The sequence below is a fragment of the Glycine max genome, chromosome 15 (genome assembly GCF_000004515.6).
Source record: "Glycine max cultivar Williams 82 chromosome 15, Glycine_max_v4.0, whole genome shotgun sequence".
Lineage (NCBI taxonomy): Eukaryota > Viridiplantae > Streptophyta > Magnoliopsida > Fabales > Fabaceae > Glycine > Glycine max.
In genome coordinates this window covers 50,809,770-50,881,858 of record NC_038251.2, presented here as the reverse complement: position 1 = coordinate 50,881,858, position 72,089 = coordinate 50,809,770, and the positions used below count along the sequence as shown (strand labels likewise).

General features: G+C 31.1%; 2 protein-coding genes across 2 annotated transcripts; one reads left to right on the top strand and one right to left on the bottom strand.

Moving 5' to 3' along the window:
* Positions 1–23,109: 23,109 nt before the first annotated feature.
* LOC102660475 (zinc finger protein CONSTANS-LIKE 4) lies at positions 23,110–25,722 on the top strand. The gene is made up of 4 exons (XM_006598148.4): positions 23,110–23,673; positions 24,165–24,302; positions 24,433–24,591; positions 25,059–25,722. The coding sequence occupies exons 1-4, from the start codon at positions 23,218–23,220 to the stop codon at positions 25,140–25,142; spliced, it is 837 nt and encodes a 278-aa protein (XP_006598211.1). The 5' UTR covers positions 23,110–23,217; the 3' UTR covers positions 25,143–25,722.
* A 20,139-nt stretch (positions 25,723–45,861) lies between these two features.
* On the bottom strand, positions 45,862–50,794 carry LOC100790989 (LOB domain-containing protein 4-like). The gene is given in 2 exon segments (NM_001254434.2): positions 45,862–46,504; positions 50,467–50,794. Coding segments are annotated over 2 exon segments (537 nt in total). The 5' UTR covers positions 50,644–50,794; the 3' UTR covers positions 45,862–46,144.
* Between the last annotated feature and the right edge of the window lie 21,295 nt (positions 50,795–72,089).

Below are 72,089 nucleotides of genomic sequence, written 5' to 3'. Positions count from 1 at the left end.
ATATTAAAATCCAAAATCTTATTTAAGTCAAACAAATTTAGTATCACTTGAACCAGTCACTCTAAAATATTATTTGCAAAGTTGGCCATAATCATCATCCTTTAATGACGGCTGATACTAAGCTATAGTATGGTGGGAGGCCAGGAATGAGGAATCTTAGAAGATAACAAAAGATTGTGCAAATGTATATATGCCTTTTATAAAAATGATATTGAACCAGATACCCTTTTATCATATGCGGTAGAAAGTGTCAAACACAAAATATCTTTGAGCATGACTTTAAATGTCTATTAATTTTATGCTTTTGATGAGAGCACTATACTATAGAACCTAGGTAAACAATAATGCTCGCATTTTTTGCTGGTGAATATGTGAACTGTTTATGTGGATATATGAATGATGATGTAGTGTGTGTGCTCTCAGACATCAAGACAAAGTTCTTTTTAAGCACCTTACTAATTTTTTGTTATAATATATTATCACCGATATGGATGTTGTTGTGATAATGCGGACCTTGAATCATATGAAACTTTGTCAGGTGTATTTTTAAATTATATCTCTAAAAGTGACTTCAAATCCCACTTGTTGAGGTGAGTTCAGGTGAGAATTTTGAATGCAACTTTCGGTCCAAGTGGTAGTATATATTGAGGTTAGAGTTTGAGTGTGTGAAATTGTTTCTGTTTCTCTCACTTTTTGATACAAGCTAGTAACATAATTTGAAAATTAATTATTGAATGGATAATAAAGATATTATTTTACAAATTATTGAATTAAATATAGTTTAACTGTAAGGAAATTAGTGATAAATAAATTTTATTTTTATATTACATTGAAAAATAATTTACATATTAATATAAAAGTAATCTGCATTTAATATTAATCCATATGACAACATATTTATGATTAGCAATAGATTTAATATTAAGAGATTCGTAATTTTAATAATTAATAATTACACTTCAAAATAAACACAAACATGACTATTCAAAATCTAATAATCATTAGAGTTTAATCAACAGTTAAAAATGACATTTAAATAATCATAAGTAGCTAGTGAAACAATAAAAAATCATACATAATAATAACGAACCTACATAACCAAAAACCATTCTGGTAGGGTTAACAAAAAAATTAATTTTATATGGTAATATAATAGGAAAAGAAATATAAATATATTAAAGATGTGATTTGCGTTGTTCTAGTTCAGTTTTTAACAATAAAAATCAAAGGAAAATGAACGAATTAATAAACCTAACCAAAATGTGTTTTTTTCTCAATATTTTCATCAGTTTCTAATTTTTAGATTAATTTGATAATTCAAAATATTGTAATCCTATTTTTGAATGCTCCTGATATATCTTAGACGAATAAATTGCTTCTATATTCTAAGACGAACAAATTGCTTTCGTAATGGAGAATCATAGTCCTGAACACTTTAAAATATGAAAAAAGAAAGAAAAGTGCAGGAAAATTAAAGATAGATAATTCCTTTGTGGGGTAATGAATTTCTTCTTCTAGTTATAGGTCCATGAACAGCCATTTTCAAGTGGGCAGTGATCATTGATTAAAGTGATTGTTTGGTATGTCGTTAAACATACTTCAAAGCGAAAAAAATGTATAAAAGCTCAAGTGTCCAACCCTTTATTCCTTTAAGAGTCCCACGTTAGATCCGTTATTGATATTGTTAAAATTGGATCCGAAAATTGACTAAGTGACCAGTTTATATTAGGGGTGGATACCAGTGGATTGAATTTGGTCTCCAAAAAAATTCGAATTGGATAAAATATTTAGGATTGAGTTAGTTTAGGTTATTCTTAATTTTTTGCTTTGATTCAAATTGATTCGACTTTGTTAAATTCGAGATTTGGGCTTGAGTTACCTAACAAAAAATGAAAAAAAAAGGAAACGGGAGAAAATAGAAAAAAAAAATGAAAAAATTGAATCATGTCCATAGATTTAATACTGTATTACTATACTGAATATTCATCAATTATCACTGTCATTGCGTCACACAATATCTTGTTATTAAATTAGAAGTCAGAATTAGGGTCGGTCTAGTGATAAAAAATAAAGTAAATGCATAAAAAATTAGATTTAATCGTTGTTGTCATCATTGAAAAAAAATAAATAAATCAGAAACAAGATTAACTAAAAAAATATGTCCTAGAACCTAAAAGTTCTTCCATCAACATGTCACATTCAAAGTCCAACCAAAAAAATACATTTTAACAAAAAACATAATAAATTATAAATCTCAATATTCATTTTATTAATATAATTTATATTATATAATATAAAACACAACCAAGTTAGGTCAAGATACTCAATTTTTAGGTTATTCCACCCCAGACCAACCTAATTAGTCGGATTAAGAAAATGAATTTCACTTAACAGGTCAAGATTTATCTAATCTATATTAAATAACATTTCAAATTAATTGACCACATTTCTGAAATGTGGTTATTGAATGATTTGATTTATTTTTCTTTTTCTATGAAAAATTATAAAACATTTACCCTTATAAGTTGTAGTCAATAAAAATATTTTTAGAGTTATTTCATTTTTTTATTGTTTTATTCTGGGTTAAGGACCATAAGTATCCCCAACTCAATTCACTGGATAAAAACTAATTTGACCTGTGGTGCCTGAATATTAGTGGCCTAAGAAAAGTCACACAATTATTAATTTTTTTTTATCTTTTAACTTTTAATTCATTTCAAACACACACACACAAACTAATAAAGACAATATTTTAAATCAAATAATATTTTTTCCATAAATTTTAATTCTAAATTTTTTTACTATTATTTAATATGATTAATAAATTATTTCTATTAATAAATATATATAATTCTCTTAATTTATTTTTATTTATTTTGTTTAAATATAAAAGTATCCGTACCAAAAAGAAATTTAGTTACTTTGAAATTGCAAGATGAGAGAGCTCAAATCAGCATGCTAACAATGATCTTCTATTCATTTATAGTTATTTTTTTGGTGTGCTGAAGACTAAAACCAATAAAAATAAGTAAGTTATTTTTAACTAATAGCCAGAAGTTTAAATTTTGTTCCACAACCACTCATAGAATTAAATAATTAAATAATGATAATTTTTAATGATTATACACATAATTTAAGCGATACCGTTTTTCATCAATGAGTACGAGTATGACTTATATTTTCAATAGGCCTTACTCAAATGGAAAATGAGTAAATGTTTTATCCATAAATTTCACAATATTTATATATAATAAAAATTCATGAAATTTCACAATAAATTAAAAATATAAAAAAGAGAAGGGATTTAAGAGTAACTTTAAAACCTCTTCATCATAATTATATATTTTCTTGATATCTAATAGTTAAAATTAATTACTCGTTACAATCATTAGATTTCAAGAAAATAAATGATGAGAATGAAAAATAATTTTAAAAGAATTATTCTTGTATTTTTTTTCTCATAAATAAATGAGCAAATTATACATATACAATAAAGTGATTTCATATTTTTTATAACTAAAAACTGATTTTTTTTATAAAAGATGGGAAGAAGTATTACAACAGTAAATTGCGTAACAATCAAATTTTCAGATCTATATGAGAGAAAAGTGTAAGCCTCCTTTTCGTGGGATTCAAACTCCCTTCCTCAAGTTAATTGGTTATAATGTTTGTCGTTGCACTATTGGCGGTTAATATGTTATTTAGGGCACACATACACACGGTATGACATTCACTTCTAAATTATAAATTAATTTGAAACTCACTTTTTTTTATTCTCTTAATTAAACAATTTCTTTTCTCAATCATTTTACAAATTAAAACTCCATTTTTTTTAATTATTTATATCTATATACTTTGTTTTCTTAAGTATTACTTTTAGGGTAAGTATTCATTTTAGTTTTTGAATGTATAAAACAATGATATATTAATCTCTGAAAGATGAAAAATTCAAATTTTATTTTGTATTGATTACTCAATAGACTAAAATGTTACAAGTAAGATTGTATTTTCACTACTTGGGTAACACATCAATTAACAAGTCTCATATGTTATCTTTTTTTCACCAATGGCCAAGTCCTTTGTTGTTTCATGTTCCCACCTTCTCTGAGCAAGAGAGACAAACTCCAACGACATGATGGCCACTATGAAGGAGCTTTTTCGTCTTGTTATTTGAAGACAAAGGAAACTGTTTCCTTTTCTGCACTTCTTTAGAAGGTAAAGCTTGAACTTGGTGCATTATTTTTTGAGTTGAAAAATCAATTGGTTGTAAGTGGCTCTATTTTATTTTGGCACATACACTTGTTTTTGCCAAATACATCTTTGGGGGCCAAAATGTATGTTGTGAATTTTGAAAACTAAGATAGGGTTTAGGGTTTGTATTGATATCTTTGTGTTTTATTGTGGGTGCACTCTGATTTTTGGCAAATAAATGTGTGTGAGCTGATTGATACGGGTTTAGGATTTGTAAGGAGGGTGTTGTTATTGTTTAAATTTGGTTTTTTTTTTTTTTTTTATGTTTTGGTAAATACATGTGCTTGTCTTTGTGTTTTAAAATTTGTCATGGTGTGTGTGTTTATGCTTAAAAGCAACATAAACCTTGTATGTGAAGAAATTGACATTATCATTGTTTTGATGTGTTGTAGAATGTTTGATCACATCAATGTTATTGTACACCACAAGGGTAAATTTAGACGAGATGATCATGGCACATTGGTGTATTTGAATGGTGAGTACTGTGTTTGGGAAGGCTTTGATAAAGATTTGATGATAGTGTGGACTATTTACGACATGTATAAATCTTATGGATGTTATCACAGGTTTAATGTTGTGTATATTTTGGTTCTAGAAAGTGGTTTGGAGGGTGGTTTGCTTTGAATGGAGAATGACAAGGATATGTTGAACATGTGTAACATAGCTATTATTGATCATGAAAAAGATGGACGTCCATGTGTACTTTGAACATGTGGTGGATGATATGCCGAAGATACTTCCTGATGTTAAGCCAGATGATGCTATGACGGATCAAGTTGATGAACCTGTTATTGAGATTTCAAATTAATGAGGAGCAAGATGAAGGTATTGGTGGTGAGCTCGAGAAAGACATAAAAATGATTGCAAACAAAACTTGTGAAGTTCATGAGCCTGTTATTGAAGAAGTGTCACATATTGCACATAAGCCTTTAGTTAAGGAATTGATGCAAATGTGTGATTTAATGAAAATGCTAATGATGTAGTGGAAACTCAAGTTGTTTAGGAGTCAAAATGTTTACTGATTTAAATGAACTAGCAATTGAAAATGATGATGATACTGTGGAATCTGAAGCTGCTGATATAGTCCTTGAACCAAATTACAATTAGTCCCTAATTACATATATAGTTGATAATTGCTAATTATAAATATATTTTGGGGTTAAATTATATAGGAATTTATAATTTTTCTCTCCTAATTCTTTCTTTTTGAGCAAATAATTGTTAAATTAGCATCATTTAAGTTTTGTGCAAAAAATATTACAAGAAGTAAATTTATGATGCTTAGCGAGTAAAATAGAGCAATAGAAAAGCAGAGATAATTAAGGAAAGCAGGCTAATTAAGAAAAGCAGGCTAACTTAGGAAAGTAAAGGCGGACTTAACGAGAGAAGTCCGCTCAACTAAGCTAATTTGCACCTATAAAAGAAGAACAAAGAAGAAAGAAAAAATACACATAAATTTCAAGAGAATATAATTCCTTATAGATGACAAAGGTTAGAAGAAGGAAAAACAAGCATTGAGACTCATTCTTTCCCTCTATTTTCTTTCTTATCTTCTCTCCCTTTACTAAATATTCCTATCTTGTAAATGTAAAACCTCCATGACAATGAGAGGCTAAACCCCTTTTGTTGGGAACTTGACAACCAATTAATCTTGATATAATTTCTCTTCCTATCTATCTATGAATATTACATTTACAGTATCTTTTCTTGTGCTTAATATTATTGCTTGTGGCTTAATCATCCATTTTCATGGTAGGTTTTAGGAGTAGCTTAGAGAAATATTATTTTCTAATAGAACTGAAAACGAGTATCTAAATAAAGTTATCGTTAAGGATGTGTTGATATTTGATTAGCTTGTTATAAATTTTATTCTTAATGCAATTTATTATTTTAGCTCTGCAAAGAGATTTGACAAAGAAAATAGATAAATTATACTCTTTCATGTGGGGGACCAAAGTTAGAGTATATTAATAGATACATGTGTAAATTAGAATAATTATAAATAAAGAAAAATCATTAACATTACATCACGAAATAATTCTGGTAGACTAAGTTTCCAACCTTCTCATCTTTTGGAATTAATTTCTATAATAATTGACTTTTCTTTTCTTTTTTGTTTTTAATAAATTAATTTAAATTCTTGTCAGTTTCTCCTTTTGTTTGATTTAATTTTCTGTCAACTTAAATTACTATTTTTCTCATACCTTTTTCAAATCAATTTTTTAAACTTTTTTACTAATCAAATATTCATCTACATAAGTACAAACAAAGTTGCTATGGATATGATACTCAGTCTTTCGTTTTAATTTTACTACTTGAGATGAATTGGTGCACTTGCTAATCCATTAACAATAGTACATGAACCAAATTTAAGCAACTAGTTACAACCCCTAAATCAGCCAAAAACAAACCACTAATAGAAAAATATAGAGATATTTTATAATCATCATCAGCTCCTTTTGCAAGCCATCAATCTTCATCTTTAGCTCTTCCATCCATCTCTCTTCAATAGGATTTGATCCAATAAAAAAATTACATCTTCTAGCATCATGAACATCAACAATGGCTTTTCAATCAATGTATGACTTTTTTTTTAACAAAAATCAAAGTATCAACAAACAATGTTTAGGATTAAATGGAAACAACTTTTGGCAATGAGCAAGTTTAGAACTACCTTTGTGGATTTTTTTTGTTGTTTTTGATGTTTGTCGCAATCAAGATCACGACAAGACGACGTAAAATTTTTATTTAAAATGGAGTCGCCATTAACATTTTAAATTGAGAGAAAACATTAGAAAACCCTTAAAAAAATCTTTGGGACCAAAAATGAATTTGAAAGTCTATTACACGTAGAGAAGGTATTAACACTCTACAATGCTCGTAGAAAATGGTACCTCTAACTAATTGTGCAACATCATTAATTTTATAAAGATTTAATTTAGCCAAAAAATATATTCTTGAATCTTATTATAAAATAGATCTTTTCTTTATATTCTATGAAAACTTAGCACAAGGATTTAAGCTAGCAAATGATTAGTCATCAAATCCTCACAATTGACAACGTTAAAGATAAAATCGCTATTCAATTAACATCATAAATTGTTGTTTATTTTAATAAAATATTATTTTTTCAATTTACTCTGGCCCAAGAGTTTATGATAGCAAATGACTATATTCTATAAACTATTCTGATTTGAAAACATTAAAGGTAGAATTACTATCAATTAATTAATGTTATCAAACCATTGCATGAACTAAAAGGAGATTATTTTTCATTTGATGTTGCAAATATTATAAACAATATGAATTAATCAAAACACGAAAATCATAATCTCTTTTTATTTTGCGATGAACTAACGAAACATAATGACTGCATCCTAGATCCTAACCTTATGTAGGTACTACACACACAAAAATCCAAATAAAACAATATACAATTTTTTTTATTTCATAAATAAACAAGCTAGAAACCAAAGTAGAACTCCTAAACATTGAGGTCTTCGGTAAGCAACATGTCATGCACATATCAAAGCAAAAAATGAAACAAATATTAAAAAAAATAAATGAGAAAAAAAACATAAAACCAAGACTAGCCTTCCTAATATACTATTTGCTACTCCTATGTACACAAACAAATAGTGTCACATTACACCCATTAACCCACATCACGTTGCATATAATAAAAATAAATAAATGTTGGACACAAAAATTGGATTGCGAAAACACATACTTGATAAAAATAAGAAAAACACAAAGAGAGAGTGAGAGAATTGTGTATCTTACATTCATAAGCAAATGTCATACACATTTCTATTTCTATGTATTATAAAAGAAAAAGGATAAAATAAATAAAATGATGCAAAACCTATGAAGATGGCTTTTCACTTATTTATAGTGTATGAAATTTTTCCAACCAATGTGTAGCAGGTTTGCACAAAAAGAAACTTTTGCTCCGTCAAAGACTCTTTTTTCTTTCCCTAATGTAAGTGTGATTTTTATATACCTCTTTTAGATTTTTGTTGTAACCAATTAATCTCACTCACCACCTATTTTTCTCTACTATTCACTATCTGTATGCAATCAACTTATCTCTTTTGACTCAATCTTCACTTATTTAACTGACCATTATCTTTTAAAAAATCTTTTCTTGTAATTGAAGATATTTTCTGATTGTCTGATATTCTCTTGTAATCACCTCTTATTTTTATATTTATTTAATTTTTTTTAAATTAAAATATTCATCCGTATAAAATTGGTTATTCACAATGTTGAATTGACATGTGTGTGATTATCTCTATATGAATTCTAGGAGATTCATTTGGAGTGGTGGTCTAGAGCAGAAAGTTCACCTTATTAAGTGGGGCACAATAATTCAGAATAAGAGGAATGGAGGGCTTGGAGTCCATAGGGCGAGGCATCAGCATACTTCCTTACTGGGCAAGCTTATTTGGGAGATCTTGCACAACCCTTTGTTCATGTGAATGAATTGGATTTAAGGGTGTGTGATGTTGTAAATGTGGAGGGGTGGCATTTGTCAAATTTGGCGACAACTATTCCTGGGGACACCATGCAAAAGTTGTTGGAGTGGAAAATGTTTTTGCACCATAGCTTTCAAGATACAGTTGTTTGGAACAGTGAAATCTCAGGTGAATTCTTGACCAAGTCTGGTTATTGGTGGTTGATCAAATGTGATTTTCCTAGCAATATGGGTAGTGGTTGGAAGTCCATATGGCAACGTAATCTACTGGAGAATATCAAGTTTTTCCTTTGACAGTTAGCACATAATGTCTTGCCAACTAGGAGCTTAATTCATTTCAAGGAGACACAATATTCTTCAGAATGCTACATGTCTTATATGCAGGACTGGGGAGGATCTGGCAAATGCTTAAGATTCGGGTTGATAGTCTGCACTGCCTTGGATTGGATTGGACTGGACTGCTTGGTTGAATATGTTTGATGACCATATTGGTAGGATTATCCCAGTTATTTTATGGGAAATTTGGAAAGCTAGGAATGCTAACATTTTCCAGCAGGAAACATGTGAATCTTCATCATAATGTAGGGAAAATATTGATCATTCATGAAGCTATTATCATGGCTTTTGATGCCCATAATGATGCTAGTGATGCAAATTCATCCTCCTCGAAGTGGGTTTCTTGTATCCATCCTATAGGTAATCAAGTGTCCCTGCATGTATGTGGACGGTAGCTGTCAGGGGAATCCATGCAATGCTGGTTTTGGAGGGCTCCTGAGGGATGCAATGGGAACATGGATTCATGGGTTATATGGAGACATAGGGCAGATGGACATCACCAAAGAGGAGCTGTTAGCAATTCTTAATGGGCTTAAGATTGCTTGGGAGAGGAATCTTGATAATGTTCTTTGTGTATTAGATTCTATGCATGCTCTCTCTATTTTTAATACTTTCTTTCATTTACCTTTTATTTGTTTTTTTCACGCTGACAATTTTCTGTTTTCTTAAAAAAATAGTTGGGAAAAATATAACTTATATAGAAAGAATTAATTTTTAATTTGGCAGAACACAAAATTAAAGCCAAATTTATTTTACAGCTTGAATCAATAACGTAGATAATTTATTTAATTATAATAAAGTTATAAATATGTACTAAGTAATTTAATTTTATCTTTTTTTATTATTACTTTAATATTTTATTGGGTTTCAAAAGTAAAAGGACGTCATGTATAAAATAAACTATTAATTAAATCTAAAAAAAATGTACTCGCTGTCAAACTATGTAGTAATTTCAGTTCTTATTTTATTTTTTTAAAAGAAGATAACTTCTATATGTACTTTTATACAGTCAAATGTCTTTATCATTTAATGACATATTTCTTTTAAACATTTATATATTAAATTAAATCAAAATTTTCTTCTTTAATAAGTTATTCAATCACAAGAATTATAATTAGTTTCATTAATATTTAAAAACCAATACAGTTTTTTCAGTTAATAATAGGCATATATAGTGGGATTTACATAAAGTACCATTTGATATTTAATATAAACAAAATTAATTTATAAGATGTTTTTGAATTTAAATTTTTTAAATACTTTTATTATTATATTTAGGTGTATTCATAAATGTACGTGTAATATAAATTATACTTACCACTTAGATTTAATAGTAATTAATAATTTAATCCTTCATAAAATTTATACGTTATCTTACAAACATTAGAAAATATCACATACATATTATTTCTTGTAATGTTGAACACTTATTATATTTTAATTTTATTTAAACTTAACAGTATTCGTGAAACTAAAAAGGGCTTGATAGTTCTACATTATTATTCTTTCACACACTAGCTTTAATAGAATCGGTACGGTTTAGAAAATAGAGAAAGTTAGCCAAAACAGAATCATATCCTTTTGTCATTCTCCATCTTGGGTTGTACAGGAACATTTCCTGTCACTGAAACAACATATATACTGTACTTTGCTGTTATTGATGTATGCTATTGTTAATATATATGGTAGGTTCATCCTCTAATTAAGATAAACTTTAATTAAGACAAATCTCTTCTTATATTCAATTGTCTCTTCCAAGTTGTTTACCAAACAATACTCATTTGATTAATAATATATATAATAAGGGGAGCCAAGAATGTTTCTGTAATTCTGTTACACGTGTACTCAAATAAGTTTCAGTAATGGGGGTGACCATGCTCAGGACATAACCCTAAAAAGAAAATTCTCTTTTTATCTAAGTTCCCTGAATCCTCGTTATGGGGTCTTATATATCTGAAATGATGTCTCAGTGTCTCACTATTGCAATATAGTATATTATTACCCAAAAAAAGAAAAGAAAAGAAAAGAAGAGAGAGAGAGAGAAGTGAAGGGAATTAATAAAGTTATCTAAATGCAAGTTTTATATGTAGTGGCTGACATGGATTAGTGATTATTCGAATAATATCGATTCTTATCAAATTAATTTTGATAAAGATTGCCACAGGTTACTTTTAACTTCTTAATGAATGAATCAATTCTTGCCAAATGTCTTTCCTTTGCGACCAAAATGGACTTTTTGAGTACAGCCCAACGCCCTACATATGACCCGTCTTTGGAGTAAAATCATGCCAATTACACAACTTTTTTAAATAAGTATTTAAAAAATATTGTAGTATTTTATAAAATGTGATATCTACCTTTCATAAAAAAATATCTGTTGTTAATAAAAGCAATGTGAAAATCACCGGTCTCAGTCTCACTCCTTGTCCCCTTCAATTAAAAAGTACACATCAACATAAGTCAGGTTCCGTTAGGTTACGTCTTTCGTCTTTGGTTCAGAGTGATTTTTTCATCTCCCACTTCAGCAGTGGTGAACCAGAACGCAACTTGGTTGTTGTGTGCCATAATAGCACCACACCCTTCTTCCTAGAGCACTCGAGCGCACAAAGAAAGCTTTGGCAAACGGAAAGTAGCAAGTCCAAAGAAGATCTAGGGGAGAAGGTAATGCTTATTAATTCTACGAGCTGTCGCCAAAGAGGCACTGGTTTCACTGTTCAAAATGCGTTCGCGGCGCCAATTCTGGATCACATGAAGCAAGCGATGTTTGGAGCGAGGATTTGCAGATAAAGAGTGTTTTTTTTTTTTTTTTTATGAATATGACCATCATAAGTGGAGAGTCAAATGGTGATAGCAGTGGTGCGCGAAGAGTGATTGAGCAAGAAGCTGAGTGGAAATTACGGTGACAGTATATTATTGATCGCCAGATTGACCAGTTTTCCGACCCACGACGAATTCTAATGGCCCCCTTATGCTTGGGAACTTGTTTTTGTAAAAGAACGTAAATTAACAAAAGAAAGTGACGACGATAATATCGTTAAACTCGATCTATGGCTTTTTATGTGTACCTTTTAATTGACGTGACACATTTTAATTGAAAGGTACAGGGAGTGAGATAGGTGATTTTCATCCAGTACCATACGTATATCATTAGCATGGATCTAGAAACTAAGAAAGGAAAGATAAAAAAATTAAACAAAATTTTAACATCCTTTCATATATTAGTCATTTTGTAGTTTCTAGTTGGTGGAACACATGGTATGTTTAGGTTGGAAGTCGATCCTCAAGTCTTGTGGAAGTCATGACAGTCACCTTAGGGTTTCATGTAGCAATGAAATTCAGATTTTTGGTTGAAGTGCCATTTTGACCATTGCCTCTAGGGTCGGAAATGTTGGTTTTACCTCTACCAATGAACTTGCTTCTCATTAACTACTAAATAGACTATTAACTTCCTTCTTGGTTCAAGTCGGACTAATGTTGGTGGATTAGCCAACACCATCTTTAGATCTTGAAAATCTACTTCACATTACTCACTCCTTTGAAAAGTGTTGCCCTTTTTCAACAATTGGTATATAGGCAAAGACGTGGGCTGCTTTGGCTATAAATTGAGTTAAAGCAACAATTTGGCCAATCACTTGTTAAACTTCCTTCTTACACCTTGGATTCTTGATATCCAATATTGCTTAATTTGCACTTATTTGGATTTGCATCCGTCCCTCTAAGCATATAACCCAAAAAATGTCCTAAAGGAACTCTAAACATTCATTTGAGTGGATTCAAATGCATAATGAATTGCGTCAATCGGTTGAAGACCTTTTCCAAATCCTCAATGTGATCTCTCTCAACTAATGTCTTTACAGTGACATCATTAACATACACTTCTATAAATCTCCCATCATTTTGCTAAAGATCTTTGTGGTCATCCATTGGTATGCCAACTCCACATTCTTGAGCCTAAAGGATATCTTAGAGTAGTGCTCTTTCTTGTCTATCATAAAGGTCATTTTGACCTCATCCTTAGCATAGACAGGTATTTGGTTATAACTTGTATCTATATGGGTATTTTGGATAGATTTTCTTCTGACTTTACCTTATCTCTTTGACACTCCTTCCGTGTAAGTTGCTCCTTCAAATTTGATCAATGTGCAGAGAGATCTAGAGCTAGTCCTTTATGATCTTTAGATGTTGAATTCAACAATCAAATTGTTGCATGAGTTGTTCAAGTTCTTGCAATCAGCCTTTGTGCACATCTTCATCCTTCATCTTCTACAATTCCTTTTCTTGAGTTGTCTTCATTATCTCTACTCTTCTCCATTGTCAAGACATCTTGCACATTTCAATTTTGAAATGTATCTGTTGAGTGCCATAGTTGTTGGTCTTAGTCGTTCCTCATGGCTTTCAAATTCAAACCATGGGAAGTCTTCTAAAGATTGGGTTTGCAGCACATCTTTTGTAGATGTTGTTGTAACTGCAGTGCAATATGCTTCAATATTTATTCTACTAGTTGCTTGTTCTTTGACTAGGACTCAATGTCTTCTTTGAGTTTTGTCAGTTAAAAATCTTCAAAGATAACGAGAAACTCATAACTTCAGGATCAATGTTTTAGAACACTGATACATGTCTTCAATTGATGTGTGCTTCTATATGAAGAAACATGTCTATCTTCATGAACCATTTCAGCAATGCAACTTCTAATGAGCCCTTAGTCATGTAGCTTCTGATATTTATCCCTTGACTAAGCCTACCCCCAGCATCATGCCTATTAGTGAACATGAAAGGGATATGTTAATGAAAAGTAATTAAATACAATATTATATGTGTCATATTAAGAATATATGCCATAAGACTTGAAAAACATACATCACCCATTGGACGAATGAATGATGAGAATATAAAAATTAGTGATTGTGAGGGTTATGTGAATAGGATCTTCACGAAGTGTTGTTGACCTACTAAGTAATTCTTGTCCCCATTGAGATGAGACTACTGAATATTTGCGTTTGTGAGTACGCACACAAGTTACAATCATGTGATAATGCTTTCAACCTAGTGCAAAAAGGAAGAGTAGGTCAAATTCTTGTGCCTTGAGAATAAGTGGATGGGTTAATTCGATAGATCGGATTTCAACATCTCTCAATGGTTAGAGGTGGATGGTGCCATGTTATGGTATATATTCAAACCATAGAGATATAAGGCATAGAAAGTTTTATACAAGTTCGTCTCTACCATTGTAACTACATTCAGTTCTTGAAAATCCACCAAGTTCTACTAAGTTTAACATAATCACAAGTATTCTTCACAACCACTTTTGGCTCTTACAAAGCTAAGCTTATCATCAAGCTTAAAATACACATAATATTCTTTGTTCTACCAAGTTACTATTGGCTCTCAACAAATTAAAAGATTTGTTGGTGTAGATTTGCTCACTCACTAGTTCTTAACATTTCAAAGACAATTATACAAATAAAACATTTAGTCTTTTCTCTCAGGATATATAAGTGTTTTGAGAGTTTTACAACTTTTGAAGTCATAGAAAAAAAAAGCTTGCTTGAAGAAGAAGAAACAACAAATTTGGATTCTTAGCATGTCGATTCATAACTTGAACTCTTGAAAGCTTCCCATATTTATGGGTCATCATCAGTTGTTGTCTTTAAACAACTACATTTTCTTCGTTGAAGGCTTGTGCATGAAGAAGTGTTTGTTGGATCATTTAATGCTTGCATTAGATGCATGTCGTCTCCATGTTGAAACACAACTCTCCTTATCTTTTTTGAAGCACACTTTAATAGGAGTCAATGTGTTTTTGCTCAGAGCAGGTCTATCACAGCAGGTGTAGCAAACGAGTCTTTTAAGATGTTGAAAGAATGTTTCTTAGATATTTCCTGCAAAATGAATCTTAAACACAAAATATTAAATTAAATTTGAATGCTTTATTAGAACTTAACATTTGTCTGGTCTCCATTTGATCTATCAGATGCAGGTACAATGAGTTCGTCTGATTGCATATAAGACATAGGTTTTAAACTTCGTAATTATTTGTATCTAATCAAAATTATTGATGGTACTAATTCATCTTATCACTCAACAATATGCTTGTTGGAGTGTATAAGCATATCCATTTAACTTATATTATTCTTGTCAGATTGTTATGTAATTCCTAAATGAATGATATTTATAGGACTATTTGTGAAGATGTATCATATGAATGCTTAACTTTTTCTTTTTCTTTGGTTATATATATATAGGCTTTGTTTTATTTTCATAAGCTTATACTTGCCTTGTTTGCACATGTGGATTCATGCCTATGTTGATCATGAACCTTGCGTTCATGGAAACAAATGCCAAAATGACCTAAAGTGTTGAGACTATAGTTGATGATCTGGAACCATGTTCATGTGAGCCCATCATTTTGATTTTTGAGAAACAGTTTTGCAGGAAAGAGGAGATTGGAAGATTGATTGTGAGCTTTAATGTGTCTACTACATAATAGAGCTCAACATTTCCTACGCTTCTGTCGACATAGTTGTGTTTTTCGTTACCTTATTCACATCATTGCAACTTTGGTTGCCATTTAGGAGATTTGTTGGGAACCTTACCTCGCTACCCTATGCCCTTGGGAAATCTATAGACAATGCCTAACTATGTGTTGACACCGACGTGGTGACTTGTCTCCTACAACTTAGACATAGGCATTTTGGCCATTTTTAGGGACTTTTGTGGACTCTTAAATTTTTAGTGAATTTCTCCTATTCCTTTGTCGTACTTTGTTCTAAAGCATTCACCAATATAAATCTTTTGAATCTTTAGTAATACTACTGAGAGATAGCTAGGGTTGGGAGATTTTTCAATGGATATTTAATTTGGAGCTTTAATGGAGAGCTTCCACAGATTCTTCTTTGCCTCTTTCTCTTGCTAAGTTGTTTTTATTCATTTTGTTTTTGTAACACTTGAATTATTATTATATGAATCTAGTTTATTTAATTGAGATTTAATTTCATGCATTATGCTTTAATTTTCTTTTTCAATGTTTAATGCCTTTGGTAATTTGGTTGAAACCAGCCAATTGAAGCCAACTCTGGATTAACTTGAGAGAGACGCTTTGAGTTAGAGATCTTAAAAATGGAGACATGATTTTTATAGGCTCAAGAAATAGAGATATGTGTGGGTTGTGCGTGCTCTTAGAAAATCCTAAGCATAATGCATTAGTGCGCGTAAGGGATTAGGATATTTACTTTGACAACTAGAACATGCTGCCAACATATTGGGATGAGATTTTAAGGAGAATTAGATTATTAAACTAAATAAGGTGTGCGATTGGGATTCCAAAGAACTAAGGCTGCAAAAAATAAATAAATTAGTTTTTAAAAAATAATTATAATTATAATTAGTTTTATATAACTAGTCATATAAAATTATTTATAAAACTATAATCAATTTTATGATTATAGCTACTTCAAAAATCTTATTTTTATTTTAAAAATAGTTATAATTATAAAATTATAATTAATTTTATAAAAATAATTATTTCAAACAACTTATTTTTATTGATTTGTAACTGATTATGTAATTAGTATTAAATATAACTTTTTGTATATATAACTAGTTAACTAGTTTACTCCTAACCGATTATATACTCATATTTTAAAAATAATAACCTGTTATATCAAATTATAATTAATTATATAAAATTAGTTGTGATTACAATTATAATACTCACTTAATCTAATTATTTGTTAGTTATGTAAATACCCATACCATCATGAGCATCCCTACATATAAAACAAGCATAAGAGGTAGGAGCAGTGAGACATAAGTTACATTGTTTGACTTAGTGTCTCTTTGATTTTTTGAGTCTTTGTGTGTTGGTTTGGCTAAGTGACTCTAACACCCAATTTTGTCCATTTTTTTTAAATTAAAGTGATAATGCTAATTTCAAATCAAACAACCTTTTAATTATTTATTTTCTTTTACTATTTCATTAATCTTTCATTCAATTTGCTTCATATTTAACCACCTTTTTTTCTTTTATGATCATGTATTTGTGATTTTATGTTGCAAAATCTGGTTTGGCAGCTAAAAAAAAATAATTAAAATTATCTATCTTTCCAAATCAATCCTATTCAAATCTATTTTTTTTATTCCATTTGTCAAAATGAGCATGTTTTATGTTCAGATTACTTTCTCTGTTCATTTCTCTTTCAAGGTCAGTTAGTGAAAAATCAATTGAGTTGACTCATTAATATTTTTGCATTGATCTTATAGAGCATAAAATATTGCGTGGATGAATAAAATGTAAAATAGAATTTTAAGCCTTTCTAACACCGTCTAAGTTAAATTATGCATCCTTTTCCTATTCGATAAGTTCAAGTAACAGTTACAAAAATATACATGAAAAACATGAAAAAGTAGTACCGGGATTGTGAATAAAAATAATAATAAACAAATAAAAAATAGACAAAAATAAAACAATTGAAGGTGCAATCCAGGGAGTTCTGTTCTATCCCCTACCTCCTATTGGGTGGCACCACCCTAAGGCTTTTTTGCTGCTTGGTTTCTCAGCCACAAGTGGTTGCACCGGCAGTTGCTGCCATGTAAAAGACCAAGTAATATTATTACCATTGTCAAGCCCCTATAAGTAGGGGAAGAAACCAGCAAGAACAAGGAGGAGGGGAGAGAAAATTAATTTTCAAGAAAATCACAGACCAAATACTAACAAAATTATAAAAGGAAGAAATTAAGAACCTTTGTGATCAATGGAGGAGAAAAACCAAGAATCACATAGAGAGACACAAACACGGGTAAGCAACCTCTTCTCCCTGCTTCTTAAGCTTGGCCAAGACTCAACAATAATATATTGCATTTGTGAGTGAGTTATTTCTTGTCGTGTATGCACCATTTGTAAGTGCATACCTCTGGGACAGGGAGAATGAAGTGACTTTTTAGAATCATCAACATTTCCTCAATACCTAACCTTAACCCACAAGCAATGTTAGAAATTAAGAAAATAGAGAAGTAAAAGAAGAGTCTATATGCAAATAAATTGTAATAATATGACTTACTAAATGCACTTATCACTCATCACCAACAAAATAGAAGTATCTTACTACCAGCATAGAAGTATCCTCACCTCTTATCTTCTTTCTTTCACTATTCACGATCAAAATGATCTCCAAATCAGAGTTCCCAAACCACCAAGGTGCCAGTTTTCTTTCCCCTATTCACGTTCTGTCTTATGCCACCACGGTGAGCCATCGTGACGGTGTTACCGTCTTTCTCCTTTCACAATCTCGCTAATCTCCTTTTCATCTTCGCAATAGCCGCACCTAGCAGCCACTAGATGGAGAGATCCAGCATTGAATGATACTATGCTTTAGTTTGTTCCTTGTTTTTCTTTCTTACGAATTCGTGGAGACCTATTTTGTTTCATTCAAGTTTTAATGCATAACTACCTGATTATAAAATAATCAGTGTACATAAGAATAAAAATAAAAAATAATTATAAAAGAAGACATTAATCGAAACATATTATAGGAAGATTTTATAATAACAAAGATTGTAATATAATCTTATATAAAAGATAATAAATTGAAATTATTCAAAAGAATTTGCATTAAAATAATCATTTAGTATTAGAGCAATTCTTATTTTATTGTGATAATGATGATTGATTTCAATTTCTATAATTAAAATTATTTAAATTACATTAATCACAAGATACTTTTCTTAAATAAGGAATAATTAGATGTAATAATTTTTTGTTTCTTTAACCCTTAGAGGCTGTAACAACTTGATATACTCAAAATTGTTTCTTAATTAATTTTGTTATCATAAATCTCTAAACATATATATATATATATATATATATATATATATATATATATATATATATATATATATATATATATAAACATAATAACACTTTTGAACTATTAAAATATACTTGACATTTTTGTAATCCTTTGAAATAAAAGTTGTGATAATTTAATGTCTCATTTTCTAGAGAACAAAAAATATTTAAATCTATATTTTTTTAAGGAATTAACTTTGGTATGACATTTTTGTCAATTCTACTTTTAAGATATATGGATTGTGCCAATTTAAAAATTATAAAATAATAAAATAATTATATCACACATAAAGACAAGTCAATAATTACATAGACTCTAATTTTTTATTATTCTTGGAGATACATAGGACCAGAGAGTCGAACCATATAAAATAAAACATAAAATTTATCAAATTAAAAATAAAAATAATTGGATGAATAAATTCATAGCTTTTGTGATAATTAATTCTTAGTTATATTTTAAGGAGAGATAAATATTTTAAAAATTATTTATTTAATTAATTAAAGGTAATCATTTAAAAAAAAATGGACATCGTAAGATGCTAACATCTTCCATGCACCTAAGGGACTTTCAAACCTAAATCTGGGTTTCGAAGACTATTTTTCATATAAAAAATATTTTCAAATGTTTTCCTAGTAAAAAATATTGGTGGTGACTCTTAACAATTCAAAACCACATATTATATATAAAACCAAAATTTCGTAAACATTTTAAGCATGGCAATATTGCTATCAGATTACACTTAATTAACGAATTACATACTCATGAGAAGAAGTTTTTTTTTACTAAACCTTAAGTCCTTATTTTAATTTCCTGCAATGAAAAAGAATTATATACATTTTTGGAAATTATATGATGATGATACAACTTATTTATAAAAATAAAAATATATTTATATATAAAAGAAAATTCTTAATGATAATGTAGAACCGGATAATTTTTACAGCCGCAACAGACAAAATTTGCAGAACGTTTAACATTCATCCACCTCTATTTAATATTCTGTTATGAGTTTGAGGTCATGGCAAACAACAACAGCAGTTTCAAAGACATATATAATCAAGACGAATATGCCTCATTATCGTACAAAATTAAGCGCCCATCCAATCATGGGGGCACTTTGGCCTACATATATGTGACATATAATTCTTTGCTTGCCAAGCGTAGATCTGTTTATAAACATCAAGTCAATGTACTTATGCTTCTCTATAAATGATGGGTATATTAGGGCAAGTGAAGTATTTCATGAAAAACTTTGGGTAAAGAGAGAAATATCTTGTACTTGATTTGTTTACCAAAAATCTAACAACCCCATGTGTTAGATTCTTACCCTATAACTAGGATAAATCTTTACGAGTACTTATGGATGCACAGCTTTGAAAGTGTACAAAGGAATAGTGTGCACATGAAGCCCTCTACAATTTGCTTTTCCAGATATCGCTTCAGCTTTTCTTTCTATATGTAGCTTAAATTCCTCTTCTCCTTGGCTATAATTAAGTTGCTGAAAAATTAAAATTCGTACTTTATTCTATTTGCTTAAATTTGCAATCTACTTTATAGCTTTAACCTTAGACATATAATATCATTGTATACGAATTATATATTGTGTTTCTCTTCGTTCTAATCTCAGTCTAGAACATTGATTGGATCGATATTGATCAATTGTTAGTACAGTTAGAAAATCACGCAATCAAGGACATCTGAATGTTAAAAAACAATAGTATTTCCAATTGCATGGGGGAAAATGATTTCACTTCATTTTGTTCGTGAAAGTAGTTTGATTTGTTATAAACCTTAATTACTTAATTAACTGCATATGAAAGAATATACGATTTTTTTTCCAATTAGAATTCTTCCAATAAAATACTTCTGTCGAATAATACGTACATATTATACCAATAAACGAGTGTCTTTTTTACGTATATTGTAGACGATTTTTTTATGCATATAAAAAATCAAATACATAATAATAGTTTATTCAAAGAAATGAAAATAATTTATTGTATTGACAATAATGTTATTTAAAATGTCAATCCTTGACTTCCAAAAGATTTACATGAGATCTGTGGGCCGAGTTACGATAGTTACCCTACATATGACTGCTAGATAATAGGTTAAGCCATTGAACACTTTATTGTAACATAAGAATTTTCCTTTTTGACTATAAAGCTCACAATTTGTAACCTTTGTCTATTACTGGACTTATACTTGTTTCCGCATATACAAAGAGTTAATCCATCTTCTTTTGTTATATATATATATATATATATTTATGTGTGTGCATGTGTGTGAGAGAGCTAAAGAAACAAAAAGTGGAGTGGTGGGTTAACAGACAAGGAATCGTACTATTTCACATTTATGCCTTTCTAGCATTTACGTGTGAAAAAGTAAATAAAACATTATGCAATTTGTGCATTTATCTATTTTAAAAGAAATTTAATTACAAAGTAGGAACTTGGTGCAATTTGTGATTAACTGTAATAAAAATGTTGATAAAGAATAAATGTTTTGATAAATATTTTCAATTAACCATCAAGCAATTTATAATAACTTATTTATTTAGCCTAAAATATTTTTTCCCCTATAAAATTAAAATGTTTGATTTTTTCCTATAATTTTTTTATGTTTTTATTCCCTATAAATTAAAATATATGAACGTTTTACATGCAAGTAAATTTGGGTTAATCGAGTTTAGCTCGACTCAAATAATAATATATATATTTCAATTGTATAGGAACTAAAAATAAATATTTTCAATTAGAAAATTCTCTTTTTTTCATCAAACTCTGGTCATCCTTTATCATGCTCTTTTCCTCGTTACCGTAATCGACCCAAAGAACCTACTGAAAATTTTGCCACAAATGACTAAATTACGAGGAGGCAGATTCTTAATACGGAAAAGCTTATCGTTATTTGCACTAATTGGAGAAGAAAACAACAACATTTGTTCGATCAGAGTATAGATGCGTCTGAGAGATCCCACTCTTCAAGTAGCCATTGATGCCTTCCTTGGAGTTTGGGTACGGGAGGCGCTTGGCGACGATGACAAAGTGGATCTCCATACGGAAGCGATGGGACTACTTTCGATACTGTTCCATGAGTTTTCCGTCGTGAATGTCATTGGAGAAGTCAAGAAAGTTCTTGAGACTATTGGTGGTTTTGTATAATTTCATCAAAAAGAAACTTTTTTTATATAACCCTTGGTGGTAGAGGAACCAAATCTCTACTTGTATGATTAAAAAACCTAATTATTTACTAATTGTACCGGAGCTTGTTGGTTTTACTATAATATATTTTGAATGTTATATGTTCAATTGTATAGTTTCGATCTTTAATATGTTGTGTACGTATTTAAAAGGGAAATACACGTTCAATAGAAAACCCCTAATTTAGGATAGTGTCACATTTTTAAACTTTGTAGGATTTATTAAGTCCACATGATTAGGTGAGAAGGGTTAATGTCTTTCATGAAAAAAGTTGACTTATAAAATTTGTCATCGTATTTGAATGTGATTATTTTCGTTACAATTTGACCGAATATATTGGACTTAAGGACAAAAGTTCACATATTAGCATTTTTTTTTTTTAAGAATCACATTAGTAAGTTAATGGATTGGGTTACGAGTTATTGAAGTTTGATAACATAGCGTTAAAACATGACCGTAATGTTGGAAAATTAATGAGCTACCAATCAGTCAGTCATCTAAGCAACCCAAGAAAAAACATGGTTATAAATTATAATTAAAAAATGAGTAATTAATTTCAACTATGTACTAAATACATTTATATATATATATATATTAATTAGTAAATACTACTAAATAGCTAGACTTTTAAATAATTTGAAGAGAAGCTCAATAAGGACTAATGTAAACACTAACAGAAAATAATCTTTAGCAAGACGTTTTGAAAAAAAATGCTCATGCATCACAACAACTTTTATAGCAACACAATGTTTGTAGTAATACTCCCAACAATTATTTTATTTTGCTGATAAAAAAAAACACTTTTGTTAATTATGATTACAACGCTTACGCGTTTATAGTTCCACAAAACGGCGAAGAGAGAAGATGAGAAGAAAGTAGACACACACATACACAATTTAATTAGTTTGTTTTGATATCCATATTTTTAGCTGCCTAATCCCCTATTATAGTCTTGTCCACTTGCCTTGACAACTTGCCCTCAACCCCCCATCCCACTCTTTATTTTGCACTATCACAATATCCTATATATTTGAACCCACAAAAGAAGAAAGCACCAACCAAAAATCACAACACAACACAACACAACATAATTTCCTTTTCCATGCCCCTTTCACCCTCTTCCATGGCTTCAATCCCACAATTCTATCCAAACTATACGTTCACCACTCACGATCTTTCCGAGTACCCTGTCCCTCTTCTCAATGGTGGCGGTAATGCCTCGGTTATGGACAGCACCACCATGTGGGGTGGTGGCCAAGATAGCTTGAGTATTCCTGTGCTGGATATGAACAATGGTGCACTTGATCATATTGTGTCGCTTGATTGTGACACCATGGCTTGTGCTGCTAATTGGATGCCTTCGTTTTCGGAGCAGCTCGGGGGGCTCTCGGATTTGGCCATTTCGGACTGCAAAATTGGGTTCTATGGAGGAGGGTTTCAGAGTTTCAATAACAGCAGATCGTACCAACCTCATGTTGGGGAGTTTGGAGATGAATGTTGTGGGTTTGTGGAGGATCTTAAGCCACCTCCTTATCCTAATGCTGCAAGAGAAAACTGGGTATGCTTCAATTTTGTTGTTGAATTCTCATATTGTTTCTTTGATGGTGTATGTAGTGCATGACAAGGTTCTAGGTACTAATTAAGTTGATTTTAAATCCTATTCTTACATTATTAAGCTAGCATGGTTTTATTTTATAACATTTTTTAAATTTTTATATATGTATTCTCCTTTGGAAGGGAGATGTCATTTGTGAAAGTCTCTTCAAAATTTGAAAGTGGAACACTCAAATTTTCATTCAAAGGAGTCATGATACCCTCCTCCTCCTCTCCTGAAAACATTTCCACTACATGTTTAAGAGAATATTTTCCAAAGTTCTTTCTTCACCAATATATATATATATGATAGTTTTTTATTATGATCATAATATATGAATCTGTTTGGATAAACTTATCCAGAAGCATTTATTGGAGAAGAGAATATGAAGGGAAAAAAATAGATGCATATACGTAGTTTCATTTATTAAATGTTGTTTTTGAAATTAATGGCAGGGAATTGAAGGTAATCAAATGGCAGCAGTTGAGGAGCCTAACATAAAGGTAGGAAGGTACTCAGAAGAAGAGAGGAAAGAAAGAATTCTCCGATATTTGAAGAAAAGAAATCAAAGAAACTTTAACAAAACCATCAAGGTCTTTTTCTTTTTTTTTTTTTTTTTTTTGTATCTCTTTCACACTAGCTCACACACTTATAGATGACTCTTTTATCTTTCTGTAAAATCTGGAATATGGAACTCACTTTCTCCTTGACCTATTCCCACAGTACGCATGTCGGAAAACCTTAGCTGATAGGCGAGTCAGGGTTAGGGGAAGGTTTGCAAGAAACAATGAGCTTTGTGAAGAAGACATGGCAACCAAAAAGCATGAGAATCATCATCACCACAAAGAAGACTTTTATGGTGGCGATTCAATCCAGTTTCAGGTAACTTTCATTGCATACTGTTAAGAAGGATATTTAGGAACCAGAATCTATAGTTGATAACGAAATGCTATCTGATCGAATAAACAACAATAATCTAAACACTTTTAGCCATAACCTAAAAGACAATTTTTTTAATGAGTATATATATTTTAGTATTTTTCCTATTAGTCCATTTAATATTTTTAAAGAATATTATTATATAAAAAATAGTAAATGTATTTAGTCTATCTTTGAAATATATTATTCAATACTCATTTCATTCATATAGTATAAAAGAACATTTGTAAAAAATGTTATAGGAGGATTACAAAATATTTTTTTTTTCTTTCTTTGTAATATCTCCTTAATTAATTGCTCTCAATAAAATTTATGTATAAAAAAAACTATCTATCTTTCATGCTTAAATGCAAAAAAATATTTGTACACATCCAAAATAGTTTCTTAATTGATAATTTTCATGCATGCAGTTAAAGAACGATGAGGAGGATTGGCTTCAAGAGGCCATGGCAAGTCTAGTGTATTTATCTCATTCTTCACCGGAAGATATGTAACACTTAGCATCATAGATTATTTCACATGGGAAGCTCTTGTTCAAGCAGATGTGGGTTTCAAACTAGTAGTGCAAGGTGAATAGGAGGAGGACAGAGACTTTACCACAGTTAATTTCCAAAATTGTATGCTAATTTGTCTTCTTTAAAAAAAAAAAATTAAGCACGTAGCTAGATGTAAACTCTAATTGCATGGCGGTGTGACCAGCGGATGTAGATTGTTGATGTTAATTTTATAGGCATCTTTGTTAAGGAATTCGATGGGCCTGGTTTGACTGGATACTTGGGTTGATTGAAAGATATAATATTCCATTGAAGGGACTTTATGTTTGAGTAGACACAAATATTCCGATAAACTAAGCTTATGAGTCACTATCCCTCCTCAAAACTGTTTGGAGTCAATTCTCTACATTGATGTAATTGTCATCGTGATGATTACCGAAAGCCACTAATCGGAAATTCTAGTTCCCATGTTGGGATGGATATTGGGGTCTCTATAGGGACGTTTTACATTTACATTTTAAATAGAATAAGTTAAGTCAAGGTTTTCAATCTTTACAAATAACCTCCTCTCTATTGAAAATAAAAAAGAAAGAATGTAGAAGTGGAAGAGCAAGCTTCTACCTTTCCTATAAGTATATATGTGATCTTTTTCTAAGGATTTTTGTCCCTTTAAATGGGATGGGGATATTATTTTTAAAATATTTTTGTGCATTTAAACATTTATATATTGTTCGAAAAATAATTTTGAACATTTCTATAATAACTTGTATAAGTTGGTAAAATTTACTGTAATATTTTTTATTAATACTGTAATATTTATTTTCTAGAAGTAGAACCATAACTTTCTATGGTAAGTTGAGAAAGCCGCCGAATCTAACACTATATGAATGAAAAAAAAACATTTCATTTCTTTTTTCTTTAATATTCTATTTACGTTTTAAAAGAATTAATAGAAATTTTTTATAAAAAAAATCAATATTTATCATATTATTAATTAATTTTTATTAACTTAAAGTGCGCTGTGCACATTTAAAAAGTTATATCAACTGAGTATATTTTAGATTTAGATACTGAAGGGGTTTGCGTTGAAAAAAAGTATATTTTATCACAGAGTAATAATATATATTACGAAATTCAGTATAAAATATGCAACTTTAGTATCTAAAAAATGTATATGGTACTTCTTTTTTATTGGTTAAAAATTAAACAAAAAAGAAAACCCAAAGAAAGATTTGACTGAAATTATGGTTGGCTGTTCATTTACCATTTCATATTATTAGTGTAAACTAGCTTTCACTATTAAGAAATATATTATTTTATGTTGTTAATGTATTTTTATTTGGAATTACAATAGTGTGGAAAAGGAAAATGCAAAGTTCAAGTGGAGGCAAAGAAATAACTTAAATAAAATATATAGAACTCCCGTATTATATATATATATATAAAAGTCCGGTATTCAATAATTTCCATAAAGACTACGGTCTTTGATAGATTTTCTCCCCCTCAAATTTGGACATCATGGTGGAGATGGGTATGTAATTATTAGCGTATAGCTTTTCCATTCACTTGTGGATGCCCATCCTGTGTATAGGAAAGACGAAAAAGGAATTATTCTTCATTTGATTGTGGAATATAATGTGAGAAAATTTTAGACGAAGACATACGAATATAAAAGGACAAAAAAGAAAAAACAAAATAGTTCTCAATTAATTATATATTTGATTCCCCTAGTTACTCCTTCCTTTCCTCTTTTGAAGTACTACCACATCGGGTTAGGGTAATAGAGAGACCTTATTAACAAAGGATTTAGAGAAGAGGAAGAAGAAGAATAGTGTATCAGGTAACTTAATTGATATGAGTTTTAAATATGTAATTATATTAAATATTTAGAATGATAATTTTATCGTACATAATGACTCAAATAAGATTATTTTTAATAGAACATACATGTGGTCTTAAAAAAAGAGAAATTATATAAATGATTTAAAAAGTAAATCAAATACTACGTTAGGTTAATTATGACTTGGTTGATGTAAATGAGATTGGAATCAAAACTATAATTAGTTATAGTTCAACCAATTTAACCATTCGAATTTGGTTGTTATAAAATGTGTTAAACTCTTCACAATGCAACGAACTTACAAGCATATATCCTAGACATATAGACTGCTACGTACCGACATTATGAATCCTATCTATTATTAATACCGGAGGTTTTTTTTTTAAAAAAAAAGTTTATCTTTTGAAAAACGAAACTCTTGCAACACCTCCCCTTTTTGAAAAAGCAGCTAAAAATGTTCTCCGCCATTTATATGATTACAGGCTAAAAGTAAAAAGTGTAAAACACTTATTCCAACGTTTTTACTTGCATTCCAATTTATTCCTCCGTCCCCATGTCAATCTAAACAGAGAAACGAGGACTTTTATCAATTAAAAAAAATAATAAAACGAGGTATTAAGCTGTTTGTGGTTCTAATTCTGTTGGATTAGTTTATCCTCCATCATTTTATATTGGAAGACAAAAAAAGTAAATGTGAATTTGATATGAAGTTACATAGTAACGTTCTAATTTGCTCCAACTTAGACAAAAGGTAATTATGTTTTTGACTTTTATGATGAATTAAGCATTCGTTTTAAAGTTAATGTGGTTTAGGATATAGTATTATATAGGTTCAAGAAAATTATTATCTTGTGTTTTTATTGGCGTTAACGTGGATGTACCAAGAAAATGGGTTTTCTGCCAAGGCCCAATAACTATGGAATTCAATTCCAATTCCTTGAAGGTGCCATACCAAGAACATTTATCCTTATCTGACCAAACAAGCATCTCAACCATGTTTCTTATCCTTGCTGAAATTCAAGAATAAGAATGAATTTCATGATATTTTCCGTAGTTTCGTATTGTTAAATTGTACTCTACACCATAACTCAACATATAGTTGTAACAAAATATTAAACAAAAGAATATATTAAAATTTATAATGAAGCTTTTTGTCACTTTCGTGATAAGGACTGTTACCAACAACTTAATACTAGTTCTTTCTCGTCTGTTTCTAATGTAGAAAACCATAATTCTGAATGTTAATTATGTGATAAGTAGGTCATATAGCTCCTGATCATACTGTTACAAAATATATTGGAGAATGGCCCCTACCTTGTTGAAATGTCAAGTTCTTTAAAGCCCCCTCTAGATGGGGCTCTTTTCTTGATACCACATTGCTCTTCTAGGAACTATTAACTTCATATATGCTTGTTATAGTGGTGTCATTTTCATAGTTATCTTGCTCTCTCATTATCATCATGTTCAATCAAGACTTTTTGTGACATACAAATAATAGTCACACCTTAGTTGCATATTTAGCGTAGAAATTCTGTATGCACAGTATGCAAATCTGTATATTAGCTTTGAATTGATTAAGTTTTATTTTCTTTATTGGTTGCCAGGAATAACAAAACCACAAATATGAGGTGTGTATAATAGTTTGGTGACATGATTGAATTTTTCCTTGCGGTTGATGTTTTGCATATACCATGGTTGATTCCTTTGATTAATCACTCAAAACTCAAAAGTAATTCCTCTAAACTTCCGTGATTTTAACTTGGTGGGGGCGTGGCCTATACTGCAAGTGCAACCAAAAGATTTATATTCAAAAATAGATCGATTACTAGGCTATATGAACGCACACTTTTTGTGATTGAAAGTGGTATATAGTATAGTCCTTTTTAGATTCTACCAACAAGTATCCTTGTTCCTTCTAGATCTTGATCTCTGTGTATATCTTCTAGTTCATTGTCTAGTTTGCTATACCCAATTCACCAAAAAAAAAAAAAAAAAACAAAAGTTGGCTAAACCCTATTACCCATGTTTGCAAGGAACCATTATTTTCGCTTTGTTTCGTGTTGTATATGAAACTTTGTCATAAATTTTCTTACGTATGTTTTGACCATTCTAATTCTATTAAGATTCATGTGAAGATGTGCAGTTAAAGAGGTCTAATTCAATTGTTAAACACTAATATATATCTGAATTATTGTAAATTCTAAAACTAAAATTATTGTAAACTCAAGTATTTTTTTTTATCGGCAAATCAAAAGAAATATTAAACTCTAGTATATCTGAATTATTGTAAACTCTAGTATATTGAAATGTGACCCCTTCCTTTGAGTTGAAAAATTTGAAGGTACGCCAATGTGTCCACGATACATACTAACATGCTTGTTCATAAAAATGAACAATTAATTTGTAACGTATAAATTAGCACTGAAGCTAGCTTTGACAGAAGTTCATCACATAAATGGCATGAAAATTCAAACTAGGAAGGGAAAGCAAATGCAAAAATGGTCAATATTCGATGCTAAAGTCATGTAACTGCAATACATACAAGTCCAACTTGAACATAACCTATGGAAATTGAATCCAAGCTATCGTAGCTTGTTATTTCAACTTTTTTCTATTCAAATAGAGTCTGAATAGATGGGAAACAAATAAAAAAATTATATATATATGATTAAAAGTAAATGGGGATCACAAGCAAGCATTCTAACAATCGTAAGAAAGCACTAATGCAGCACAGTGACTGAAACATTCTCATTCCTCTCTAAGTTGACCTGTTGGCATTATTATTCATAATGGATTTCCATCTCAGTGCCATGTGTAAAAGATTGGCTTTGTGTTCATATATTGAGGTTGGTTTTTTTTCATATAAAATAATTTAGACTGTGGCCAAAAAATTAATAAAAAATAAACACATTTTGTACAAGACTTAACAAATTAAAATCGTTGACAACGTACTTGAAACAATAAGCACAAGAAGAAATCAACTACCTCATGAAATATTGTAATTTTTTTATAATTTGAATGATTGACATGCATGTTGCATGGTTTGTTGCAATCGCATCAAACTATGATTGCAAAACGCATCAATCACAATAGTCACAGCAAAACCGTACGTAATTGTAACTTTAAAAAAACTTTATTAAAATGAATAATTTGTTTATCCCTTCTTCATTAAGCTTTCTAGGTTACCCTTAAATAATAATAATAAAAAATGAGTTAGTGAGCATTAGTATGGGACCCTTGAAGAGATACAAAGTGGGCTCCTCTAGTAAAGATACTCATCAAGTTCATTGTCCCTCCAAGCCAAGGGAAGGCAAGATTATAGTGAAGTGGAAATTAGTGAATAACTGTTGATGAAGTTGAAAACATTTTTCAATTGTTGTCCTTATGCATGTTTGAGGACTAAACCCATACACAAAATGTGAAATCAAGATAATCAAGGAGGGTTTTGTCGTCATTGACAAGTGTATGTCGTATCATATGCCTCCAATTTTGGCCCACAGAAACTACAAGAACAAAAGAGTGTCATACACTCAGGCCCCATTGGATTTGCTAGGGTTAAAAAGAATTATAATTGGTTGACCATTTTTTTTTGTTTGTTTAATAAAGTTACTTGAACCCAAAATATGAGGACAACATTCTTGTAACCAATTTAGAAAGTTCTTTCGGTGACCACATATATTTACACCTCAAGCACTGAAGTATATGGTTCACTACTCATAGCAATTTTGCAATCATAGCAATTTTAATTTATATGGGGCCAAAAGTCTAGCAATGCACTTGCCAGTCATGTTAGATAGTATAAAGCGACTACCATTGACATACCAAGATTCTTATAAGTTTCCCTGACCAGAAAAGTATTACAAAGTTTCGCGTTAGTTCTTCAATTTAATTTTTTTATTTTATCTGTGAGATTTGCTCGTACTTTCTTGCCAGATTATAAATTCGTAATGAAATTTCTTTAATTTTGATCATCATCATTTTTTTATCGGTCAATATTAATTATTAATTTATTAGTTTTTGATAATAGAAAAGATTCAAATATACGACTTTTGTTTTTTTTTTCTTTTTTTAACCCTCAAACTAATCTTATAACTCTTCATTATAATCATTATAATCATGGTTGGTTTTAATTAATTAGTCAGAGAAAATATTCGTTTCAATTGCTTTTCGTTATAAGGATGAAAACTATAGAAATATATACAAAAAGTTGAAAATCTTTCAATTATCTTCTATTATAAATTATAACACATAAAATTTAATTAATGAGGGAGTTTTCGAAATTTTCACGTCAACTCTCGTCATCTTTTACTTTTTTAAATAACCTAAGTAAAATCTAAACAGTACTAAGTTCTCTTTTGTTTTCTTTTTAATACATATCATAGTGTTTATATCGTCACAGTTAAACATTCATTCAACAGGTACGCTTAATAATGTCCATTCAACATTTATAATTCTTAATATCTTTTTAACACTCTTAATTAATTAACTTTGTATCTTTCCTTTATAAATTGCAACACCTTTAACATGATATTTTTTTTTTTCTGTTTTCTTAATTAAAGTCACCTTGTTTGACACGCTGAGATATGGTCCACTAGGATTATGAGCAATAATATTATGATTTAGGGTGCTCTTTTTTATTATTATTATTTTAATGATACTTTAGGCTTATAAAACTTAAATCGCAGACTTGGTTAAAGACTAATGAGTAGTACTCGATGCTCTTTCTTTTATTGATGTATTGATCCTATCACTTGTTTTTTTTATATGTATTGATCTTATAAAATCAATTTAAAGCATTTCTTTTATTTTGTCTATTAATAATACTTTTCTTATAACAAACGATTTTTCTTCTAATGCTTATAATGTAAAAAACAAACATATTAATATACATTATAGGACAAAATCCAATTTTCTGGTCTAAGTGAAAGTATATATTAATTTATATAAGCTTAATGATAATCACATTAGTGATATAATGAAATCACACTCATAGAGTTATGAGAGAGACCCTTTGAGAAACCTAGTTAGAAAAAGACAACCTTTATAACAAAAAGCTATTAGGTGATTCTAGACCATTACTTGATACATGATCTTGATCAATCTCTACATGACACATAATCAAATATTATTATTATTTTTTCTTAATTAAATAACTAACATACATGTCAATTAGAAATTTGGCATGACCATAGAAAGATAGTGGTCCGAGACCACCTAATAATCCCTTTCATGTGAGGAGAGTTGCATTATCCGTATGAAAACCCTATTTCCCTTCCATAGAAGTTTTTGATAACCTATAACAGCATATGGACCATTAAAGGAGAGGGTGTAGAAGCAGGAATAGAGTTTTTTCAAGCAACGTCAATCTGGGTTCACAAGAAGAGTGTTAAACACACACAAGTTATTATATTACAAATTTTCCTAACAAACTTTGCAACAAAAGAAATGTGGAATATATTTTATATACAAGAAAGAGTAATTTTTATAATCCTAGTATTCGAGGCTTAATTAGGAGTCCTCCAGAAAGAAGATATTAAGAAGAGGAAATTCTTATTGTTATTGCTTGCATTTCTATTACATGCTTAATTCTTATATAGGCACCAAATGCTAAGCTGATTATTCTTTCCTCAGCAAGTTCTAAGGTGCAATAATAGAATTGATAACAAAATGAATATCCTGGCAGACAAGATATCCCCTCTATCCAACGAGAACCCACCAGCTTAGTGCTTAGGATCAGAATTGGTTATGAAATCTTCCTGCTTGTTTTCCTTTTGGCTCTATGGGTAGTGCTTATCTCTTCCTTGTCTAATTGCAGTCCCCCTGTGCTCTATTCATGTGTGTGCTGCTTCATAACATCATAACATTCCCTGACCCACCAAAAACACCTTGTCCTCAAGGTGTTGGGCTTCAAACCATGGCTTCAAAAGTGGAACCGGGACCCAAATTAAAAAAGGTGAAGGAAAATAGCTCGTGCGCAAATGAAGGTTAGTGTTGCGGAAGCGAAGCCATTTGGCGGCGTCAATACTGGCGTAGAAGGGAAGGAGGAAGGGGTGGTCGAGCTCTTTGTCCCTGACCTTGACAATGAACATGACGGAAGGGGATAAGCAAAGGACAGAGGGGAGGATGCGACGGCTGGGGAACTCCGCACCGATCTGATGGGTGGCGGCCTCGCGACGGCCAGGGGAGGACATCTGGGGCTTGCTGTTATCGGGGTGGTGAACGACAACAATGGTCAGCGGAGCCGACAAGGGTGCGGGGTGTTGCTGCATGAGTGCAAGGCGTGGAGGTGGAATCGGCATAGGCGACGGAGTTGGCATGGGCGGCGGAGTTGGCATGAGTGTGTGTGCGAGGAGTGCCTTCGCAGAGGAAGCAGATAGAGGGTGTTGGCTGATTAATAGGGTATCCATTTTCAGGATAAGAAGGTCTAGTTTGGCAGCCATGGAGGCTTGGGTGATAACGAGATCGACAATGGTGGCCTCGAGGCGGTCCAGGCACTTTGAGGAAAGTTCGTCGTCTGCCATTGGAGCTCTCAATGAAAGCACCAAGCTGTTATGATCCTAGTATTCAAGGCCTAGGAGTCCTCTAGAAAGAAGAGATTAAGGAGAGGAAATTCTTATTGTTATTGCTTGCATTTTGATTACATGCTTGATTCTTATATAGGCACCAAATGCTAAGCTGATTATTCTTTCCTCAGCAGGTCCTAAGGTGCAATAACAGAATTAATAACAGAATGAATATCCTAGCAAACAAGATATCACCCCTATCCAATGAGAACCCGCCAGCTCAGCGCTTAGAATCATAATTGGTTACAAAATCTTCCTGCTTGTTTTCCGTTTGGCTCTATGGGTAGTGCTTGTCTCTTCCTTGTCTAATTGCAATCCCCCTGTGTTGTGTTCCTGTGTGTGCTGCTTCATAACATCATAACATTCCATGGCCCATCAAAAACACCTTCTCCTCAAGGTGCTGGGCTTCAAACCATGGCCTCAAAAGTCGAACCGGGATCCCAAATTAAAATGGGTGAAGGAAAATAGCTCGTGCGCGAATGAAGGTTAGTGTTGCGGAAGTGGAGCCATTTGGCGGTGTCGATAGTGGCGTAGAAGGGGAGGAGGAAGGGGTGGTCGAGCTCCTTGTCCCTGACCTTGGCAATGAACGTGATGGAAGGGGATAAGTAGAGGTCGTAGGGGAGGATGCGGTGGCTGGGGAACTCCGCACCGATCCGATGGGTGGCGGCCAGGGGAGGACGCCTGTGGCTTGCTGGTATCAGGGAGGTGAACGACAACAATGGTAAGCGGAGCTGGCAAGGGTACGAGGTGTTGTTGCATGAGTGTGAGGCGTGGAGGTGGAATCGGCATGGGCGGCGGAGTTGGCATGGGTGCTGGAGTTGACATGGGTGTGTGTGTGAGGAGTGCCTTCGCAGAGGAAGAAGATGAAGGGTGTTGGCTGATTAATTGGGTATCCATTTTCAGGAGAAGGAGATCTAGTTTGCCAGCCATGGAGGCTTGGGCGACAGCGAGATCGACAATGGCGGCCTTGAGGCAGTCTAAGCACTCTGAGGAATGTTCGTCGTCTGCCATTGGAGCTCTCAATGAAAGTACCAAGCTTTTATGATCCTAGTATTCGAGACCTAGGAGTCCTCTGGAAAGAAGAGATTAAGGAGAGGAAATTCTTATTATTATTGCTTGCATTTCTATTACATGCTTGATTCTTATATAGGTACCAAATGCTAGGCTGATTATTCTTTCCTCAGTAGGTCCTAAGGTGCAATAACATAATTGATAACAGAATGAATATCCTGGCAGACAAGATATCCCCCATATCCAATGAGAACTTGCCAGCTCAGCGCTTAGGATCAGAGTTGGTTAAGAATCTTCCTGCTTGTTTTTCGTTTGGCTCTGTGGGTAGTGCTTGTCTCTTCCTTGTCTAATTGCAATCCCCTTGTGTTGTGTTCCTGTGTGTGCTGCTTCATAACATCATAATAGTAATATAATCAAAAGGTCAAGTCAAATCCAAAAACAAACTATAACAAGTAATTAAACTTGGACAAATAGACTTTAAATTTAAAATAAGATATAGATGCATTTAAGTAAGAATCCAAAAAAATAATTAGATTATGCATATTTTCGTCCCTAATTATAAGCATCTAACTTAGTGTTTATTTGATTACAATTAAAAAGAGTAATTTATGTCATCATTAATTTAAATTTAAATAAAAAAAGATAATTCATGTAAAAATTAATTTGTTTACACTTAAAAAAAGTCATCATTAATAATTTGTATCAAAATTAATTTAAGTGAAAACAAAGTTACTTATTTTACAACTAATTTTTCGTGATAAAATACATAACAGAAAATATGTTTCTGTTGTACAAAAAAGGAATGCAAAAAAAAATTACACAACAAGAACATATTTCCATTTTAAATTTTGTACACAAAAACATGTTTTTATTAAATATTTTTTATGCATCCCCGTATTTCCATTGTAGTGCAGGGATGCATACAAAATATTCAACATAAATATGTTTCTGTCTTAGATTTTGCACACAGAAACAAGTTTTGCATTGAATATTTTGTACACACCCATTACATCAGAAATATATTTCTATGTTAGTATAGGGATGAGTACAAAATATTCAACAAAAATGTATTTCTCTTGTGTAATTTGTTTGTACTCCCTGCTCTACAATGGAAACATCCATTGTGGATTTTATACGCAATTATATAACAGAATCATGATTTTGTAAAAATGACATGTTTGGAATAAAAAAAAATGTTAACCTCTTGATAGGGATCAATAGCACAATTCCTTTTTTTCTTGGACACATATGCAGCCCACATAGTGAAGATAAGTTTGGGGTCCATGAGTATTATTTATGGCATTTCTATTTATACCATCAAGTTTACTATAAGTACACTCCATCCCTTTATACCAATTTTACCCTTTATTTGTTTAAGCACCACCTCCCCCCCCCCCCCCCCCCCAAAAAAAATCTGAAAAAAATGCTTAGTAGCCCTAAATCTCTGTAAAAATGCTTAGTACCTGCTTTAAGAAAAGTTTCACCCCCCTCCCCATATTTATTCTTAACTCATTAGTTATATATCTCGGTTAAAAACCAAAAATTAAGCTGTATCTTTGTCTATTATAGACGAAGAAGAGAAGCTCTTGTGTACTTTGTTTATAATTTAGTTATTATACGTATACTTTGTCCATTATTATATTTGGCTAATAAATATTGTATAATAGAATAACATTATGTTATTTAGCTTTTAACTTGTTATTCGTAATATATATATATATATATATATATATATATATATATATATATATATATATATATATATATATATATATATATATATTATTCTTATTTTTAAGTGTTTGTCTTTTGACTTTTATAATTGTTATTTTATTTAATTTGTTAGTTTATTTTTCAATATTATTTTTATTGTTTGTGTTTGTAAAATATCTAAAGTTAAACTTCCTAGCAGCTTTAAGTTTTAAAAATACCTTTAAATCCATTAAAGTTGATTACATATGTAATTTAGATGCAAAATATTCTCTAAAGAATTTCATAGATGCAAAGATTAATCAAGGTTCACTTAAGATTCAATTACATCGTTATGATCAAGCTTGATGTTTTAAAGTATTCTGAATTTTAAGATATTTCAATTTTTTTTTAATTATGTAAAGTATTTCATCTTCAAGAAAATCAACATCTTAGCATTTGGTCGATAGAGTAATTAGTCTTGTCTTAACTCTTTCCATTTCAATGGCTTTTACAAAATCTTTTTCAGACTTGTGAAAACAAAGCTTCACAATAAAATGCAAGATGGGTTTTTGAAGATATTTTGGCTATATATAGCGAAAAGAAATTTACAAAAACATTTACTACAAAAGAAACTATAGAAGAGTTTTATCAAATCAAGAATCAAAGAACATCATAATCTTAATGGTTGAAAAGAACTCTTTCTTGCTTGTATGTGTTTTCTTTGCATCAATAATCGTTATATTTTAACAATACACTAATGATTTTGGGAAGTACTTAGGCATCCCTATTCTTTATAAGAGAATGTCTAAGAACTCCTTTTAATTTATGTTAACTCAGGTGAATCAAAGACTTTCAAATTGGAAGACTCGTCAGCTTTCCTTTGCTGGGCGTCTTACATTAGCCAAGTCAGTGTTGCAGATAATGCCTTCTTATGCCATAAAATCTACCAATCTTCTTATGTCCATCTGTAAGGAGGTGGATAAAAAATGCAGGAGCTTCTTATGGGGAGACATTAATAATCAGAGGAAAATTCACACGGTGGCTTGGAAGATTGTAAGCCTAAGTCTATTGGAGGTTTAGGGATGAGGCTATCTACAGATTTTAACCAAGTGTGATGAAGTGTGGGTGGGAGTTATGAACAAGGAGGAATTATTTATGGGTGAGGATTGTGTGATCCAAGTATCATAGTGGGGAATCAATTATTCCCATTATTGATCAGAATAGGCAGGGATCAAATTCATGGAGGGGCATTTGCAAAAGTTGGGACCATGTGCAAAAGATGTTGTCCTAGAACATTGGTGATGGTGAGTTGGTGAATTTCTGGGATAATTTTTGGATTCCTGGTCTTGGAAATTTAATTGACACTTCTTCTGGGAGCATTCCTCAAGACCTTGTTTCAAAAAAGGTTATAGTAATTTTGTTGGGGAGAATTGTGACTGGAATTTTCAGTTGCTTAACCCCTACCTTCAAGTGTCCGGTTTGGATTCCATTAGAGTTATTCCTCCCCCAAATGTCATGGGAGGGTCTGATACTGTGTGGAGGAAAGGTGCTTCAGATGCCAATTTTTCAATAATATGAAGCACAGACACCTCATCTCTTGCCGTGTCTGGTGTCCGACACGCGTCTGTGTCAATATCCGACATCGACACGACACCCGTACTACGTTCTATATTTTAGACATTGCAGGTGTCCACGTGTCCGTGTCCGTGTCGTGTCCGGTGTCGGTGTCGGTGTCGGTGCTTCATATTGCATCAGCCTATGCTAGTAATACTCATGGTGTCGAGGCTGAAAAGGACCCCTTGTTCGTGGAAATATGGAGTTGGAATAGACCTGAGAGGATTCGAACCTTTCTCTGGAAGCTTGCTGCTAATGACAAATGATGTGAGGCATGCTAGACATTTGACTAATGATGTATCTTATGGGAGGTGTGGGGGAGATATAGAGAATATGGATCATGTTTTCAGATTGTGTCCCATTGCATGCCAGAGTTGTTTGATATCTGTTATTCCCTGCTTCAAAGCACCAAGTTTTTATATTCAAGTTTTATCCTCATGGTTGCTTAAAAATCTGGAAGATGAGTCTGAGGTGGATGGTAGGTGTTGGTCCCTTATTTTTGCAGTAACTTTGGATGTCTTGTGGAAGTGCAGGAATGTTTTTGAGTTCAAAGATGCAATTTCACAACGACATGAAATTATGTTACGAATTCTTGTTCTAGTTGACGCCATTGCCAATAGCGTTCTGTGGGTGGCAAATTTTACCAACATTCGTGCTCCTCTTGCGAACAGAGATGTGGTTCATCCAGAATTGTGGTTTCATCCAGAATGATGGTTTCATCCTCCCTATGGGCAATTTAAGTTGAATCTGCTCGGTGCTTCATCCAGAATTGTGGGCAATTTATATTGGTATCTCTGTTGCTTGGAATAGAGGTTTCAGGAAAATTCTTGTTGAATCTGATTCTATTCTGGCCATTAATTTGTTGCAGAAAAGTTGGGCTCCTCATCACCCTTGTTTCAGTTTAGTCCAAAGCATAAAATCCCTTTTATCATGCGAGTGGAGTTTTCTAGTGGGATCATATTTTACATGAAGTTAACCAAGTTGCTGACAAGTTAGTAAATTATGGGATGTCTCTTAGTAAGAATTTGAGAGTTTATGATATTGCTTTAGCTGTTGAGGCTGATGTATCTTTAAATGTTTTTAGTACTCGTGGGTTTTAATTAATCTTTGTTGGGACGTGTTGCCCCTTCAATTAAAAAAGAAGAAGTTATATTTGCCTTCAATTGATATATGATCTTTTGTTTTTCATTAGTTTAAATTTTAAATGGTTAATGAAGTTCATTATGGTTAATTTTACTTATTATATGATAATTCTTCTCCCCCTAGCACTTTATTCTGGTTCTCTGGAAAGTTATTTGTAGAACATGTTTAAGAAAATACACAGTTTCAAAAACAACTTTTCAAAATAATATATATCAATTTTGGAAAATAATTTTTGGAATTATGTAAATTTTGTCAAAATATATAGTTCTGAAAATTGGTTTCTATAACAATATATATTAATTCCGTAAATAAATTTTGGAACCGTATTTTAACAAAATACACAATTTCAAAAAACTACTTTCTAGAATTAATATATGATATTTTGGAAAGTAATTTTTGTTACTTTCCAGTAATCAAACAAAATTGAATACTAAATATGGGACATACCTACCCTTCAAGAGTTACAATAATCACTAATTGTTAATTGTTTGATGCATGCATATTAAGACGCTAAATATTGAGAGACCGATATTATTTGTTGAGATTTTTTTATTTTTTATTTTTGCTTTTCTGATTTTTTTTAACACGGTGAAAGACCTATTTAGGTCTCCAACGCTCCTAGTGCAACTTGTAAGTAACATTTGACAAATATGGACATTAATAGTTATCATTTAATCATTTTCGTATGTACATATATATTTTTTATACATACCATAGTTATATAAAAAATAATTGATTATTATTTGTTAAAAATATACTTGTATGCTTACTCTATGAGTATGCATAATTTGTTGAATTTTGTTATCTAGTTAAAAAAAAAATCTTTATCTCTGAATTTTGGTAAGAGATATTGATATATCTAGCCTCTTATAAGTTATAATTATTGATATTGGAATTTTTGATTTGGCGCCTTTTGGCTCATGAAACATTTAGTAAGTCGAAGGGAACTATTATTCTCGTTGTTAAACCTTGTTTTTGCCACTACCAACCTTGAAAATTCCTCTTTTGCCCAATCATCAAATCCCTTCACCCCCTTCTCTTCTCCTCAGATCCAAAACTGTCTCCCCGCCCCTAGTCCAAATCCAAAACATAGTGGTTTTGTCCAAGGGGCAATTTGGAAATATAGCTAAAACACACCCACATGGGCATTGTCAATAACAAAAGTGACAGTGCCAATAGAAATCCCCTAATAGTGTGTTTGGATTGAGCAATTCAATAGGAGAATTTATTTTTTTAAGAAATTTAAAATAATTTGTGATAAAATAGCTTGTTTGGATATAATATTTGAAAGAAGATTTAATTTTTGGTATTTTTATGAATTATTTTGATTGATTAAAACAATGAGATTTCAAATTCTCTCAACAAAATATAGAATTTAAAATTCTTTTTTTGAGATGCTTATTCTAATTCACGTTCTTATTTATGACTCTTTCTCGCTCAACAATCGCAACTATGGGTGTGACCAAAGTTTTTATGGCCGACATCGACATAAATTATTTTTCACTGACATTGGCCGAGATTTTTTCGGTCAGAATTTTTTTGTATGATGTTAACCAAAGCTATTTTTGTTGATATCGGCTAAGATTTTTTTTAGATGATGTTGGTTAGGGTTATTTTCTCACTGACGTCAATCATGGAAATTTTTTGCTGACGTCGGCCAAGGATTTTTTTGGCCATTGTCATCCAAGTTTTTTCGGTTGATGTTGACCAATGATTTTTTTTGCCGACATTGGCTAGATTTTTTCTACTGATATCGGTCATGACTAATTTTTGAATAGACACCTGCTAGGATTTTTCAACCGACGTCAACTATGTTTTTTCGCCAACAATAGCCAAAGCTATTTTTTAGCCAACATCGACTAGGGTTATTTTTCAGCCGATGTAAGCTAAGGTGTTTTGACTAATGTCAACTAGATTTTCTTAGCCGACATCGATTAGGATTTTTTTACTGACATCGACTAGGGTTTTTTGGTTGACATTAGCCAGAGCTATTCCTTAACCACATTAGTTAGGTTTTTTGGTTGATGTTGGCTAGGGTTTTTTCTGCTAACACCAGCTAGGTATTTTTAACCGACATCAGGTATGACTATTTTTAGTCGATATCGACTAGTTTCTTACAGTCAACATCCACTAGAGTTTTTTTGGTCGACATCGGTCAGAGCGATTTTTTAGCCAACATTAGCCAAGGCTATTTTATAGTCGATGTTGGGTAGGTTTTTTGTTCGACATTGATCAGGGCTATTTTTTAGCCAACTTCGACTATGGATTTTTTGGTCAACATTGACTAAGCTATTTTTTAGTCGATATTGGGTAGATTTTTTTGTCAACGTATGCTAGGATTTTTTAGATCGACGTTGGATAAAAATAGCCTTGGTCAATGTCGTTTGAAAAGACCCTAGCCAGTGTCGGCCAGACAAATCCTAGCCGACGTTGGTAAAAAAAATCTAGCCAACATCGGCTAAAAAATAGACTCAACCAACGTTAGCCGAAAAATAGTCTCGGCTGACGTCAGCTGAAAAATATTCTCGGCATACTTTGACAAAAAAAAATTATTTGATGTCGACCGAAAAATAGCCTTGATTGATGTTGGTTTAAAAACATCACTGATTGTGGTCAGATAAAACAACCCTAGTTAAAATTATCAATATTTTGTATTTTTAAATTATTAAAAATTGAAAAATATTTTTTAATTAATATTTCAAAATTAGATTGTGTTTGTTTCCTACAAAGTTTAGTATTCAAATTTCATCTATTTAAAATAGAAAATTAAAATTTTGCATATGGAGGAAATTGAATTGTCCTATCCAAACAAAGAATTTAAAATTAAAGAAATTTGGATTGATTTATCCAAAAAAACATTTGAAAAATGAAAGAAATTAAAATCAAATCAATTCAAATTCTAAGCATTTTATATTCTCTCAGAATTTTGAAATTTGTAATCCAAACACGAAAATCTGGCTTTGGGTTTTACGCGGGGAAGCCATTGCTAATATAATTCCAATAGAGCAACTATTGACAGCCGCTTTATTGCTATTTAAACCCCCATTTCATTTAAAGGACAATCATATTTTTTTTTTATATTTAGTTCACATTACCTCCAACGTAAACATGATTCTTTGATGAAAATTAACACGGCGGAAACTTGTTTCATTTAATTTTTTTTAAAAAAAACTTAACAATAACTTGTTTCTACTGTGTATTTTGAATTCACGCCTCTTACTAACACAGCGAAAATAATTTAAAACCCGTTGGAATTAAAAAGATTAGAATTGTTTGATTATAATGCACTGATAAATAATTTTACAACCTAAAATTTTAAAAAACAATGTGAAAATTATTATACAATTCTTAATATTATATTACATCTCTCTTAAAAATGTTATCTTTTAAGCCCAAAATTCCTACGCACGGTCCTATAGTGCAATAGCATTTTATCCTGTGCATTCGAGATGTAAATTGATACTATGAATTTTTTCATTTATTACTAAAGTTAATCATATGGCTCTTTTGTTATTTTTAAAGATTCGGTTGTCTCATTTTTAAAAGAAAATGGTATTATTTTTAGTCTCCCTGAAATTATTGAGATTCAAAACCCGTTGTAAATTAAAGGGATTTGCTCAGATAAATAAGATGTGAGTGTTATAAATCTTTTGTATATTTTTGTTTTTATCGATAAGAAAAAAGTCTCCTAAAACAATTACATTAATTTTGTTTATAAATGACAGAGACATGCCCTTTATGTGACTTTGTAATCCATGTTTGATATCAGGCATTCTTTGGACTTTGTGGTTGTTGAAAACAAATTAAAGCCATAAAATACCTAAAATATCTATATGATGATGAGGGACATATGCATTAAAATTTAAATAATTCATGTAAACATACACGACCTTATATATATATAGATCGAGAGAGAGGAATAATATTCAATAAAGAAAAATGGTAACGAATAAATGCTATTCATGACAAGATATTACCATTGTAAGCACACAATATTAATACTAGATGATGGTTGTGAAGGTCACAACAAGTATACTAGTGGTACAAGTAATATAATGTTAAATACTCTCAAGAATTGTGGTTTAATCTCAATTCAACCAAATTTACTTGTGTTTAGAAATTAAAGAAGGATTAAAAAATTCTTGAAGTTTTTCGAATTAAATAACGAAAAAAAAACAATTAAGAAATATTTAAGAGTTTTATGAGTAATAGTAATTTGGTATCAGAATCTCCGGTGATTTTCCCCATGTAATTTCCCTATAAGCCTGTTCTTATTGGGCAATTTTCCTTCAATTTTTTTAAATTAATTAAACCCTGACTCCTTAAAGATGAAACGCTTTGTTCCTAACTTTGCACCCTAGTCCTTTTTGGCGAACAAGCTTAGTCACAAGAATTAAGAACAAGAAATTAATGTGAAGGCATACAATCTATCTTCCAATCCTCAGGTTCAAGAATTATATGGTTGTTAAAATGGAATAATTTAAACCCTTTTTTTCCAATTGTAAAGTTCGAATTTAAAATCAATTTCTCTAGGTCTGATGCATAAAAAAGTAATAAGCATAAAATTAACAACTAAATTGTTATTAATCACAGGTACAGAGGGAAAAACAAATTACAAAGGATTCAAATCATGGTTCATCCTAACCTAACCAAAAGGGGATTAGAAACTCATAGTGCCCAAAATAAAATAAGGATAAAAGTACAAGAATAGAAATGCCATGCAACCTTAAGAAACCACACTTGAATCCTTAAGTACCACACAGTCAAAGATGAATCTCCAAGCTCTCCCTTTCTTTCTGTCCTTGGAATTATAGTTAAAGAATGCCTCTTAGATAGGTTTTTCTCTTTTCAAATTGGTTTGGAACCAAACCCCCTTATTTTTTGCGCAATAGGCCCATAAAATTGCCTTAACTACTCGTTCACATTGAGTGTGGCACATTCATACTGAGCATGAACGCACTATTTCTCCTCCGTGTTGACTGTCGTATGCTCACACTCAGCATGGGTGCAATGCTTCTCTTCCATGCTGAGCATGGTTCACGCTAAGCATGAGGGATCCACTTGTGTTCCTTATGTGACTTCTCCATCTTCATGCTTTTGGTATGGTATGCCCATGCTTTCCAATCAACTTGGTACTTTGTATTTCAATGTCGTTCTAGTTAGGAATAGACATGACAATAAAAATTGAATCAGTGGATACTGGTCTTATCCTACCCTGACTTTGATGAGAAAAACATATTCTTATAATATGGATTCTTTGTTAATTTTTATAAACATTATTTGAATTAAAATATAATTAATAATTTAATTTATGATTTATTTAAAATATATGAACAAATAAATTTTAAAAAAATGTGAGATGGATTTCCCGTAGACATTGTTATGAAAATTAATCCGATCATTAACCTCATTGAGATACTAGATTACTGGATCAAAGATTCAATTGGTGGATCACTTATTAATCAAGTTGACTTGGTATATATATTAAATTTTTAAAAAATATATACAATATACTAAGCATAATATGATCATTTCAAACTTTTATGTTTTAAAATTAAATTTATTGTCATGATCAAACTATAAAATATTATATAGTCATTTATTATTATAAATTACTACTATTTTATTGAGTATTATTAAATTACTAAGAAAACTCTAATTTTTCAGGACTAAATATTAAGTTATTGAATCATATCATGATAATAATTAGTTATTATATATTGTTACCAAAATAAAAAATATTATAAGAACATATTATATATTATTCAAATAATTAACTATTAATAATTTAACATGATATAAGAACTAAAAAAAATCAATTGGATCAAACCAAACCAATTCAGTCAAGTCACTAGATTTGACCAAATCCGATCAGGTCAATTCGGACCAACATGAATCAAATGCATTTTCGATTCTTCACCTTAACTGAACCGTCCAAGACATTAAATCTTGGTCGGACCGTTCCATCTTTTGTAACCATCCCATAAGTTTCTCTGAATCCAATAAAACCAATAAGGATGAAATTGAATTTTATTTTTTTGTCCCTGCCTTTTATAAATCTGAACATGTCCCATCTTTTATGGAAATAAAGATGGGGAGACTCAAATCCTATTGTCATGTCTACTTATAAGCTTCAACCTTTCCTACTTACAGGTCATCAACCTTCTCCTACTCACTTTTGTACCTATAACATAAAAGAATGCAATTTTTTTTCAAATATCATCCTACTCTAATTGAATGAATTAATTTATTATTGTATCTTTTTTCAATTAAAATTCCTTTGAATTAATGCCAAAACCATGTAAAATGTCTCTAAAAATCTTTAATTTATTATTATTGATTGTGTGTATCGTTTTCTTTTCTTTTGTATTCCCATTTATATGATCAAATTAAAGGGTTTTTTTTCTTGAATATTTATTATAACATTATAAATAATACATATATATATATATATATATATATATATATATATATATATATATATATATATGTACTCATTTAATATGCAATTGAAAAACATTTTTTTTAAAAATAAATAGATTATTCAAAAGCTAATTTAAAGTCCAACATATTAGCTACAGTTAATCATCAAATTTTAAATTTAAAATAATATATAAAATCGTTAGCTGGGAAGAAAATATCGTTTTAGCCTAAAGATAAAAAAGAAAAAAGTAGTTCACTAAATTTCCAATGATAATTCATTAGACATCAATTATTGTCACGGCGGTCGTCAAGCTTTATTTGTCATTTTTTATTTTTCCTCACATATTCTCTCACTCATCAACATATATGTATAGCATAATGATTTTGTTTAGCACATAAGGATCAGATAGAAAGTGAAGAGGCAGTGTAAGAGTATAGTCAACTTAATACAAATGATATGATTACTCATAATTACAAGTTTATACTTTTACTCACTAAGGCTAACTAATTATCATCATCGTCTCTTGGTAATGTAGAGAGAGATGGATGTCCTTTCAGTCGTGAGAACAAGCTAGGGTAAAGGGGATACAAAGCAGAAAAAAAAGGTACTAATGAGGCAGACAATAAAGCAAGCCCGTGATAGTAATAATAATGATAAGAAAAATAAATAAAGTGAAGGGCATGCATGCATGCATGCCATAACCTTATTAATTAAGCTAGTATGACCACAAGGATTGCCCCATGTTGGCCTGATCAACGACCATGTCCATGCTAAAAAGGGACTTGGTTTGTGAAGACAAGAGCCTGCTTGAGTGGTACAAGTTCTCTGATGATGCATTGGAGGCTTCAGGAAGCACTGAGGGTTGTTGTTGTTGATCTGATAGTGGTGAGAATTGGCGCATTCTCATGTGTACAACCTCTGCTTGTGCCAGTGCCAATTGGGTTTGGAGCACATCAACTTGTTGTTGAAGAGAGGATATGGCTCCCACACATCCATACACAGGGTCCCTCACCCTGGCTTTGGCTTCATATACCATTGAACTAACCGCATCACTTCTTTGGTGTTCAGGTAATTCCTGTCAATTTTGATTAAAAAAAAAATAAAAACATCACCCATAAGAACAATATAATTATATAGAGAAATGTTATTTGTATAACAAATGTACAACCCAGACAAAAAAGTGAGAAACATAAGATGTAATAAATGATATGATGGAAAAAAAATAGACACAAAATGATATTATATAAATTGTTATATGAATTATTGAATGAATAACTCATCTCAATTATATAGTTCGAAATATCATATTACATGACATTTGATAGTTAAGTGGTGTCAAAGTGACTTTTAGGGTAATGATTGTTTGCTCATAGAGTGGTTCAACCATTCAGCAAACGAAAAAATAAAAGAAAATGTTTTATATGTGGCTAGCATAAATGTGTCCCCATGTAAATGTTATAGAATTAAAGGGAAAGAAAACCTTTACGTTCCGAAACAGATCATATCACTTGGAAAAAAATAAAACTGAGCTTCCACGGGAGGCCATACGCTAGCGAATTTTTGACCAAGTTGCATAGACTATCTTTTTGAATTTGTAGTGATCGAGGGCTATGATGTAAATTTAATAAGGGGTTGTTTGGATATAAACTGATCCTATGCTTAGTCAAAAAGGGGATGATATGTATGGTGCACGTTGATGTTAGTTACTTTAGAGGGGAAAAGAAAAATAATATTAAACAGTTGACTATAGAGAGACAATATTATGTATAGCAGTTTCAGAATCATAATACTTTGAAATACAATATACATCTCAACAAGCCATTGAAATCTTGATTCTATTATATGGCAACCGAAAAGGCAACCCTTCAATTGTTTTTCTTGGCCGCAGTATGCTTGAATTAGGGCAATTAAAGGGTAATAGTATTTTGGCTTAAATATTATGCAATAAACAAATGGATATTCAAAGTTAATTAACGATACATTCTTGTGGTCATGCTTAATGGATTCTAATTTTGTTGTATCATTAAAGAAACACCAAGATGATATTTATGTCCATGCTTGGAACCAACTATGATTATTATTTTGCTAGTAAGCCAATATGTCATCAAGGTATCATGCTTACTAAATAATTAACTTCTTAAATATTAATTTATTCACGGGTTGAAACATCTTTATCTGGGGAATCAACATCACTTTTGGACACATTACTAATGTGTCTCTATCAATGTAACCCTGATTTTAAAGACAAAAGGAAAAGTTGAGCATACTAGAACTTTCTTTTTTCCGGAATTATCATTGCCCAAGGAGTCCAAGACTAAAAGCCAAGCCCAAGCAGTGGTCATAAAGAGAGATGTTGAACAAATTGGAATACATATAACCACCATGTAATGATGAGATTAACATCTTTTTTACTTTAACCTCTTCACACTGAGTATGGCTTCAAGTGGTAAAGCTAATTTATATACATATGATCCTTTGGTCTTTTTATATGCACTAAGGAATCATATGGGGTATTACTAGTACAGTAGTACCTTACTTTAACAAAGAATGAGAATTATATACAGTTGATTAAAAAGTGCCGACCGTAGGGCCTGCCTCAACTGTAATTAACCACTATAACGGAAGTAAATATGGGAGAAACAAAAGAAAGATATCATTTTCACTTTTCTTGGACAACTACTTTCAATTTAAGAAACAGAATGATAGCTCAAAATAGATTAATATGCTAGTAATTAAAAAGAAAGGATAATTAAAAACTCAATAGTTTTCACCAAAAGAATAAAGATAATATTAATATGCTAGTAATTAAAAGACTCAGGACCTGCTAAATCAGATGCTTGTAACAACCTCTTCAATTAAGGAAATAAGGAACATGTGGAGAGGAGAGGGTAACTAATTTACTTTTAGAAGTTGTTAGTATATATGGTTTCAATGTCTTGACAATAGCAGTTAAAATAAGATTACTTGGACCCTAGAGCTAGTTTCAGTTCTCAAAGCGAAATTAATTATATGCCAAGTTGTTAGACATAAAATCAATCACTTTCCTTCACCTAATTAATAACTAAAAAGTATAAATATATATAATTGGTTCATCGTGAGTTTAAAGTTTGTTCTTTGTTTCTCTCACTCTTCTAAGAGGCGGTTTCATAACCATCAAAACTAATCTAAATTTGTTTAAGATAAACTAGTCATGTAAATTCAAGTTATTTTTTGATTAATTTAAATTTAACTGAGTCTTTTGAAAATCGGTCATTTTGAACTATTTTTTAACTAATCTATTTTTAAATTTATTTAAAATAAAAAAACACGGTATGCTTGTTAGAACTATGATATGAATGAATGATCTCTACAATTTCTTTAAGAGGTAAATAGTATATACAATTATATATTGCCGAAGTATATACAATTCAACCCCTAAATCTAATTGAAGGATAAAGAATTGAAAAATGAAAAACAACGAGGATTTTTTTTGGTCAGCAAAAATAATATATATTATTTATAAAAGGTACCAACAGTATCCAGAAAGTGTACAAACGAGGATATGAATTGAAAAAAGAACGAGGATATGAATTGAAAAAATAATTACCAAAAACACGTTGTGTATAAAAGCTAAACTATGACACTTAGATATCTAATTTTCAAAAGAAATACTTACGTAAAGAATCAATATATATAAGTTGAGGGGACCAATCTATCAATTGTCCATACTTTACACTCAAATACTTAGGTAAATAAATATGTAGATAGGAAATTGAACATTTTTTATATGCTGTTATTATTTCATTTGAGTATGTAGAGATCTACCAGACACAGATAAATGCCATGACTCTTGAGCTCGGATGTAGATTAGTGTGTTTCGATTGATAGTAAGAATCCTTAGTAAAACCAATACAAGAACAATTATTTGTTGCTTCAGAAAATTACAGTGAGTTGGACTCACCGTATTAGCAAACATGCACTCAGGTTCCTCTGGTTTCCTATATATATATATATTTGGACTTTGTGGATTAACCCTTTACTTGGTTGATTAGGTATAGGTGGCTGTACGTGTAGCACTGTTAATTATACCTTTTATTCCCAAAAACACTAGCACTTCTTTGTGTTCTATTTTAAATATGTTTTTATTCATAATAAATATTTAATTAATTTATTTATTTTTTAATAAATTTTTGTTTTGTGTTAAATTTTTAATAAAGTAATATTTTTATTTTTTATTTTTGATATTTTGTTTTAATCTCTAATAAATTAATAAATTAGTCAATTTGGTTTTAGTATGTATTAATAATAAATGAAAAATATTTATTATGGAACAAATATAAAATTTACTAATTTATTAGAGGTTAAAAATAGGTGTCAAAGACTAAAAATAAAATTATTATTTTATCAGAGACTTATCACAAAATAAGATTTATTATAAAACAAATAAAAAATCGAATATTTATTAGGGATCAAAAATATATTTAAGTCTCTTGTTTTAAATAGACAAAATATTATTATTAATAATAAAAAGGCTAAGCAACTTGGCAAAAGATATGCCAAGGTGTTGTCATCATCATAGGAGTGCTCTATGTCACTAATAAATTCATTTAGCTTATCATAAGAAAAAAAATTCTTATAAAAAAGAAAAAAAAATGTTAAAATATAGTTTGAGCATAAATTAGTAACATCCATTTTGGTTTTATTTTTTCAACCATTTCTTAAAATATATTATGATTCTCCCATAGATATATATTCATGGCTTTAAACTGTGGCTACAACTGTGTTACCATTAGCAATATAAAAGAAAATTAGGGATAAACGTGACTTAATGCAGCCGCTAGTATATATGATTGCAAACCGTAATTTAAAAAAAAAAAAAAACCATGGATATATTTGTCAAATGCACAGCATATATAATTCTGCTTAGCATTCAATGTATAGCAAAAGTTGAATGGGTCCTAAAATAGCATTCCACAACAAAATATTTTCATGAAAACGACAGAGATTTCATGCGAGGATACGATGATAGAGATAGGAGAGGTGCATAAGAGCTTGTACCTTTAACATTTTGTTTACATTGCTAGCCCCGAAAACCTTGTGAACACTATCAAACTTCTGGGGTTCATCAGCTGGAAAATAAGGAGCAAACGCGCAATCTGGCGTGCATCTCCTTCGAAGAAGCTTGCACGCCGCACATGGCGACATGGTACCTTGTTTTCTACCACTCTCCTTCATGTTCTTCCTAGTGCAAGAACAAGGCAATGTGCTAAGAGCTATTAGGTTAATTTCCTTAACCCTAGAAAAAAACTAGTGGAGGGTTCTTAACAATGTGAAATAGGGAGCAAAAAGAAGGCTTAAAATGAAGAAAGAAAACAAGAGAGGAGTTGAGAGAGGAGAAGCTGGAGATGATGTTATATAGAGATGTTATGTGACAGCAAATCTTTTGTGGGCTCCACAAAAGAAGAGGCTATAGATTGTGCTGGACAAAATCAACTATGTTGATAAGATCGAGTCCCCACCTTGAAAAATATATTTTGTGTCACTATTTTATTTTATTCTTTTTCTACGCGCGCACTCGTTAGCTTTGTTGGCTTCACCATTTGAAAGTTCTTCGTTGATTTGAGAGGGTTCGGTTCCGAACAAGCCATCCACCTTCCTTTCTGTTTGCAGACAAAAATTAGCGGGAATTGTAATTTTAATTGGGTTGTTATTCTCTTCACAGTCAAGTACATTGGTCAGTGTTTCTCATTGGCCTTGTGTTGTGCTTTTTCTTTTTGATCCAAAAGTGACACATGGATTATTTTCCTTTTCTTATTAATTTGTTTATGGGAGCTTTGCAAGGTGAACATAGAACAGATCAGTTTGTACGGGTACCAAAGATCTTGACAAGAAATAAACTAAAAGAAACAGAGTAAGTACCCTCTATGTAGATGTCAAAGAAAACAAATGAATTAATTGGACTTTTGTTCATGTAGTTTTTTTATTCGGCAGGTCATGTAGATTTTTTTTGTCATGTGGTTTATTAAATGGGTATTTTAATTCTTAGTTTGATTTGCTTAAATTAAACTCTGATACTTTTAAAATCAATTAAATAAAATCTAATAGGTATCATTATACTATATTCTAACACGTATTGACATGGTACCGATACTTAAAAATGATGAAAGTACCTTAACATAATTGGGTATCCCATACATAAGGACTAAAGGTGATAAAATGGGTTGGATTAATCTTGAATCTGTCGCATAAAATATATGACTTGAACTTTCCATTTTGAGTTCAAATAAAAACTTGTTTAGTTTGGTCCACTCATGGTCCATTGTTTGCTTATCTTGAAAAAACACTGAAAACCCTAAAAAAGAAAAAACTTTATAAAGGATAGGAATGAAAAAGTGTGTGTGAAAACTTCTCAAAGGCAAATATAATTGATCACTAAGAACTCTACCCAAACTAAGTCTTCTGGAACATTTGCCCTTAACTTTAAGGAATGCTTTGACGACACTCTATAGGACGTAGGCCTGTCGGGATTACAAATTAAATCGTTTTCAATAGGAATTGAGAAAATAAAACATTGATTATTTAACTAGTTATAACTCAAAATTATTAAGTTTGAATTTTATTTTCCAAAAAAAAAAATATTCATAAATAATATAAATATGGTTATTCAAATGTGAAATTATTAAAATATATTTTTCTCTTCAGATTTTTTATTCAAGCTACTAGTCTAGATTGACCCGTTTCTATAAAACACTTATATTAAGTCTTCTAATATTTTTCTATTCACCTTTAAAGCTTAAAATCAGGCTTAACCCAATGTGATTAGGTATATAATTACTGTTTGGTCACTATTTTAATTTAAACTAGAGTTTTAATTATTAGGGTTTTTATGGCTTTTAATCCTCTTTCAAGTCCATGAATTTTCAAGAGAATGTCCAAGTCCATATTTTTGTCAAAGGCAATGTCTTTGCAGTAGTAAAATCACGTCTTGAGCTTTGGGGTTTGAAATAAATGGAACACGCTAGATGGGATTGAAAAAATTGTTGTTTGTGAAACTTAATAACTTAAAAAAAAAAAACAATTTTGCAAATATAGGTTTAAGAACAAGTTCGCAAATCTATAATCTAGAGATGTAAACACATGGAGACAAAGATACGAGCATTAGAATAGGAATAAGAACACTTGTTTTATTCTAATTCACTCAATGAGCAGTATCCACATTACTAGAAAAATGTTGAACAACTACCGAAATCAATAACCACCAAAAGTTGGTGACAAATAGTGATTGATTTCAGTGACCAAAAATATAATTTCATTTGCCCAAATTAGCAATTATATTGCAGCCGATTTTAGGTAGCAACTTAGGTAGTATCTAAATCGGTCACACTATGGTTTAAACTCTTCAAAATGCAATTTGGAAAAATTGGCAACTAACTTGACAGTCGTTTCGTTAATTGGCTCAACAACTAATTCCATTTCAGTCGTTAAACTTAGGAATAGTGATTGAATTTATTTCTGTCAGTAATTAATAAAATATTTTTGTTACTTAGAACCTCATAATTGATCAAAGGCCCAAATATAACCCTAATGATTGACTAAGGCTCAAGTATACCACTAATAATTGACCAAGGTCCAATAAGATGTAAGTGTAGTATTTATGATTAATCAAGACCCAATAATGTCCAAGTGTAACCCCTGATAATTAACAAATGTCCATTAAGACACATATATAATATTAATGACTGACCAATGTCCAATAAGGCACAAGTGTAACAATAGTGGTTAACAAAGGCTCAACATGGCTCAAGTATAACGTTCACGATTGATTAAGGTCCAAATATATCACTAATGACCATGAAGATCCAAGTGTAACATTGACGATTGATCAATGTCCATTAAGGCCCAAGAGTAACATCGACGATTGATCAATGTCCATTAAGGCCCAAGAGTAACATCGACGATTGATCAATGTCCATTAAGCCCCAAGAGTATCACTAATGACTAATAAAGCTCCAATAAGGCTCAAGTGTATCCCTTGATGATTGACCAAGGTCCATTAAGACCCAAGTATAATACTAATGATTGGCTAAAGCCCATTAATGCCCTAGTATATCATTAATAACTAATAAAGGCCCAAGTGTAACATTAATGATTGATCAAGGTCCATTAAGGCTTAAGTGTATCACTAATGATTAATGAAGATCCAATAAGACTTAAGTGTAGCATTTATGATTGACCAAGGTCCATTAAGATCCAAGTATAACATTAATGATTGACTAAAGCACGTTAAGGCCCAAGTAGATCACTAATGACTAATAAAGGCCCAATAAAACCCAAGTATAACATTGATCAAACAAGCTCTTCTAGAGAAAAATCATCTAGGTTCTTGGATGCCTTTAGTGTTGTCACATGTGATTTCCATTGTCTAGGCAAACTTCCAAAAGTTTTGTCAATATGATCAATGTTACCATAAGTTCTACCTAAAGATCTTAGTTCATTTAGTATAGTTTAAAAACATCCAACATACTTTATTTGTCTTCATTTTTTATTCACACTAAACATCTCACATTGATAAGTAAATTGAGTTTGTTACGTTTCACCTGAGTGGAACCCTCATATGTTAAAGCAAGAGCATCCAATGTTTACTTGGCACTTTTAAAGCTATGGACTTTGGTGTATTCTTCCTTAGAGAGTGCACACATGATGGAGTTACGAGCTTTTAAATTCAACAAGTATCTCTTCTTTTGATCATTAGTTCATTTTCTCCTTGGAATCTTATTCAATTGCTCATCATAGGGAATGTGGTTACCTTTGAAGATGTTTTGACAACTTCTCCTTCAATTCTTGCCATTGTTTCTTCAGGATCATTGCTTCCTTTGTGTTGTTGGGTACTTAACCTAAAAGGCCAAGCTTTGGTACCTACTAAAATAAATATAACACATTAGAAAAAGGTTGAGTAGTGTGTTTGTGAAACTTCAAAAATGATTTTGAAAATATAGGATTAAGAAAAGGTTCACAAATTTATCTTCCAAAGATGTAAACATTAGGGCACCGAGGTAAAAGCGTTAGAACAAAATTAAGAACACTTATTTTATACTGATTCACTTACTCTTTCTCCTTCAACCTAGGAAGGATTCCACTAATTATGAACTAATTACAACAAGTATTCTACCACTTTCACTTTTGGCTTACAACTAGTATTCTCTCTATACCACTTCTGCCACTACCACAATCTCACCCAAAGATTGTAAAAGCACCCAAGTATTATTTGATCACTAAGTCACTCTTGTCTTTATCGAAAAACAAGGTTTGAAAGATATACAAAGAAACCTACTCACACAATGAGGATAAGCAATTACAACACAAACAATTTAACTTTTTTAACCAAACAATAGAACTTTTTGTATCATAGCATATCAGAGATTTATCGTTCAAAGATGAGAGCTTTTTCACTATTTTATTGGATTTTCAGCACTTTGTTCATAGACATATTTTTTCTTCAAATATTCAATCTTGTATATCTAGGCTTCAATGAAAGATGACCATTGTGAGGGTGAAGGACTTATGATTTTCCTTTTTAGACACAACACATGTCTGCTTTCAACAAGACAACTTAAGGTGTAGAGAGAAAGACAAAAGGTATTGTCCTTTCTCTAAGAAATGTCCACCTTGTCTCCATTACTTGTATGATAACTTGTGTAGAGCATATTCTGATTGTGTCTTATCTTACCTTAGAATACAAAATTGAAATTCAAATGATAAGATATTTTGAAAAAATGAGGAAACAAAAGAATGAAACTTTTTGAAGAAACATGATACAACAGAGTATGCGCACGTTCTCCTTTGTTGGACGAAAGAAAAACTTTGTGTAATTATAAATTGAAGTGTAAGTTTTCTTTATCATATTGGATGAAATCGTTGGATGCTAGCTTTTCACAAAAAAAAATGGACACAATTCACTTATTATAATGTGTTGGACCTATGTTTTAAAAAAGCATTGGGTTGAGTCCAATTTTGTCATATGGAACACATGTTCAAATAAGATAGTTTTTGTGTCTAAGGTATGAATTAAGGCATCATTGGATGCTTGTTATCATGTAACACTTTAATAAACATCGTTAGTTTATCAAAGTTTATTCTATTAAGGGATAGACATCTTCCATGCTTTTGTTTCTAATGAGGTTTATCTCTTTTAAAATTTTACGGGCTTAAAGCTTAAGTTTTTTTTTTTATAATTTAGATATGAAAAAAATTGTAAACTCATATTTTTATGCGTGCATTCAACTCAAAATATTAAACAAATAACTCAACATTTTTGTGCATCATACAAGCCACAAATGTACCGAAAACTTAAAGGTTGATTCATCATCAAATTTCTTGAGATGAAAAGAATCACCCAACCGTAAAAGGGGATCACCAACCTAAGTGAGATAGAGGATCATGTGAAGGTAGGGTTTACAAGTTTCTCTAGAAAACTTGTGACGAGGTGTTAGATGTAGGGATGAAGACCTAAATCACATCAAAAAAATTCGAGATCATGGATGGAGGGATGAGAGCCTAAACCGCATAAGCAAAATAAACTGTATGGATGTAGGGATGAGTTCCTAAATCAAATTAAACAAAATTGAGATCTTTTATAGTGTATTTTCTCATCATTGTACGTAATAAAAAGGTGTGTGTTTCCCCCCAACAATGACAATACTATAAATCACTAAGAAAAATATTTTTAAAAGAAAATAAATAGTAAGCATTTTTCCAAAATAGTGGTATGTATTTTTATGGAATAAAACAAAAATGAAGTAGAAAGTTGGAAGCCTTAGGAATGGATTTTGACACATAAGGAAGAATATGAACATATAATACCAAATTATTATTAAAACACCATTTGTTTGATAAAAACAAGTAGTGAAAAAGAGAAATGGGTAAGTATTCCTTACCCTTGAAGACTTTAGGAAAGTTGAAGCTTTGGAGAGGAAAAGGAACATTTTGAACAAGAAAGCCTACTTCATGAACCAAACCAAACACACACACACACATATAGGGTTTTACTAACATACACACTCTTGTTTTTTTTAGTATGAGTGTGTTAGCAATCTATAACTAGATAATATCTTAAAATACCCAGTGGTGTAGCTTGCTAATGCACTCATACAAAAAAAAATAAGGATGTGTACGTCAAAAAATGCTTGTGAGGTTTGTTAACGTGCACAATCTTATTTTTTAGTATGAGTGTGTTAGCAAGCTATAACTAGATAATATCTTAAAATACACCAATGATGTAGCTTGCTGATGCACTCATACAAAAAAATAAGAATTTGTACGTCAACAAATGCTTGTGAGGTTTGCTAAAGTACACAATCTTATTTTTTAGTATGAGTGTGTTAGCAAGCTATAACTAGAGAATATCTTAAAATACACCAATGATGTAGCACACACACACACACACACACACACACACACACTATAACCTTGGTGTTTTATTGAATAAAAATGAAAAGGTGGTTAAAGAGGGAGGGAGAGAACTCATGTAGAAAGAGGATAAAAAAGATGGAAGAAAAAGCATCACCTAAAAGCATGGGAATGGAGGCTTGGTGAAAGAAATTATGACTCCACTTACTAGAACATTTTGAGTTCATAACTTCTTGAGAGAGAAAAAAAACTTGAGAGGAATGGGGTGGATGAGAGTTCAAGCAACTCTAGAGAAAATGAGAGGGAGAGAATTTTGAGAATTTATCATAGACGAGGAGTATGAAGGTGGTTTGGACATTCCTAATCCATAACCCACCTAAATTGAAAGCTTACTTGGTAAAAAAAAAAAGCCTAAAATAAATGTATTTAGTTTGTTGTACTTTAGAATTTTTGGATAACTCTAACCAGATTCCTAATAAGATTAGTGTTTTGATAATCCAAATTTTTGGGCTAAGTGGGATTTTGTTTAAGTGTATTATAAGTTAGGCATGTAAACATAAAGAGTAGATGAAGATGAAGACTCTTAGTTTATTTTGATGATGTATTTGTATTAAGGAGCCTTAGTCATTATTAGGATGTTTGTTTATACCTAAAATGCTTAAATGTGTGTGGTAAATCATGCATACATGCATCCTAGACTAGGAGAAGTAGATCAAAAATACTCTACATGTTAATCATTGCATTGATCGTCGATCTTAAGCCTTAAAAAGTTGAAATTCATAATTAGTTTTTAAAATCACTAAGTTTCAACTCTACATCATGATGATCGACTATATGCTATTATTGTCAATTATATACCGAGCCTTTGAATTCTCAGAATTGAGAACAACTCGTAGATAGTCAACTATCTTAAGTGTATAATCAACTATCTAGTTCTAAAGAAGTTTTTTGCTTTTGCAGACAATCAATTAAATGGTAATATAATCAATTTTATGTTCTTTAGAAAACCTAGATCATAGGAATAATAATTTAGTTGACTATCTCTATGGCATAATCATCTATTTTAATTCCGAGGCTATAAAAATGAGTTTTTCAAAGTACTTTGGTGTGGCACACCATTTTCTCTCATATTTTTCATTATTTTTTCACTAAGAGAGTTTCTTAAAACCTCACAATGTTACCACCACCTTGATCCTTGACTAAAAACATCTTTTCACATGGATTCAATGAATCTTGGCATGGATCATGAAGATCAGTTTGAGGCTACATAGTAAGCATTTCAAAACTTTTACATTCTTCACAAATCAGGTGAAATTGTTCCTTGATCTACATTTCTAATTTTAGTTTTCATTAAGGTTTCTCAATGGTGTGCATGTAGTGGGTTTATTACATGTAGGTTTAAATCTTGATAGGTTTTCAAGAGTTTAGGCATTTGCAGGGTGCATTTGCTTTTGATTTTTTTTGTAACTTCAAAAGGTTATAGTGGAAAGATTCAAGTGAGTTACTTGGATCAACTGGATGTAGATTTCTTTGGGATTGAACCAGTATAAATTGTTATGAACATTTTTTTTCTTTAACCTTTAATCTCTTGTATTGCTCCTCTCATAAGTTTCTTATCCTTTGAGCTTTGAATAATTGTTGTTCATATTTGTATAAATGTTTGATTGAGTTTAAGGATTCAAAGGCAACAAACCTAAATCTCTTAGATTAATTGGTTTAAGGAAATTAGTCACGAAAAGTTTTCATTTGGGGTCATAAATCGATTTTGAACCAATTCACCCCTTCTTGGTTTATGATATTTCTTGCCATTATTTTAACAAGGCATGTTCAACGTATTTCAGGTGAGTTGAGGTGAGTTAGGCTGATGTTTGGGCCACATTATTTCACTTTCCCTTTTGTCGTTATTTGCTAATAATGATTTGAACGATGTTGTGTGATGAGATGAAAATGGATAGAGTAAATATTCTAAAAAAGATTAAAAGTAAGACAAAAAATTAGTTTAGGACAAAAAAATAATTTAGGACTAAATACTAAAATTGCGACTAAAATTGAAAGATAAAAATCTTATTTAAGGACTAAATAAAATTTGAATTTCAAAATTTTGTGAGAACTAAAAAAGACACAAAAATATAATGTCATGTGCCATAACATATCTATTCATGCCATACCTATAAGATTGACACATGATACTTTCATGTGGCACCATGTGGAATCTCCATGTAATGACATATGACATATGTGTTTGCCATGTGACACTTTTATACCAATGTCGTGTGTTATCAACATAACATGGTTTTCTTATCTAGTGTTAACATAAATTTTTATTGGACAGATTGATACTAGTTCATGGATCTAATTTAATGTTGGGGATTAAAATACTAAGAAAAAGATTTATAACGAATCAAAACTTGTACAAAATTTTAAATACTAAAAATTAAAATTCAAAATAATTGAAGAACGAATAACTTTTTTTTACATGGAAAAACTAATAATTTATTTAATCATATTATCAATATATTAAAATTAATTAAGGTTTAAATACTTTTTTGGTTCTTATAATTTAGTATTTTTTTTCATTTTCGTCATAACAATTTTTATTTTTATTTTAATCCTTACAAAATATGTTTGTTTTGTATTTTGTCCTTAAAACATTTTAAATAACATTTCTTTTATTGTTTAAAACATTTTTTATTGTTCAAAATGGTATTTAAAACGTTTTAAGGATAAAAATAAAACAAACACATTTCAAGGACTAAAATAAAAAAAAATAGAAGAACAAAAATTAAATAAAATCACTAAATTACAGGAAAAAATATTTAAGCCTAAAATTAAATTCTATACAATACAAGGGCTTGAGACTCAAAGGGCCAGGACCAGATAGAAGAAAGCACGGTAAAAGAATACGCTCACGAAGCACAAGCTCCGAATCAAGATGATATCACTTGTGCATGATGCATACCATATATATAAATTGTAAGTGGTTGACAAGTAGGGTCCTGGATATACGTACTTACCCATGACAAAGACTGATCAGAATGTTAACTAAGTTTTTTTTATTTTATAATTTTATAAGCAAAAATTTTATTAGAAAGTTAACTAAGTGTAAATAGAAGAAAACAAAGTTGATGACCATTTAATGATCTTAACCACAAAAATATTTTTAAGGTGGGTGATAATGTATATCATCGTTATAATTTGTAATAAATATATTGTATGCCGTTTCTTTTACCTCTTCTAACAAGGGATTATGATGGGTGAACCTGCAAGTGACCTTTTATTTTTTATGATATTTTTGTCTTCCTTTTATGAAGCTTAACTTGATCCTTAAGCGACATTGTTGGGTGTAGTATCTACCTATGTCTTTATTTATGTGCTTTAATTAGATTTTTCTGTTGACCCCTTCTGAGATCTTGATACAAGCTTTATAAGCACAGACAGGGATTTGAATGTCATCACAACAGGGAAAAAGAAAACTATATTCAGATAGTAACTTCCAAGTAAGAAGAAACTGAGAAGACATGCACTAAGCACCAATTAGAAGGAAAAATTCGACGACAACAAAGATATGTATGCCTGGTGAAATAATTGAGATGACTGACTTTTGGAGGCAAATAATGTCATCACGAGTGTTTACAACATTTGGCACTAGCTAATTGTATAATTTATACTAATCTCAATGGTAACGTTATCGCGTGCACTACCAAATTAGAGATTCACTAACAAATCAAAGAATTTATATATATATATTCGTTAGTGAATGTTACACAAACCTAATGCGAATCCTCAAACAATAGTTCAGTAATTTTTTTTCATAAATATACAAAACAGAGAAAAATACGCTTGAAATTCCGAACCCTGTACAACAGAGTTTGTCTTTTACACCACCAAAGGCATGTTAACTAGTACGGGACTAAATCGTTGATAAAGAAAAACTACTTCAGGATTATTCCATCTTAAATAGTAATTTTGGATTCGAATCTTGAACATCTAATTACTTTAAATATTTTTTTAAAAAGTTTTACTATCCATAGTAATCTTATTTAGTTTAACAAAATTATTTTCAATTAAAATTATCTACTATAGAAAAAAAAAAGATTTTGTCTTATAAGCAACATCTTAACAAAAGAATCTAATTTAGTTGGTTAAACATGATATACAAATATTACAAAACTCTTATCTATCAATAAAAAAAAACATAAACTTTTTTACATTAAATTATCCTTTGTTATTAATTATGAATTATTATCAAACGATATTGATACTATAAATTTTTTTTTATCATGATATTGATATAAAATATTTACTTCAAAAATCATATTAACTAATTTATATTGAAAACCGTAAATATACACTAAAAATGAATATTTCTCTTTTAATATACTTTATTTCATACCTAAAATCATAATTTGAATCTTGAACCAGTTGGTTTAAAAATACAAATGTTCCTATATATGTGAATCAATCTTGTTGAAATAATTCTCTTATAAAAAACTGATATATATTATTAATATATTAAGTATGTTAAATATATAAAAAAATATTAAATATGTATATTAATGTATAATACTATTTGCATATATCTATAATTTATGTCTATATTATTATTAATAATTTGATTGTAATAATAGAAAAAAGTTAGATTAATTAACGAAATGATTGAAACTTTTAACATTTTGTCCCTAAATAAATATTTATTTTTGTAATGAAGGTTCGTTCATATCATTTTCCCAAAATTAGATTAAAAATAGCTTTTAATTTTGATGTTGAAGGTAATAGGGTGCAGAAAATGAATCTTAACGTGGATCAAATCTTTCTCATCAGTGAGGTGCAGCCCACCATGAATTATGCTCGTTCATTGACTATTGGCAACTTCGAAATATTTAGTATATATATCCAGTCAAATCATCTTTTAACTCTATAGTGATGTGCACGTGCAATTAAGACACCTGCACGGCAGCGCACATGTTGTGCATGACATTGGTTAACATCAAGAAAAGGGTGTCAAAAGAAATAGCAAAAATTACTATATATATATGGGGTTCATGACAACATATCATTTAATTCAAGGGATTACAATGCTGAGTTTTGTTTTCAGGTGATTAATTGATGAAACAATACACTTTTTTTTTATCGATAAATATATCATATTAATATATACATACGGTACCAGGGATAGCAAATTTAGATACAAAATAGTTTAAATAACAGCTCCAAGATAATGCCTATAGGTGGTTACCTTATATTTTGCATAGCAACTAGAAAATATTGGGTAACCACCTTATCTCACCTCAGCTATCATTACTCTATGTAATCACCAACTTACAGAGTACCTCCTTATTATATTTTTATTAAAAAATGTGACTTTACTTTTGTTTTGTACTTTTTATATTTTGCTTTAAAATTTCCATTTTTGTTTTAATATTTTTTAAATTCTCAATAAATGTACGTTCAAACTCTCGATTAACTATTTTTAAATTTCATTTTTTTATTTTAAGATTTTTTATATAAAATCTCAATGGTTTAGACTTTTTCAAAATCTATATTTTTAGAGTTGAAAACAGATATAACCGCTAACCGTAGGCTTTTGAAATTGAAAGACTTATTTCGTTATTAGACTTTAGGCTATTAGTTTTTTAAAAACCTAACAGGATCTATTCAAATAATAATAATGATAATATATCTATATATATAATCATAAATTATAATAATAATATAACTATTATTGCATGAAATTCGTATTATAATATTTTGAGATTATTTATTTCGTTATTTATATAGAAATTTAAGTTCGTTGACTTACATATTTTTTAAAGCAAATGGAAGGACATAAGTGCTAAAGCGAGCCAAGTTAGAAAACAAAGTTAGATTCACTAAAGACCCTTACTTAAGCCTGAGCTTCAAGGTGCTTAAGCGATGCAATCAAGCAAATGGAAGGACATAAGAATCTCGCTTAATCGTGACATTCTGTGCACTTAAGCAAGTAGAGTCAAAAGATGAAGAATTGAAAATCAAAAGCCTCACTTAAGTGAAAGGTTACTCATGCTTAAGTGAGGAGATCACGACAAGCCCAAGCCTACAACAAAATATTAAAGACCTAAGGTCTAATTGAAAGTCATTCAGGTGCATTTTGAGAGCAACTTTTTGGTAGAGAAATAACCATTCTTAAGACTTTTAGCTTTGATTCATTACACATTGAAATGAATAATCTTAACACTTGTAATCAAGCTATGAATGACTAATTTCATCATTTGTCGGGATTAGAAATGTTGAATCTAATTTCATATAATACTCTTTCTCCATACATTTATTCAAATTTATTATTATTCTTCTTCTCTGAATGCTTATTTTAGACTAGTCACCTATTATTTGATTTTATGAATCAACAGTTTAGTCGATATACATTCATTTGATTCTTGAACTGAGAAGAGTACCTAATTGAGATTGATTCTAGACATAGGTGAAATACCAATTAGGCTCTGTTAATTCTTAAACGTTAGTGTTGGTTGCTTATGTTTATTTGCCAAGACACTGGGAATTAATTTAAATAACTTAGACTTTTTCGCCTAAGACATTAGGAATAGAATACAATTGTGAATTGGGGATAAATTGCATGAATAACTAGATTGATTAAGATTATTACATTGAAAAAAAGGGAAACCAAGTCTAACTCTAGTTGTTCAAACCACCAATTCTCATAACAATATTATGACTGTTCTTTTACTAGTTTCTTTTATTTACTTTTCACTCTTACATTGTTCTTTTACGCATTCAGCTATAATCAATTGATAAATACTTCTACAAAACCTTAGTTTCTTAATCTTAATTGCTCAAATATCCACTAGTTCTTTGGGAGACAACTTGGATGAAAGTCCTATTACTATTTCAAAACTTGGTTTCACTTGACCACACAAAAAATCCCTAACACCTATGACTCGGGGGGCAAGTATCCCACCAAAGTCACAGTACGAGGTAAGACCATGAAATTTGACCCCCATACCGTGAATGCCTTTCTGAAGACCCTGGTGAATTCCTAACTTGTTCGTAGGACCGACAACCAGCTCATACCATATGACTATGTTGGATCAGGCTGAGAATCTAGAAGAGGGGGTTGAATAGATTCTTTCAAAATCTTTACCAAATTGTTCTTAACATTGATTAACAACACACCTTTAAATCAATCAAAGTTTCTTTAAAAGATCTTTAGAAAATATAAAATTTTATGATGACCATTTGAAATGGATTCCACTCCCAAGATGATTACAAAACTTTAAGTTATATAGAATTAGAGAATCACACAAGAGTTTATACTGGTTCGACCCAATTCGGACCTACATCCAATTTATTCCAAGTCATCTTAGAACATCCACTATATAGAGAATATTAGTACATGCACTATGCACACACAATTCTCTAATAGAAAATAAATCTTTCTCTTGAATCCTATAAGAAAAGATCCAGAATTGAAACCTTATTAATTCTCAAATGTCCCTCGTTACTTTAACCAAGAAAACCATTCTAAAAAGATTAAAAGACAAGGATCGAATACACCTGAAATGTGCACATTTTTTATCTTCAATATGTCTTCATAGGTTGATCAATTCATGATTGTAAAATGAGTGATTCTTTTATCAACTTCAATCTTCAAACTTATTGTTGTGTTATTCTTTTTTAGGATTCTCTTTAAAGTATTTTTCTCTTATACTGAACAAATCAAGAGTCTCTTAAAAAGAAAAAACATAGGGGTATTTTTAAATTTGTTAGTTAAAATAGTTCTGGTCGATTATAAAAACAGGTAAGTGATTAATTTTTCAGAATCTCCTTTGTTCTGCAATTCCAGAAACTAATCAATCGATTATCAGAAAGGGTAATCGATTAATTTGTTTCAAGATGAGAATTTTAGTAAATTTTGTGTTGATTGGATAATCGATTATCATGTGTTGTAATCAATTATAGATTCACACAAAGAGTTTTTCTTTGTTTCCAAGAGTTGGGTAATTGATTATCATATAGGGTAATTGTTTATCCTAAGCTGCAAAACCTTCTTTCTTCTAAAATTGGCTTGGGCAGTCGATTACCAAATAAGGCAATCAATTAATTCGATGTTGCTAGCCAAATTTCAAGTAGAAGTGGTTTCTTAAGAAACTTAGAGAAAAATGAATCTTCATCTACTTTATAACTGATCAAATACCAAGCCTAAACCATTTAATACAAATGCCTAATCTATTAAAACATGTTAGGCATTGTAAAATTATCAAACTAAAACTAAACTAGGGGCTTCAAGCTTTATTCTATTAGACCAGTGGTTGAAAAGCACCAAGGACCACACGGTGATAGCAACCAAGATTTGTATGTAGAGCAAAGGCTTTGAGATGTCGCACAATGCTCTATGGGGGATCCTTAGGGAGTCCATATGACCACTCTGACCAAGTCTTTGAGTGTCTTCTCCTATTGCAACCTCATGCCCACTACCTACACTTTTGACATCAACTTTGAGTGGGCAGAGCTCATGTATAGGATCTAGATGGGGATGAACATGGTCTTTGGCTATATTATCTCTTATTAGATCACCCAGCTTATATGCATATATTAGGGTGCTTGGATTCCCCGCATTGCTTAGTAACCTCTGTCGCAACTAAGGGGTGGGATAGATCTCCCAAATGCTAAAGCCCTTTGGGAAGGTATTGGACTTGGGGTACTTCAAGAGATATTGTGACGTCCCGAGCAACACTGCTACTGTTCTTCACGAGGTTCCCACCACGAGTGACAAGAAGAATGTTGCTATTACTGAGGTTGGATCTTCTAACCAAGCCTGAACCTATGCCCAAGCTTCTGTTGGTTTTTAGCCCTTTACCTTTGAGGTGACCTTCCAGTCCTTGCATGTGGGACAATTGTTGTTGCTGCAAAACATGCACCATTTCTCCTTGCACCATCCCTTGACTACTCTTGAGAACTTCTACAACAATGTTCAATGACATGGGGTTAGACATAATTTTCTTGATGAGGAAGGTGTTGTTGCTGCTGCAGAGGATGCAAGGAATAGAGATGATGATGATGATGCAGACCACGAAGGAGATGGAGGATCAAATGTTGGAGTTTATCAATCTATGGAGGAGGATTAAGATGTAGGGCTTGGCCTCAATTGAGGCCATGTCTATTTGATTAGGACACATTTATTTTTTTTGCATTTTTAATTCAGTAATATAGTTTCAATTGGTACCCTTTAATTTAGGATTTGGTTATGTTTAGTTGGCTGACAATAGTTATCCATGTGTTGGTAGTTTATATTATTAATGTTTTGGGTTTGAACTTAGATGTGGATCAATGTTGTTTGAGACAAAATGCATGCGTGTTGAAAAATTTTGTTTGTGAAAATCATGGCCTTGAGTTAATGTGCGTCGTAGTCCTTTGATGGTTTTACAATTTTTTTGCGCATGAGTGATCGTAGTTATCTTGCATGGCATGAAAAAGGATTGAACCAAGTTTTGAATGGTTAACATTTACCCATGTGAATTATGTGTATCTTGTGATAAGAGAATCATTGGTTTTGCCTGCTCGATTTCGCATGATTCTTTGATTTGTTTGAATGCATGCATGAGATGGAGATGATCAAGGCATTGTTTGTTTTAACTTTAATTTCAACAACTTAGCTATCATACCCTAATTTCGTCCGGGGACTATCGTTTATTGATCTTTTGATTCTTGCTAGTTGACTTACGGTGTTGAATGCCAGTTATAGTGCGAAACAAATGATCATTCGGAGTTTTGATCTAGAATGAGAAAAATGTCAAAAAAAGTGGGGCAAAAGGGTCTTTTCCTTGGTTTTCCTGGACCCTAACTCACCCAGGCTAGCCTCTGGCTCGCTTGGGCCACCAAATAGCTTCATGGTGAAGAAACCAGTTCGCCTCGGCGAGCTCACTGCTTCAGGGTTAAGTTTCAGCTCGCCTGGGCAAGCTGCAACTACCCCAAAGTGACCCTTTGCCTATAAATAGGCGTCCTAAGGGTGTTTTAAAGGGTTCCAAGGGTCAGAAGTGGACATAATTGAGAGAAGAGAGAAAGAAGAAGAAGAAAGAAGAGAAAACGAAGCCAAGAGGCTACCGAATTGCGATTGTGATTGTCCCTACGTCGTTTTCTTGTTATGTGTTCTTCGTGCGACTGTCGGTTAGCTTTTATTTTTGAGGATTGAATGTGATCTATGTAACCTTAGGGGTCCTCCTTGTTATTATGTGCACATCCATCTTCTCTATTTATCATCGATAATCTCTTTTTCTCTGTAAAGTTCAATCTTAACCTATCACAAGTGTTGTAAAGTTGTCTTAAAAGAGATTGAAAGTTAATAAACAAAACCAAGATAAAATCAATTCTTAACCAAACTTCTTCATTTCATCAAATATCGCTTGAGATCGTTTCAAGGTCCAACACCTTAACGATTCTCTCTGCTTTTCAAATTTAAAAGATCATTTCAAGGTCCAATTCCTTAATGATTCTCTCCGCTTTTCAAAATTTGAAACATCGTTTCAAGTTCCAACGCCTTAAACGACTTTTTGTTCGCAATTAAAATGAATCTTTCAAAAACATAAAAATCAATTTAACACACAAACATTCAGACTTAAAGAACTATGTAGATCTAAATTTCTCATCGCACCTGAGGATACATAGGAGCAAGGGCAACCCCCTTGTCGATCTCAAAAAATAAAAAATATAAAAAGGGAAAATAAATAATATTGAAGTTGTGTTTTTACACACTCGATTAAAGGCTTCTGTGCCTTATGACGGGCGCGTGGGGTGCTAATACCTTCCCTATGCATAAACAACTCGCAAACCCTTATTTTCAAAATGCGCAGACCTCTTTTTGGTTTTTCTAACGTTTTCCTCGAATAAACGTTGGTGACGACTTCGCTCGTTTTCTCCCTTGGAGACGGACGCTTTGATTTATCTATTTTGCCTTTGTCGTCCTGTCGTAGGGTAGGTTGTGACATTAGCCAAAAAGCCGACCTTTTGTGTATGAATGATGAATCCCTTAGTCACCTCTTTAAGCCTAATGTATAAATGAAAAACAATATGTCCACCTTACCTTAGGGAATATGAGAGCTTATCATCTAGTTTGAGGCTTCCAAATTTGGGGGAGGGTTGTTTGGAAACAACAACATACTGTTAACTCGTTGACAAGTGTACCAAATTATCACAAGTAGTAAAGTATTCGGAAGTTCGAGTGTCGAATCCACAGGGGCTTTGTTTGTACTTAGATTAATGCAAATTCAATTTACAAGCTATAGATAAATAATTTAAAATAAAGATAAGAAAATATAGGAGATAAGAAAAAGATTTAAAAGAAAGGATAAAAGATTTAAAGATAAAAATAGGAGATACAGAATATAAAATATTTAAATTAAGATATAATAAAGATAAAAGAAAATAGAAGATAAAAGATAAGATAAGAAAAGTAAAAGATAAAAATTAAATAAAATAAGAATTTGATAAGGTTGAGACCTGGTCTGCCTTGTTTTCCTAGGATGTATGAGTTTATGATTTTTCTTTATCAATTTAGGTAACTCTGTTCTATTACTTGTCCCTGATTCCTCACGATGACAAGCCTATTTTATTTATCTATCTTCCAAATTCATTTGCAAAGACTTAAAAAATAAAATGAATGAAGTATGAATCCTAGATGTTTGCAAGAATGCATGAGCATAAAATTATCATTCTATTCCTAGCAATGATTTTTTTATGAAATCCTTTCTTTTTGTTCTATTAGAAGTTACCCTCTTCCGAGCGTCTAACCCCTAAAACCAATGCATGCATATGTTCTTTAAATCTTATTTAGAAGTTACCATTTCTCAAGCGTCTAACCCCTAACAGAATATAAAGATGAATAATGCAAGATAAAAGCAGAAAAGATAATAGAATAGAAAACACCTTTGCATTGATAAATAGTGAGTACATCATACATCGCTTGACTTTTAGGCCTGTCAGGCCCTAACTAGGGGTTTAGCCACTCATGGCCATTGAGGGCTTTACAATGGATGAGGTATAAGAACTTATGGGATAAGAGGGGTGAAAGAAAGGGAGTAAATGAAACCCCTACTTGAGGGGGTTCAATGGTCGTGTTTCTCCTTGACTTGACTCTCTTTTATAGTTGTTGGAGTGGACTTGGGCCTAATGTTAAAAATCTTCCTCAGTGATATTTTTTTGATATTTTTTGGATTTGTTTTGCTTTTAATCATATCTTCCTGAGACTTCCTAATATTTTGAATATTTTCTCAATCTTTTTCTCTTTTAATCTCTCCTTTCCATATATGCAAGTCATAAATAAGAAAAATATCAAATCTTAATATTTAAGTCAAAGATAACTGCTAAATAAATATTTTTAAAGATATTTTCAATATATTTTTATTATCAAAATAACTCATATTTAACAGTTATCACGTACACAAAAAGGAAAATGCTAAGCATCAAAGTATAAAGGTTACTCTCTCTCTCTCTCTCTGTGGGTGTGTGTATGTGTGTGTGTCCGCGCGCGTGTGCGTGTGTGTGTGTGTGTGTGCGCGCGTGTGTGTGGGTGTGTGTGCGTGGGTGTACGTCTGTGTGTGCATGTGTGCATGTGTAGGGTTGCTTAGTTTTTAGTCAATATAATTTAGTTTTTCTTTTTCTTGAGGACAAGCAAAGCTTAAATTTGAGGGACTTTCATAATTTTTGTCCATGATTACTTTTGGCATTAGTTTCACACAACAATTATATGTTTTTTCCTTAATTTTTTATTAGTTTAATGCTTTTATAGAACTCTAGTATGGTAAATAATTTTTTTAGCATTTACTAGTTTTTGTTTTGTTTTCTTAGAGTTTCAAACACCAAGAAGAGGAAGGGAAGTTGTCATTGAAAGAAAGCTCGCCCAACAAGCTATGTTTGCCCAACGAAGAGGCTGATGTAGAGTACGCCATGTGGCAGCATAGGAGTGGAGAAAAAGGGTCACATCATTTGAAGAACTCGCCCAATGAGCAAATCCCTTTGAAAGAAGAAAAATATAATTCAATTTGGAAACTCAGAAGAGTTTGCCCACTGAGCAAAGCCTACCGAAGATGTTACTTTTGGGTTTTGCGAAAAGTTCATCCAACGAGCAATGTCTAAAGTGAAGTGACAAGACAAGGGTCTTGGGCCAATATAAAATGACATTCTCATTGGGATTAAAGGCATATCAACGTAGGGCTTGGTGAAGGATGAGTTTGAATTGTTTCATTGAACTTCTTCCATTTTCCCCATTTCTTTCTCAATTTTCGACCTCTCATGACAATCAGAGGTGAAACTACCCATTGTTGGAGCTTGGGTGCCAAAAACTCTTGATGTAATTATCTTTACTATTCATTTAATGCTATTCTTATTTCATTACTTTTTTTTATATTTATTGTTTTGTGTATGACTTGATCATCCATGAGCATGTTATTTTAGTATGATTATCATTGAAAAATATTTTTATACTAGGAACTAAAGAGAGATTTCTAATTAAATCATCTCTAAGAATAAAATGAGGTTAATTGGCCTTGTGATAGACCATTATTATTCATTCTTAAGACAAGTCACTTGATAAGAAATTAGGAATAAAATTAAGTGATTTATACTCTCTCATATTTAACTCCATGTTCAACTTCAAGCACGGCACGCCACAAAACTCAAGGTTTACAATTGAATTCCGAAAGTTTTGTTAACTGTCTACTCTTTTTCCGGGTTGTCGATCTGTTTTCATTACCGTTTCACAAAAGTTGCAATCCTTTTATTTGAGTGCTAATACTCAATTGTAATTTGTTAAGAGTACAGCAAAGAAATTGTAATTACACTAAATCGTTTTTTTTATTACAGTGCTATGCTAGCTTGTTTTGTTTGGTTTCAGTTGTGTTAAATCAATTCAGATTTTCTATATATAACACTAAGTTTGCTATTAATTTTTCCTGCCGCCATGATTTTGGATTTCTCACCCCCTATCAAAACATACTAATAATGCATTTATTTTTTAATTTTGATCTTACGTCATTGTTCTTACGGGACCTAATATGGCTTCATGGCAACAGGACAAAGAAAAACGCGTATTGTGATTTAAATTCTTTGCTGGAATTGTTATTCACGAGAACCACCACTTTTCACCAGCACAACGCCTGAAGTGACTAAAGTTCAATTTTTCTTCCAATTGTCCAAGCTTGCTTAATCAAGGTGATGTGGTTACTAGAAACGTTTAACGCGTATGAATATTATCTTATCATATGACACCTCTTGTTGGAAGGTACATATGCAATTAGCATTATATAGATTGTGCAGCTTGCTTCAGCGCCAACTATGATGACAGTGAATCCTGATGGAGACTTTCAATCAGCTGAACTTTAATTCTAGTTAAATTTTTACTTCTTTTATTATAAAGAACAAGAAATTTAGTTCCCACGAGTAAATTTAATTGGTTTATAAAATAAATAAGTATCCGTTCTATTTTTCTTTCTTTGCTGACATTAAAATTTAATGGGATATATATAGTCACACACTTTAAATTATATAATCATATAGATAGATAAAACTTTAGCCACTCATTTTAGACTTCAGTAATGACTCAATTTGGAGAAATTTTATACTGGAATAATTTTTTTACTCCACGTACATAAAGTGTACATAATATATTTTATTTATATAAAAAGTATCATGCACTTTTTTTAGGCAATCACGTACTTTTTTTAGAATATATATATATATTTATGCTTTACGACAAGTAATTATGCTCGTTAGATGAAGATAGTATTTGTAATCACGTTCTCTTTGAGTATTTAGTGAGTGAATTTGCTTAAATTTAAAATAAATATTTTTTAATAAATAAATTTAAACAAATTATCAAATATAGTTGTGTACTCAATACTTAAAATTAAAATCAGCAATTAAGCTAAAACAATTACTTATTTCATAGTTTTAAAATCACATACATAATTGTGATATTGTAAAATTTTGATATTAAATTATGAGAAAATCTTGGTATGCATACAAAGATATAGGAATAGTCTTAATCCTATTGTTCATTATAGAAAAGAGATCTTAATTAACTTCAAGTTTAATTGAAAGTTATTATCATTCAATATTAAAAAGTTAATATTTCTTAAGAATGATATTTTCTTCTAAGTCTTTCTTTATTATTAGCTAAAATCTATTAAAACCATCAATTTTGATGGATTACACTTTTTAAATGAATAAAAAAATTAAAATGAAAAATAAAATCTATTAAAATTGATAATTTTTAATAAATGTCAAATAAT

Coding starts and splice junctions, on each gene's coding strand:
- LOC102660475 (XM_006598148.4), top strand. CDS start 23,218: ATGCCCCTTTCACCCTCTTCCATGGCTTCAATCCCACAATTCTATCCA. Junction 23,674..24,164: donor ATGCTGCAAGAGAAAACTGG/GTATGCTTCAAT, acceptor AATTAATGGCAG/GGAATTGAAGGTAATCAAAT. Junction 24,303..24,432: donor ACTTTAACAAAACCATCAAG/GTCTTTTTCTTT, acceptor CTATTCCCACAG/TACGCATGTCGGAAAACCTT.